Here is a 55,550-nt window from a genome sequence, read left to right on the forward strand (position 1 = left end):
GAAGCTCAGAAATATTGAGACAAAGAAACGTATCTAGAATTCAGAGTCTGCTGTAGAAAAATTCACATGCATACAAGATCATCTGCCCCACTCCCAAAAATTAGAGATGAGTTGATATATATATATATACACACAAATGTGTGTATATATGTATATATACATATATACATATACACATACACATATATATACATATACATACACATACATATATGTGTGTATATATATACATATGTGTATATATATAGATACATATATATAATGTTTAACAGGCCCATACAGGAGCTCGACCAATATTAGCTTTTACTGTGTTATCTCCCCTTCCAGACACCCTGAGCAGCGTCTGTCCAAGTGCACCCCATGCTGTTCCTGAATCCTGCCATGCTTTCTCCTGTCACGTGCGGGGCACATGCAGTTTCCAGCGCCTGGAATGCGGGCTTTCCCCTACCCTGTCTCTTACCCACTGCCTAGTCTCCCTAGTAATTCCTCTCTCGCTGCGGGGAGGCCTCCTGACTCCCCTGGGCGGAGTTAACCATGCCTTCCTCCAATAATAGCATCCAGTACGAACACTGTGATTATGCTGCATTATAATTGCTAATTCGTTCCCAAGTCCTTTTCCCCCAAGAGACTGTAGGAGCCTGGAAGGCAGAGACTTACCTTACTTGGTATTGTATCCCCAGCCACTAACACATGTATGACACCTCAGGACGGGGTGGGGCGAGCGATGGAGGGGCTATAGGAAGCTCAGGCACTGTCAACAACAAGAAGGGGGAAATGACAACAACAACAACAACAACAACAACAACAACAACAACAAAAAAACCTCTCGGCACTGACAGGTGTTTCTCATTATTATCCCTCGCTCGGGAGTCTAGGGAGACCATGCTTCAAAGGAACCTGGTGCATGTGAACAAAAGTGCTGCTGAGGTCGAGGGTTGCATCATCTCATGTAGAAGATCACACATTTGGGGGCAGAGTTCACCACCAGATTCCTTTACATCATGAGCTCCTTCCGTGCTCTCCAAAGCAAGAACCGCTTTCAGACAGGAAATGTGAACCTGGCCCAGCAGACACAAATCTATTGCACGAAGTAAGGCTCCCCTGGTGAAAAGCTAGTTAAATCGGCATCGCTTTCTGCTTGCCTGTACATACTGTCACATTCACGGGCCACAGGCACCTGGGTAGTGCTGAAAAAACAATCGGCAAAAACTCACCAAGGCCTCAAATCTAGATTACGGCAGGGAATCGTCTGAGCAACAGGCAGGGGTTTTGTCCTTAAATTTTGTTTTTCATAACAGCATGCTCAATGCCTACTAGACCAGTCCTGGCACATACGTAATACTCAATAAACATTTTCTGAATGAATGTGTGACTAAGGGACCCCAATAAGCCACTAAGGGTTGGTCTGGTGGGTGAGTACTGCAAGAGGCGTGTTCATGTGATGACAGATGGCGATGGAATTGCTGACCACAGTGCAGGTCCAGTCCACTGAAGGCGTTCAGCTTGTCTGAGTGGAGTGTGCACGTTCCCATCTGGGTCCGAACAGAGAACTGCTCAGCTTCCTTCTCTCCCACCCTTTCTCCATGTAGTCTCAGCCTCTGTCTCAGGAAATACTGACTAAAGAACATTTGTTACAAAAGTCATTTAAGGAAGCCTAAAGTGACCACATGCTTCAGTGTAGCCTTGGCCATGGTTTGATCCAGGACCACTTTTACGAGCTAGAAAAACACACAAGATTTTTTAAAGAGTGCTACTAAACTGTTCCTTCAGGTTGTTCCTGTATGAAAAATTTCTGCAGGTGGGCTATAACCACAATTTTAAAAGCTTAGCCATGTGGAAAAGAAGCTAACATTTATCTAGTGCCAATCATATGCCAGAATGCATAAACCAGACACTTCTGGTACATTATTTAATCCTTATGGCTGCACTCTGAGGGAGGTGCTAGATCCCTTTCGCAGATGGGAACTGAGGCTCAAAGGTGATAAGTAACTTGCCTAAGCTTACCCCGCCCATCTGCAATAGAATGACTGATGTCACACCAACTCGTCGTGCAGTCCCCAGGCAAGATTCAAAAAACATTTGTGATTTTAAGAGAACCAAATCCTTTTAATCAATTTCCCTGTCTTTTGCAGAGACTGACACATTTGATCAGGTGTACTAATTTGGCCTGGCACAGATGGCAAAAGGACCTGTGACCTCTCCCAGGAGATAAGGTAAGGCTCTAAAGCAGATTTTCCCAAGGACCCGTTAGGCTCGGCTGGTCTATTTTGACTTAACAACTTCTGATTGCGGTGAAAGTCGGAAGGATAATGAGCTGTATAGGAGAATGAGCATGTTCTGTTGTGTTGAGCAGGCCTCTGAGGAGGAGAGCTTAACTCCTCTTGCAAAGCATCTAGGGTGCACTGTTTCTTGAAAAAATAACACCAGCGATACATTGCAAGGATGTAGGTGGGAATGGCATAGAACATAAGAACATGTTGGCACTGTCTGTTTAAAATAGCAAAAGCAGCAGAAAGACATGAATGCAGTAATTCTAACCTTGTGAAATGAAACACATTCCTCGAGTCCTCTTGGGAAACTCTATTTTGCTTCACAAGTGGGGAGGTGAACCACCCTCTTCGAGGTCAGTTTCCTTTGGAGATCTTCCTGTTGTATTTTGCATCTAACTGGCACATGAGAAGAGTGGACATAACCTAAAGACACCAACTAAAAACATGGAGGTTTGGAATGAGCTGGGTTCTTTTGAAAGGTCTTCCTTTGGGTAAACCCATTTCTAGACCTTTGACCCAGGAATTGCACTCCTGAAAACAAAAATAGACTCCAGGCTGCCTGGGTTCAATCTCGCTCTGCCACTTGCCTTATACAAGAAAACTCCAGCTGTGCTTGTTTCCTTGTCAGTAAAATGGGACAATAAAATTATCTGCCCATAAGGTTTCTTGTAAAGATTACATGAGATAACCCATGTAAACTAGCGCAGTGCACAGTACCCAGTACAGAGGGAACTCTCAATTGTTTATTATTACCTCAAAGACCCAGTCATAAATATGGACAAAGCTATGCTGCAGTGTTTACTGTAGCACTGTTTATGATAACAAAAAATTAAAAAACAATCTAAAAATCCAAAATTAAGTGAATGATTAAGCAAAATAGGCTGCATGTCCAATAGTCTAGAAACATGATGGAGTCACTGAAAATTCTGGCTATAAAACTTATACATTATTTTTAAACACTTATGACAAAATAAATGAGAAAAAGAGCAGTAAATAAAATTACATGTATGGCATATTTACAACTATATAAAATAGAAAACAAATAGGGGGAAAAAGATCAATAAGAGATACATGAAAATGCGTTGGGATGAGTGAACTCTGGGTCATTTTAAGTTTTCTGTTCTCTATTTTCCAAAGTGTTTCATGTATTTTCAGAGTAAAAATATATGGAATAATATTTAAAATTAGGTTAAAGTTGTTTTATTTTGAGTATAATTTGCCTTAAGACTCCAGGGCTGCAGAACTGAATGCTGTTTATTTTATCATTATTTTCAGGAAAAAAGACCAGAGGGAAGCAGGGCGGGTAAAAAAATTTTCCAGGCTTAGAAATTCTTGATAGTTGGTTCTCTGGAAGGTCGTTCAATAAACAAGCTTGGATTTTCCTTTATTTAGAACACACTAATATTTCCATACCAATTTCCCATCAACTTTCCTGTGGTCGCTAAGAACGTTCTAGCTGACCCTTAGCTGGGGAAGCCAGTAAAGCCAGGGAAGCTTCAGGCAGTCGATGAGAACCTGCCTAGGTGTTCGTGCTCTCGGTGTATAGTCTGTCCTAAAAACACTTCATTTGCAGTCTCTCTCCTCCAACCCTCCCCTCCCTTCATTCAGTGCACCCCTGTGAGCCCAGTGCTATGCTGGAAGCTGAGGACAGAGGTGGAGGCAGCTCAGCAACTGCCTTGAAAGGGGTCAGCCCCAGGACCACAGAGGGAGCAGACAAGCAAATTCGATCCCTGTGCAACATGACAGGGGCCATGAAAGGGTAATAGTGCTGTAGAGTCAAAGAGAAGGCCACAGCTCACTCTACACGGGGCCTGGACCACTGGCACAGCAGAAGTGGCACCTGATGGAGACTTGGAATGAGCAAATGTTTGCCAGGGTAGAAGGGTTGGGGTGAGGGCACTCCAGGCCATGGAACAGCAGGTACAAAAGCAATTACAGAAGCGCCGTGAGGGTACCATGTTGTGGGGAAGACTGTGAAATTCACTATGGGGCTGGTGTCTGTGGGATTAAGTCAGAGAGAGATGATCAGGAGGAGACCATGCTAAGATGTTTGGCCTGAGTATAGACTGACAGTCAGTGGATGTTTTCAAAGCAGGGGCGAGACATGCTCAGATTTTCTTTTAGGAAGATGACAGTGTGGAGGAGGTACTCATTGGGGAGTTAAAGGGTATAACCAGTGGTGGGGCTACAAAGGAGGTGGTGGCTGCAGTAGTCTGAGGATTGCTAACTAGAGCTTTTCAGGACTTTGCAGTGAGAAGGGAGGTGAGGAACCAGATCAGAGAGTTGTGACTGGGGTGGAGGTGATAGCTCTGGCTGACTGGTTGGATCTGGGTGGGTGGGTGGGTGACAGAAATCAAGGATGGATGGATGGCTATAGTCATGCCATTAACTAAAACAGGAAACTTCACAGAAATGGGCTTGGTGGGGGAATAAGGAAAGATAATGAACTCAGTTTGGGACAAATTAAGGAAAATGTGCCAGGGGCATGTGGGCAGTTGATTAGAGAGGTCTGGCCTTTAGTAGGCAGACATAGGTGAGGTTTGGACTTTGATGGACTAAATAGAATTCTGGGGAATAATCATGCTTTGAGATACTCAGTCTTCAAAATTAGATTTGACGGCAGGTTGCTTGAGGGTTTATTGAGGTTCTAAACTGTGTGATAGTGTTTTCTTTTCCATGTGCATGCCTAATGAATTTTCAGACCAAGTTTTTTTTTTTTTATTTGTTTGCTTTTGCTGACTGTGAAAATGCAATGGTGTATGGTGAATGCGGCTTTGGAACTGCTTAGACCTGGGTTTCTGTCTCAGCTCCCTGACTCAATTTCCCATGTGTGAGAGGAGAAAAAATGACATTTAACACTCAGAGTTGTTAGGTTTGCAATATGATGCATATCTGGTTGGTAATAAAAAAGCATGTAACCTCAGCTCTACAGTGTATTATATAAGCTAAATCAAAAGGCTTCTCTTGGTAAAGATACATCATTTATAAAATGTATAATCTTTAGGCCCTGACTAGCATATTTTAAACTGAAAATGTGTTGATTAATGTTTGAGCTGGCTCTGGCATTCCAATTATTAAAGAGCTCTAGATGACAGGGCACACTTGTTTTTCTTCTCATCCTGACTTTTCAAATAAAAACCAAAAACAGAAAGGCTAGTATACAAATTACAAATGCTAGATGAGCTCGAGCTCTCAAAAATGCATTGTCATTTTCAGTCATCTAATTTAGAGACAGTGGAACGAATCCAAGTAACAATTTTATTCTAGTCTACAATTTTTTAAATACATTTTAGTGGTTTTGACAGTGTTACTTTTGAGCACACTTTAAATGAATCCACAGAAGTTAATATATTAAAAATAAAATACACACAATAAAACAACAGGCATCCAGATGTTTAGCATCATGCAGGTGGGGGCAGTCTGGTCGGTGTTATTACTGAGTACTTTGCCTTCTTAAGAATTCACCTGTGAATACCAGTTCTTCTGTTTCTCATTCCCATATAATTCACCAGAATCAGAGAGTTTTAAATATACACAAAGTAACCTTCTTTTAAAGCCATATCAGTACAAAACTTCAGTGAATAAACCTCAATGTATCATCAAACCAACAATTCCATGGATCGAACCCATTATTAGAAAAAACTCAGTATCAGCACCCAATCTAAAGGCAAGGTTGTCTCATTTATTAAAACACCAACAGGATATTAATCAACAGAGCAACTAATATGTTAATCTTAATATAAGACACTAAGGGAAAACCAAAAATAATATATTAAATACTATTCCACTGAGCCAGAATATAACCCATGGACTATAGACACATGAGTTTCTATCTGTCAAACAATGCTTTAAATATTTTTCTATCTAAAAGAAAAACATGTCTCGGGAGAAACAGAGGTAAGGTAGAAATGGGAATTTATGCATCTAATTCCACAACTTAAAAATGGATATCAACCTGGTAATATAGAGCTAGGCGACAATGATTTAACCGTTGGGCACCAAACAGGCAATACCACTATTCACTATAATTCATAACACCCTCCAGGAGTTTTCAGCGGATGGCCAACTCAACAGCACGGTAATACAGATTGGATACTCATCCACTGTTGAAAGAGACCCTGAAGAAAATATGTCAAAGGCATAGAGAAAAGTTGAACCTTTTGAAAAAGTTAATGTTATCAAAATACTTTTCCATCATTAGTAAACCAAACTAGGTCAGGTATCTGGCCCAAAGCAGCACGGAATTCAGAGTCAGAGGTTGGCAGAAAAAGTTTGGAAAACTGCAGTTTTTAAAAATTGGCAATCTCTTCATGCCTAATAAAACTATCAGAAGAGGTATAATGTTCGTTTATTTGTGGAATGTTGACAGCCTGCTGCAAAAATTCACATGAATGAGGAACCGCATAATGTGCGTCAATGAAATATTTTTTAAAAGTTTACAAAAAACTAAAGTTACTATTTAAAAAATAACCATGTTATGCCAAGATGAAACATGGTAAAAGTAGTGTAAGTTCTGTCCATGATTCTTTACACAGCCGACGGGAAAGTGATAGAAACAATTTTCTCTTAAAAAGGAAGCTTTGTTATTGCACTGACTTTTGTAACCTGACCTAGTAATTTAGAAAAATCATGTAGTAAAATCTGTAAAATTAAAATACAAAATTCTGGTTTGTAAACATCAGTTGGCCAAGTCTATCCAGAGTCCTGCATGTTAGTGGAATGGAATGAATAATTAATTCACTACCTTATTTATTTGCCGTGAGGAGGAAAATTCCAGAACACAGCATTTACACTTTCACAGTAATTATATTCAAACTATATAAAGAAAGTCAGTGCATTCTTCTTCCCCACCCCCCCTGTGCAATTTTCAGTTCTTACCCCACTCCCAAGTGCCATAATTCAAATAATACTGGTTTGGAGACCTAGTACAGACTGGTCATAAATGTCGCATAAAATCTGTAGGACTTCGGTAAAGATATTTCCAAATGGCGTAGTAATGCACTGCAGCTGCCGTGGCCACAAACAGGTGCCAGATGGCATGGGCAAATGGAATGATGCCATCACTCTTGAAGAACACAACTCCTAGGCAATAAATTAAGCCCCCACAGGCAAGTTCATGAAGTCCATCTGTGTTATTCTGTCAACAGAGGAAGCAAAGAGGTTCTGAGGTTACTCTGATGTGACAAGTTAAAGAGATAACTGCAATTTCCCCTAAGCCTCCTGATTTTCTAGACAATGAAGTAGCTCTGCATAGACAGAATTCTGATCTGTAAATATAAACTAAACTAAAAAGTCTCACGTACATCCGCCTGCATTAGCCTTTGGGTTGACTAGACTGAACTAAGCAGTCAGGTTACAGGTCCTAGAGTAACGAGCAGCGCATTCTGCTCACCTACGGCATGCTTAAGCAGACTACAATCGCATCCAGACATGGTAGTTTACTGTAATACAGCAGAACCCCTGGCTTTCGACTTCCCCTTTCAAAGCTTTCTTCCCTACTGAGGTGTGCCCATGCCACTCCATGTATAATCTCCATCTCAGTCTGAGTGTTCACTTCCCTTTGTCCTCGTCAGACACCATTCTACACTGACTGCTTTCTTGAGACTGTCCCTGTTTGTGTGAGTTTATGACTTCCTTATGGCTTACGCGAGAAAAGTCATAGCTAGAAGTAACCTAAGAGATCAGAGATCATAAAGCGCGACACACTTTCTAACCTTACAGATGTCGTCAAACCCTTTTGTATTTGAGCCTGGGCACTTCTTAGCTTAGAAGGAAGTTAACAGTCATGTGTGCTTTAGCACAAAAAGGAGAATTTTTAAGCTGCTCTGGGTTTTCAAATACCTAGACCTATCTTCAAGATTAAACTGGGTTGTATGAATGAGAGAATCGAATAGAGGCAGGGCTTAGGAAGCTGATGAAAAGAGTCAGTCCCCTGGATTCCTGAGGACGACGAATACAAAGGTCTTGGGTTCTGCAGGGTGGGTAGAAACCTAGGCCAGAAGGTGGCAAGGCCTTGGAAAGGGACAGGTGTGTGGGTGTCCCGTAGGCCTGGGCACTGATAGCTGTAGCCTAGTGAGCCTGGAGCAGGTCCTGTGGCCAATCCAGCAGGGGGAACAACGAAGTTCCAATGAAGCCGCCTACTTGGATGGGCCCCACAGGCCCAAGTGAAAGCAATGGCCACAAAGGGATGACCACAAGCTAAGAACCAAGTAGGATCTAGGGCCACAGGCAAGGACCAGTCCTATATTCAAAGTTCACATTAAGTCCCCATGGCTTTGGTAGGATCAAAAGATGAGAAGGCAGCTAACCCAAAATGACCACTCCATATTTCTCATTAACCTTGGTGAGATGGAACCTCAGCCATATTTTCATTTAAAACACACACACAGAATTTCCTAAAGGTTATGAAGCAATTAATATCCATTAAATATCCAAAAATGCTCTGTGTATGTACATCAGGAACATTTTTCTAGAGTAAGGCTTTCATTGGATTCTTAGAGCAGGATATGACTCCCAAATGGTAAGAAGTCACTCATCAAACACGACCTCCCTATTTTAGAGATGAAAAGAGTAAGGCCAGAGGCATAAAGTAACCTGAAAAAAGTCACATAGCTGGTCACTGACCAAGATACCACTCTTTCTTTCTCTCTCCTAAAACAATAAGCAAGAGACCAAACCAAGTACACTGGTTGGTTTTGACATACATTCTGTTAACAGATAATTCCTTAAGAAACTACATTTACCTTGTTAATTTCAAAAAAAAAAAAAAAAAAAACCAGAATGTGGTTTATCCTAAAACAAACAAAATATATATTCTTCGTTATCTATTAACATTATCGTGTTGCTATGTAACAGGCACTGTCTGAAGCCCTCCACGTATTTATTCATTTAATCTTCACAACGCTAAATTGCATACTATTATTATCCCAACTTTACAGATAAGAAAAATAAAACACAGGGAGGATAAACAATTTGCCCAAGGCCACCTAGCTTTTAAGAATCAGGATTTGAACCAAGGTGGTCTAATTCTTAACTGGGGTGAATCTGAACCTCATCTTTTGGTTTCTCTACCCTGTAGTGTCTATGTTCAATACTCAAAACTAGTTGTTTCGTATACTTTTTCCGGTTTTGTAGTTCTTTCTGGTGGAAGGGTAAGTCCGAGACCCATGATTCTGACCAGAACCAAAGCTCTGTGTCTTTACTCACATGGTTGCTTTGGTAGTTCAGAGGGCTTAAGGGGATTCTTTTTGGTCTGGTCTCTGTCTAACTCTGCAGCTTTATCACAAGACTTGTGCTACCTGCACAACTACCACCTCATGCACATATGTACTCAAACAAGTACATATATACTCATGTTCCAAACAATGAACGATTTTCAATTCTTCAAAGATGCTAGTGTACCCTCTTCCCCCACCCCGGGCTGGACTCCTTACCGACACCACTTGCATCACTCCTACTATATCTCTAGGCTCCTACTTGTGTTTCTGAATCAGCTTAAATATCATTTCCCTGGTACTTCTGTCATGTGCTCCCATAGCAGCCTGTGCTTTCCCCAATCACAGACACTATAAAACTTTATTATTGCTTCATATTCAGTGTGAATTGTATTTTCCTGCTTGATTTGAAGTTCTGTGGGCAGCAAGTGTGAGGGTTCCCCTGTTTGATCATCATAAACATCAGTCACTTGCTTCTGTACCACTTGTAAAAATGCCAATTAAAGTTTCAGGCTAGTAAAAATACTGGATAAATTTGCTCTTATGACACTCATAGGGAATCTACTTGCAGATCTCTAATGATTAATAATCTGTCTACACAGACCTTGCTTATATTGCTTTGGGTGTCCTCAAACGCCCTCTAACTTTATGGCCTTCAAGGCAGACTTTCTCATTTCAGTCATTCGCCTCCCCCTCTTCACCATTCCCTGTTGCCTTTACCAAATAAATTATTTGTATTTTTGATGCTAGGTAATTATTCAAGCCATCATAAACCTCATATCTCAAAGAACGTATTTTGTTATATTCTCATAAGACATATTCTCTGGGGAAAAAAAAAAGCAAACCCGTAACTCCTAAACTTTTTACAGGTGTTTTTGTGACCAGGGCAAGAACTATGTACGGTAAAATCGCATTCTTACAATGTGCCTATGAACATTGGAGTGAAATTACAGGTACAATTCTTCTGACCATTGCAGGCTGAGAAGAGAATTCAAACTGAACACATTGTGACTTCCTTAATTAACACAGTGGCTAGGCCCAAAAATGTATAGTATAAGACACTGGAAGAGTACATAAGCTAAAAGCCTAAGTAACCAGTTGGATGGATGGCAAGGTTGCAATATGTTTTTGTTTCAGATTGACAGATAAATTTCTCCATAGTAATTCAATTTGAAAAGGAGTTCAAAATATATACATGCAACTTCTTACTACAGGTCACGTTATACTTAAACCCACGGAAGTCCCCAAGCAAAATTTTTAAGCAAAGTAAAAAAAAGAAAGTATTTTCCTAAGAAAGAGAAATAATGATTTAAAAGCAAATGAAAGGAAGAGTGAAGGGATTTGAGAAATATCCACTAAAATATTGTACCAGAAAACCTTTTAAGGTCCTTCCAATTCTTAAGATTTAAGAAGTCAGTAATTTGTATTTCCTTCATTGTTAAGAAACCTCAAAATTCACCCTCTTCCATGGATTTAGGGTTAAGACACTAAGTAATTTAAGCAGAAATACCCACCTTCACATAATCTCACACGTAAGTGGGGTGAAAAGTAGGGGTGAGGGTAAGGAGAACAGAAAGGTTACTCAAAAGAAACAAAAACAGAAGTTTACCGTATGGAAATAAATGCACTTAAATGTTTAACTTTTCCAAACTATGAACAGTAGCTAGTATAAACTGCTGGCACTTTTTAATTTATGTTTTCTTTTGAGCCTCTAGTTAATGGACGTGTCATAACTTCAGAAAGAAAAGCTATCATTTCTATAGACACATTAAAAGTCCTAGCAATTTAAAAGGAAAGAAGGTGAAATTAAAATTACGAAGCCATTTCTTACCATCGATGTCACCACCAAGGCTGGAGAAAACCCCATTGTGAGATAGAAAAAGAGCTCAACCACCTTATACCTGCAGGATGGAAATGCAGTTAATTTAATGTATCTATTCCTACAACTCGTAGACCATTTCCATTACCAGTTTTTCTTTTTTTCTTTTTTTGGGGGGAAAAAAATGTAAACTCAACTATTCGAATGAAATGTATTTTCCCATTAGGCCTCTGAGGAAACACTGCAGTTGAGTAACAATGAATTGGCATTTCTTTAAGGACTAAAAAAAAGGCATTGAACTCCACATGCTACCTGGAAAATTATTTCTGCCAAATGTAGTTATAGTTGAAACCAATACATCATGCATTTTCCTTTCCTATCCAAGAGTGTTTGCCTTCATTACCATTCCAGTCCATTGCTATAAGAAACTGAAATGAAGGTGGGCAGGGATGCAACTTAGTTTATCAATGGCAAAGGGACAGTAGCCCTAAGAAACAAAAGGAAGGTATTTTTGTCTCTTTATTTTGCATGTATACAAAACACTCCAATTTGTAAGCCTCATCATCACATTAGGCTACAGAATGTCTGAAACGTTAAGAAGCACATTGTATTGAAATTCAACCTACATTTCTGCCTAATCAAACTAGACCCTTAGTTCCTCAAAGGCAGGGGCCAAATTTTATTTTTGTTTGGATGTGCAGGGCCTAGAACAGTACCTGGCACAATTCAGATACTCTCTAATATCTGCCAAACCAAATGGCCAAGGGTGACTCTCATCTCATTCTTAGTGTTTCATAATCGAAGTCACCATGAAGAATTCTTATCAGGGAACTGGAGTAAAAATGGGTTTGCAAGTTTACATTAGAAGGCCTGGGACAGGAGAAAAGATAGTTGTCTTACTTTACTTCCTATTTTATCCAAGGATATAAATTAGGAGCTTGAGTCCAAGAAGCCAACTGTTTCCTTGGACTTATATATACTGCATAACACCACTCAGAATTGCTAATTACAGTGAAAAATGCATTAAAGTGATTTTCAAAGTCAGGGAGAAGTTAGCAAAAACTACCATCTTCTTCTGAAAAGGGGAAACAATTTCATGCTTTGTCGTAAACAGGAATTATGTTTAACTCTGGGAGCCATTCTGCCAACCCCGACAGAATTTCATTAACTGTATCCAATGACAACAATGTCATAGTTGTGAGTTTCTCAGATTCAGGCATGTGGAATAAGGAACTAAGACACTGAGGCCCGAATTCTGGATGAGTCACAAATTTGATGCATGTCCTAAATGTTCTCTTTTTTAAAGCATTAAGCTGGAATAAATGACTTCGAAGGTCTCCTCCAAAACTAAGCTTAAATCTCAATAAGCTTTCCTCATTACGTTACTTAACACAGGACTATGAGCTATGACTAGTGGGTTAAAACATTGCGGCCATGGTTAGGATATAAAGAGGTTAGATGCCTTTCCAAACATCCCCTTTCTCAGAGAATCCCAGTTCGGAACAACTTCTAGGTTCCTATCTAGATAAGTGTTGTGCTGGGCATTAATATCTATTATCTTCAATCTTCACAGGATTCTTGAAAAGCAGTTACTTTTCTCACATGATAATTATAAACCACAGAGGACAAGGCTAGTTTTCTGATAAGGCCAGTCTGCCTGAGGGTGTGAAACGAGGTCCGACTAGCTGTAAAATGAGAGTCCACCTTGTCCCTCAACTATACCATGCCGTACCTGTGCCATTCATTTCTTTCTGCAGCAATCTGCCCACCAACAATGAAAACCAAATGGTTTTGAAGATTGGTTTAAAACGATACATATTCTATTTATGTATTTCTACTATTTTGAAGTGCAAACAAATTGAAGTAAATTGTGATGGAGATAAAATTTAGGCAGTTAATTTTAAAACTATCAAATATAAATTATTTTCTCTTACTTTTCATGGTAGAGAAATACATAAATGGTTCCTCCAGCTGCCATGAGCCAGATAAACCAACGCATATGAGATGCCAGGGGTCCAAGTTCACGGAGATTTAACCTAAAAATGTAAACATGACAACAAAGAACAGAAATGATAAATGAAGGGAATTCATAGAGCCATGTTTTCCTCTAGTCTTAAAAACCCAGGAGAGCAAATACTAGGATAAGACCAGGTAGAAAAGGCACTCAATATGCCACAGAGGTAACTGGGCAATTTGGGTAACATTAGTAACTCAAAGATAAAATTGTCAGTCAACCTTTCAGACTTAGAATTAGTTCCAACATGGTTTAAAAACAGAACGGGCACACCTGTGACACCCAAATTTCCTCATTAGGCAGACTGCTGTAAAAGTTGCCTGCCTTCTTACTTCTGACAATGTATTTGGGAGCAAATTACTTACAAAGCTTAATGAGAACCCTGAACAGAATCCTGAACTGGGATCACATAACCACAGCAGTTACCTAATACATAGACCAAGTGTCTCTATTATCAATCTCTCTGCCATGAGAGAACATGAGAAGAATTAGCCCAACATATAATATAGAAGACATTATGTATGAATTTAACCATGGACTCTTGTGAAGCCTGAATTTTAAAACATTGCAAATACAATGGTACTAATTTCATATTAAGGATATGAGAAAACAACAAATGTTGTCCTGATTGGCTATTACTACAAAATTACTGTTTCCAATGGAAAAAGTACCACCTGCGTATCAAAAACGATATGTGAACAAACTGTCTACTGTAAATACTTGATTCCACAGCCTACATTTAAAATTTTTTATCGACTTATTTTAAATTGAGGTTTACTTTACAAAAGCCTTTAAATGTTCTCCCTCCAATATAATGCAGACCTATAATTTAGTAATAGGTGCTGCAGAGAAAAAGCGCTTGCTTTTTCCTCCAACAGATAATTAGGTTTCTTTTGCATGATGGATGCTGCGTTAGAATCTAGAGGCCTCCTATTTCTAATGACCACAATAATTGACGGCATAATATGGATTTCAAGTGTTTAACACTGGAACACATCTTGATACGGAAAACTAATGTTTCTTTAATTACGGTTTCAAGCAACACGAGATTCTGTCTGATCTATACCAAAAGATCAGGAAGATCAAGGAAATTGAGCAGACTATAAGATATTTTAAATAGCTGACGAATTTGGCTAGTTCTCTTACTCACATAGCTAAAGAAATGAGAAATGCACTCTATATGTAGAAGCTACTGTGCTGTAAAAGGAATCGAAGACAAACAGCATAAATTTCAAAAGGGAGCTTGTTTTCCTCATACATATTTATAGCATTTCCACTTAAACAATTAGATGTCCAAATATTCTGAACAGCAGAAGTATACAGAAAGAAGATGGAAGGCAAGTGTGACGTATTTCAGACATGACCATGCTACTTAACCCTTCTCTTGAACAATCCAGTGCCAGATATACATTATGAATAGCAACATTCTCCCCTTAAACTTTGCGATCTGACCAAAGTAAATCAAAATGGAAAAAAAAAGGCATGTATGTATGTAGGGTGGGGGTGGCAAATAGTTGGGAATAGGGACAGAAAGTAGGGAAGAAAGACGGATTGAGGAATTGTATTTAAAAAAACCCTCATTATCTTCAAAATAGAAAGACTGTATCTTACCATGGAGCGTAAGAAGCAGCAATGAAGAAATAGATAACCATTCTATCGCACATATGAAAACAATGTTCCACTGTCCTAATGGGGAGAAAAAGCCAAGTTAGACAAAGTTTACAGAAAATTTTCAAACTGGATTATCACTCCACTATCCTGCGGTATCTATTCTTGTTCTAGTTTCTCAGGGCTTTTATAACTTGGTCTTTGAAGTCGAACAGCTATTTTCAATAATATGAAGCCACAAGTAAAAGCTTTTTATTACTTTTAAGATTGCACATACAAGAGATACTATGTATAAGATATAGGGATGGAACCCTAAAATAATCAGGAGCTCTGAAGTAGTTAAAATAAACTAAGAGCAATAACAAAAACCAAAACAAACAAATAAAAAAAATATATATATTTGCTACCAGAAGAAGGTGGTGGCCACCTGGATTTCTAAGCAAGTTCCTCCTTCCAAAACTGAGAAGTCAGGAAATGTACAAAGATCTGGCTCACGGAGCTGAGGTCTATTCACAAAAAGGACTAGAAAGAATCTGCCCTTTACTGAGGTAGTTTAAAGCAGGCATGCATTGCATTGTCATGAATCCATTTTCAGTGTCTGAGGGGTGAAGCACTTGTATTAGATTTTGCCTCACCACACACAATGTCGACCAAAGCAGGCTGAGGGTCTTTCAGTCATGGTTAGTGTTAGTCACTAACCACATTAGTGAAGAAATGAAAATAATTTAGGTCACAGGTTTAAAAAAGCAAATGCCAGATTAATGCTTTTCAAACTTGACTGCATATCAAAATCACTTGGGGGAGCTTATAAACTATAGTCATGGACTCTAGAAGATTCTAATTGAAAAGGCTAGAACATGGGATAGAGGAGAGCCTTTTTTTTTTTTTTTCTTTTTTTAAACTCCTTGGATGACTGATTACTAGCCAGGTTTGCGCCTTTCTAATTCTGCTTTCTAGATTGTTATGCACTATTACAGCAGGTAAAATCAGGCCTGCAATTTTATTCAAGCTCTCTCACTTACTTCTCTGACCCTCACTTTCCTTACAGGTAAAAGAGAAATAATACCATCACTATCACAGAGTATGTGTGAACATTAAATGAGATAATGTGGCCATGTACACAACACATAGTAGGGACTCACTAAATGCAAATTCCCTTCCCTCTTTTACTTAAGGACATATTTGGATGTTTTTTTTAAAAAATTAAGGCAGAGCAAAAATCCACACTTGACTTATGAGTTTATCAGTGCTATTTCAAGGTTCAAGAGAGTCTGGTTCCTATGACACCTTCTTCTCCAGCCATTGGCAGGGAGGCCCTGGATACTGAAGTAAGCATCTACAACTCTATTGATTCAGAAATCCAGACATCAAAGCCAAGTCAGCTGAGGCAACCACAAGTGTTGGATTGTGCCAAGAAGATAATGAAGTGCAATGGCCTCTGGGCTCTGTGATGGTGTGTCCTGAGAAGCCAGGACAGGTACTTTTGAGGCTCTCTTGTGAAGGTGTCCCAGAGCTCCCTCATGATGCAATGCTGTAGTTTTATTTTAAGCCCAGGGAACTGTCACCTTATAGGCAAAGGTAGCAGACTGCATACTATAAGCAATACTGTGAAGGATAAGGTGAAAAAAACCTCAGGACTAAGAGTCAGACGTCTTGGGATGATCAGATTCTGCTGGTATCACTGACTCAGGGAAGTCAGGCAACTTCTCTGAGCCTCAGTTTCCTGAGATGAAAATGAAGGGATTTTATGATCCCTAAGGATCTATCCAGCCCTTAAAATTATGATTCCACATGTGAGAAAAACCAATAATATCACAAGAACCCCAAATCCTGCTTTTAAATGTCTTTTTAATATTAGATTGACTAGTTTGAGATTTTTGGGGGGACATTCTGTATAACCAAAAGATATATTCTAATATTATTTTAAGTCACTCTAAGTCTGCTCTGAATCCTCTTTTTGAGAAAAAAATTGCCCTTTGGGTTGTGTAGAATCCATTTAATAAGCAATTAAATGGTGCACTGCTCCCTTTGTATTCCCCCAAATTAATCCTTTGCTCAGAGAAGGAATGCTTTTATGTCCTTCTCATTGAGAGGCTAGGTGCCACAGTATCGTTTGAAATGCCTGACAGCTAATAGGAGCAAAATATGTGAATTTTGTTTGAATAGCTACACAGGACCTAACTCGAAAGTTGAACTTCACAAGACAGTAAACCCAACCTGTAATATACCTCCTTACATCTCATAGTCCTAGAGTGTTTGTCATTTTCAAATTATTTTCACACATATTATCTCATTCACCTATCATAATAACCCTGTGAGTCAGGTATTATTATCCTCACTTTAGTGATAAAGAAACTGGGGCTCCATGAGATCAGGTGACTTACGCAAGGCTTAACTGGCAGGGCCAGGACTCGAGCCAACTGCTGACTCTATTTAGGGTACTCTGTCACTACCCTACAGCTGCCACGCTCTTTGAGTGTCCTTAGTGTGCTTGACAGCATCAGCAAATAGGTCTCAGGATTTTAAGTTGTAAGTCTTGGGGAAATAGTCTGGTTCTGTTTGTGGTTTCTGAGCAAAGGCCCACTTTCTTTTGAGACAAATTGAATAAATTGTACCTGGGGCATGTGGGCAGTTGATTGAGAGGTCTGGCCTTTAGAAAATAGTCTGAACTGGAGATATTGCTCAGGAAGGTGACAGCACAACAGTGGGCAGATGTTTTAGACATGGTGAGCTACCCTGATGGACTGGAGAACAGAATTCTGGGGAAATCATATTTCAAGTACTCAGTCTTCTTAGATACAAATAGGGGTCCTCGGACTCTGCCCAATTGACAGAAAATTTCCTAAATGATGAGATAGCACTATAGTCTACTATAGGCAGGAAAGTGTCTACTCCCTTGCTTCACTTGACCAAAACATGCCATATGGGAGGCTGGCCCGAGTCAACCATTCTGCTCTGTTGAAACAGTGTGCAATCCACTGTACCTTAAGTGGCTCTTTTTCCATGATACAATGTGAAATACTGTGGAAACGATGAAGAGGGCACAGAGGCCCATTCCATAAATCCATGCTGTTATCTTTTCCCAGCAGTCATCAGACAGCCCATGGAGGAGTGCACTGCCCACAATGGCTGGAACAATGAGGAACTGAGGGAAAGGGAAAGGAAAAGGAGAGCACACAACCAGGCTTTTACTGAACGGACACCTTTGTTAAAAATACATAGAATTACCGGGGACAATTTTAGAAAGCTCACTTTAAAACAAACATTTGCCTTTCCTGGATCATCATAATGAGAGCCAGGTGAAGTTGCCAGTTGTGCTGGAAAATAAGCACTGCTGTTCAGGGTCCAGGAATTAGGCCCACTAATGAGTACATACAGTAAAGAATGCAACCCATGTTCTTTATCCTAATTTCATTAAACAAGAACACAATTCATCCTATTCTCTATGTGTTTTAGAGTAGGTACTTAAAATATCAAATGCCAAACATACACCCAGATTTCCAGGGGAAGTCCTGATTTTTAAATACTTTCCTGTTCTCCCATGAGCTACTGAAATTCCAGTATTTCAGCAAAGGATAAAAAGATGAATCAAGTCCTGTTATCCTAATGTACATTATGTGTATCATAATGTACACAGCATACACAAAAAAACAATTGTTCAAGTCCTATGTCCTGAGTTTTAGTTCGCATCTGTACATCACATCAACTTGGGAGCTACTGCAGAGTGAAAGGGTTTTGGCGTTATTTCATTTTTAATAGCACCTTTCAAGTAAGCAAGGATAGTCCACTCCCACCTATTTGATAATTTTATAAGACCAGATTCTTGGAATTTTGATTTCTGCACCATATTTTATACTACATATGGACATAAATTGCCATGTCTATTATATGAATATGACTATGACTAGCAAATATCTTTTTAAAGACTTTGTTTTTTAGAGAAGTTTTAGGTTCACAGTAAAACTGAGGGACAGTAAATATTTTATAATAGCCATTCTAAGGAGAAATGAACTACTTTAGATATTAGAATAAGCATACATGGCAAAGAATGCAACCTTTGGCAATCTTATCTTTTTCCCCGACATCTACTTTTGTCCTCTTGCAACAGAATATTAAGTCCCCTAGATAAAACTGGCATTGAATTTTCAAATGCCGAAGTTTTCATTGGCCTAGATGAAATGAGAAAATTAAGGACAATAAAGCAAGTTTCTCATAAAATAGAATTTAATTTATTTTGAGGTTATGTCTTTTCTACCTTTTTCATGTTAAAGTAGCCCCTCTTTAATAAAATGATGATGCCAGAAGTTTTTTGTTTTGTCTGTTTTAGAAACTTTACTGCTTGCTAAAATTCAAAAATCTGGAATATAGTTTAATAAGATGACATTTGCTGTTCTAAAAAATTAACAAGGATGTTTTTTCAGTTTTTCCTTAACTTTGTTTTATATAAGTGTTCCTTAATTTGTGACATATCCAAAAGAGATAACTTAAGGGATTATATGGATTATTCAGGTCCATCTCAAGTAAGTATTATTCCTAAAGGTGAGCTGTGCTTCTCAACAGCCAAACTATTATATTTAAATGTATGCTAAGTAACAAACACTACATTGATTCTTATTATTGGTCAGTAGTGTGGAAACTAACAAGGCACTATATCTGAAACTTTTATCAGTGTTCTGTAGTTGGTAAATTGAGAAAATGACGGATGTTGTGTATTGGAGCATGAGTGAAGAAACAAGCCATATAAACTGTTACTGAAACTTTCATATTTCTTTTATTCTAATCCTGCCCTAGACTTAACTACACACATAAAAACACACATAACTTTTTCTTATGGGCCTATGGACAATTATCTTCAGAAGTAATTTTACTTTTAGATCTGTTAAATTCATCAAACATTTAGTCAAGAATAAAAGATGGATATCCTGGCAGTTATAGAAGACAATTAAATTAGGCCATGCATTCTTTAAAACCAAGTTCGGACCCTCAACATTTTGATCTTCTACTGCTGGGAAACTTACTTCACACGAGCGTGTGTCATTAAGGCAAAAACAGGGGTCAGCTCAAGTCTTAAGAACTCCACTAAATCCTTCCTGTTTCCAAAATTTAAGCCATGGGTCCAGAGAGACTGTCCGCTGGAGAGGCTACTCTAAATTTCATTATTGAAGCCCTTTTGTGGAATCCAGGACAAGCATGTCAAGTACAAATTTTTTTCTAAAGAAAAAAAATTTAGTAAGATTCTAGCATATTAATTATTTAAAAATCTTTTTAGCACCTAAGGAAAAAGGACATTCACTGATAAATTAGGATAATGGTTCAGTATTATGAGTAATAACTAAATCCCACTACTGTAATACATAAAACAGGTGCTCTATAAAGTTTGATTTATGCTAAATCAAAATGACCAAATGGCACTGATTAGATTATAAAGGGATCCACTGAAAACTGGGTCATTTGGCATCATGTTTCCTTTACACAAACACTGTGACTATTCTTTGAGGAAGGAGTTAAAGAAATGAAAAGGCACAACTTAAATTCAAGCAAATTTTATTCTAATGACATATATATGTAACCTACATATTGTACTAACACTGCCTTTAAAATAATTAAATTAGCCTGTTTTAAACACTCCACTAAAGAAGTAAATTGGTCTTCTTTTCTATTTCTTGTCTTCAGACTATACACCAATTACTATTTCTCCTTCAAACGTCTCACTAAAGGCACCTTTCAAAGAGAATAATGAAATAGTTTTGCCTTTCTTACACATTTTCAGTATTTTCAAAGTTTCTTATAATGAGAATGTTTTACGCTTACAAGAAAGAAAAAAATAACTAAGAATTTAAGGATTAGATCAGCTTTCTCTTCAACATAGAATAACATCTGCTCTGAGAAGCAGTAGCCAGTGTGGGGGTGGGGAAGGTGTGGCTACCTGTTTCAAGAGATCACTTAAGTAAAAAAAAAAAAGAAAGAAAGAAAGAAAGAAAAACAACTTTTTCAACGGTTCGTGAACTCTCCTTGTCAAAAGAACACAATTATCTTTAAAAGGCAAAATTCATTTCATTCCAGGGGTAACAGTCTTCATCAATAGTTATCTTTGGTTTTCCTATAACTAGGGTACTTCTTTTTATTATTCTTTTAAAGATCTTGTCAGAGAAAGCAAGTCTAGGATGGACAGAGCTGGCTGTAGGTTAGAGCACTCAAAGTGTTAGACATGCTCACAGCTTCTGGCATGACCCAGCACTGATACCCTGCTAGGCAGGGTCACAGAGATGGGTAAATACAACTAATCAGGCAGAAGTTACTGGAGATAATTGCTCCTTCCTCCCAGCAAAGCCTTCTGGGAAGGATGGAAAAGGCAGAAAACACATACTCACTGCATGTGTGTAACAGTTAGCAGCATGTTCATAACAAGTTGGTTTGTAGCGGCCATTGGCTGGGGCCCTGTGGTTCATGAACCTGTAGAAACAAAAAGATAGCATGTGAGAATAGCTCACAGAGTGTGAAGAGCATTGGGGAAGCCTGCCAGTGGTTTTTTGGTCTATTCTAAATGAAGAGGTGACTGCTAGAAACACCTAGTGACAGAACAGAACGGAAGCCACTAAACAGGTATAAACTGAGCCAAAAGCAATAATCCCAAAGTAAATGCCCTAGTTTACTGGATTAAGTATTCTTTCACTTTATTCAAAGAAAAACCTACCAACCCAAAGCAAACAGAAACCAAATCTACCTCCTTCAACTGGTACCCTCCCACACACACTAAAATAAAAATTTTAAAAGGCATAAGCAACTCTTAACTCTTAACAGAAAACAAATCATGGGAATTTTTCTAAACTTTACAATTCCATTAACTGCCATTAAATGAAAAGGGATACAATGCATTTGAAAACTTTCTATCTTCTCTCTCAAAATTTATAAAGCTTTTTACATGTAGATCTTTAAACCCTGCATTCCATGATTAGCCAGCCTGTCCAACTAGTTGCCCTATATTATATTATCTGTTCTGGCACCAGATACCTGGCTGCCTCTAGGCAACCTTAATAAAAGGTATGTTTTTACCTGCAACCTTCCTGAATTAAGTTTGCTTCAAAATCCAAATACGTGACTAGTATCAGAAACTTTGGCTATAAAATTGATACACACACACACACACACACACATACACATCAAAATCTGTGACACATACCCACTCTCCATACTTCCATCAGGGCTAACTTTGTGGCAATCAGCGACACAGTGAAAAGCATAAACACTGTGGGACCTGACTGACAAATAGGATTCTTCCATTTCAGTGTGTAGGTGAGGATCCCTCAAACCCCACCCATTCCCATGCCATGCGTCATGAGGGATTCCGGTTTAGTCTGTCTGTTCTCTGGAGAAAGGGAGATGTAAACTCGGGAACACAGAAAAGCAGCTGCCTGAAAGAAACAGATGCAGGGAAGCAAACGGAGGTAAAAGAGCCCTAAGAGCATTCAGGTCTCAGAGGCCCCATTGCGCTCCTGTGTGTGGAGGCTGCAAGATGTCAACAGGTTTTGCACAATAAATGATCCTTCTGCTTGAGCCCGTTTGGAGGGGTAGATTTGGTTATCTGCCACTAAGGAGTCCTAGCTAGTCACACCTTATTAATTAAAATAATGAAACATGGTACCAGGCTGAACCTGCCTACCAGGCAGAGCCAGGTAGCCAAAAATTGGCTAAAGCACATGGTCAAGTTATTCTAAACAGTGCCAGTTTATGAACAAAAGACTAGCACTTTCTCCCTGAAGTGAGAAGGGCCCATTATCCTTAGAACAAATAAATAAAAACAAAATGGCAGTCCCTATGAACTCAATATAGAGTTCAAGTGGAAAATCCACTGAGGAATGAATTTGGGACAGTGAAGTCATTTCACTTGGACCACCGATGAGTTAGCTATCTAACTAATGTGCGGATATATACTTATTGAATGAAATAACCAATTGGCTTGAAAACTGCTTAAGAGAAGGTGCAGTTAACGCCTTCAGCATTTATCCAAGCTATTCTCGCATATAGATAAATCTTTTCTCCCTTGATAATCCTTTAAATAATTTTACTAATTTCCTAAGGGAGGAGAGTGTTGCTATACAGCTCTTATTAGTAAAATGGAAAATAATTAACACTCCTGGGAAGAATGCTTTAAAACTGTCCCAAGCATTCAAGGATCTACCACATCATCACTCTGAGACATAACAACAGAGCTATAAGTAGGATACCCTATTAGGAATTTTAAAGGGTAAAGAGCAAGGCTCCAAGGTGGTACAGGGTAGATTAAAACTGAGAGTGCTTTGTAAATAGGGTTTGTCTACCCACCACCAAGCTGCAGACTAAAATAGCGATTTATATCTCTGGCAGCCCAGTCTAAAAATAAGCCATTGCACAGCAGCAGGGATAGACTTGCACATTTTCTCCTAAAAGCAAAGAAGCTGGGTGTCCATGTTTGTCCCTGCCCACCTGAAATCACTCAGGTTAAAAATAAACTCAGAAGTGCTAGAGAAAAATATCCCACCCATGTGACTTAAGGTAGCCTCTATTATGGACAGAGCCAAAATCGGGTAATAAGGAGAGGTAAAAGCAACAGTGCTAGGAGCAGATCCCTGTTTGGGGCTCGGTGGCACAACTGTTTCATGGGAAAATGTACAATGCGATTTTTCCATCCCTCCCTGATCTGCCAGGGTACAATAAAGCCTCAAATAGAGGTTCCTGAAGAAATCACTCCTAAGACCTAAATGGAAAAGCAGATGTAAAATGCAAATCAGCTCCCACACACTGAGCCTATTTTCTAACCTCAAAAAAATGAGGAAGGTTCTCAAGTGTTCGGGAAAACAGCACCCGTTAATGGAAGGGCACTTCTGTTTAAGGCAGAGTAACCCTAATGGTGACCTAACGCTAGAACGGAGTCTCCAGTGTGCTTCCGAGGGTATGCGGAATGGCAATTTAGTCTTGGGTTATGGGAACTTAATAAAGCTATTATTTAGGCAGCGTTTGTTCACTCATTTCCTCACTTTCAACACTCTCTCTTGCTTTCAAAACTAGGAGAGAAAGAACAGGTAGTGACCTAGGGACACTCCTTAGCACACCTTAAATTTAGCCCAAAGCATTGTGCCTTCTGAAAGTACATCTGCACCCCACCAGCAGATCTCAGAGGCCTAAGATCATCAAATCCCAGATGTCTTGATTCCTGTGTTCCTTATTCTCCAAATGCAAGTGCTGTCAACATTACTTTTAATATATATTCTAATCAGTCCACCTCTCCACAGTTCCACAGATCCTATCTTAAATCAAGACACTGACATCCTTGGTCTATAAAAATACAAATTCTCAATCAGTAGTTACAAAATAGTCATGGAGATACAAAGTGTAGCATAAGGAATATAGTCAATAATATTGTAATAACTATGTTCGGTGTCGGGGCACTAGATTTACTGGGGTGATCACTTTGTGAGTTACACAGATGTCTAATAACTATGTTGTACACCTGAAACTAATATAATATTGTATGCAAACTATAATTGAAAAATTAAAAATATTATTAAAAAAAGAACATATTTTAAAAAAATAGAATGACTATTCCGTACAAGAAATAGTAAATCAAGCTAAATTGATTTAGAATTGCTAGTCCTACAAAATATATGTATTTTGTAGCCAATAAATCAATAAAAATTTGTAATGAGTGTCTGAAAAAAATACAAATTCTCTTCATTGGTCTTCCTGCTCGTCCCCATACAAACTCTTCTTCATACAGTAGCCGCGATAGTCTATTAAAACCAGACCACATCACATACCCAACTCCAATTTAAAGTCTACCTTTGGCTTCTCAAAGTGGCCCGCAGCCCTGAGTGGTCCGGTCCTCACTACTTCTCCAGTGTCAGAGTCCAACTTCCTTATACTCCATCCTCCATCTACACCACCTCCTTTCTGCTCCTCAAACCACCAAGGTCCTGTCTGCCTCAGGATGCTTGCATTTGCTGTTTATTTCTGCCTAGGACATTCTTCTCCAGAACGCTCAGCTCTCCTCACTCATCAAGCTCAGCTCCAATGTCACCTCCTCAGGTTTTCTTCACCATCCTACCTATAGCATCACTTCAGCCCTCTCTCCCCACCAGAGCCCAATCACAGTTAATAAGAATCTAATCTTTTTAACATGTTTTTAAATTTCATCTTCTCCTCCACAGTAGCGTGATTTCCACGAAGGCCGTCTTGTCCACCATTTCTTGTTCACCAAGCACAATGCCCAGCTTATTGATGAAGCTTAATAAGTAGGTGCTGAATGAGTAGAAAGGCAGAATTCTGCCTGCTGCTCAATTATTTTATCTTAACCAAGAGATATCCCACTGTTAATTGGTTTCACTGGGGATTCAGCAGGTTCTGTATGTAACAAAGAGAAAGATACTGTCTTAGAGCCAAAAGAACTCTGAATCGCATAAAAAGAAAATTCTTAAAGGCCCAGGCTATGGACATTCCAAGGGCTCTTTCACCATCACTTGATGGGGTAATGTAAGCCGACCCCTGTGCACAGTAAATATTACAAATGAGCATGATGTTCACAAAAAGTGTTCACTACCAGAGGTGGTGACAGTGGTGGGAGTCATTTACTTAATTATTAAATAAGGGAGAAGGCATATATAAGGAGACTGACTACCCCATGCCTGTGAGTCGACGCTCTGAGAAAACCAACAGGCAGCCTGAGAGACTTCCAACTGCTTTAAAATAAGATGCTTTATCTCATATTCGATAGGAAGCTAACCAGTGGTCACCAGGCTGGTGCTGATGAAAAAAGGCATCCATGTCCTTGGATTTTCAGTTGCAAGGCTAGAGAAATGAGTATCCACCAAGATGTAATAGAAGCTCTGTGTGCCAAGGCCTCTACATTGTACATACAGATGATGCAGTGTGGACAAGGAGACAGAATGTCGTGAACTGGGAGCATGGATGATGAAAGGGACAAGAAACTGAACTCTGATCTGCTTTTTCCTAGCTATGTAATTATGGCCAGTTCCTTTTTATTCTCAAACCCTATTTGCCCTTCTGGTAAATGGGTATGAAATTTGTCTTCCAGGGTTACCGTCGAGGATGAGATAAGTAATATACACTCAGCCGCTGCCTGGCACAGGCTGGCACTCAATCAATGTTAGCAGTTATTCTAATCGAGATGCTGTGAAAGGGAGAGAAAGCCCTACGGTGGGAGGCACAAATATGGAAGTGACAAAGCAAGAAAGATAAAATACGCTTTGCATCCCAGTGGAAATTTTCATATCCCAAGCTGTTTGAGAAGCCATGTATGCATAAAGCCCTCCACTTAGGACAGTGGGCTAAGTTTCCTTACAGCCCTCCTCCACAGAGATGGCAGAACACTAGAAGTTGATCTGAAGCCACAATGACTGCCAAGTTTCCGTTATGAACAAACCAGCAGGGTGTTCAGGTTTTCTTGAAATTGAGGCTGAGCCACAAACTATGGTCTCATGAAATGTTTTCACAGCAATTGAATGCTCAATTTGATTGCGTCCTGATAAATCTATTACAAGGAGCACATGCGTTCAAAGGCAGTGTGTCCTATCCCTCCCTTCTGTTCCTCTGTAATTTATCTACCTGTTAACTATCCTGAATGTTTAAAAGATATAAAATGAACACATCTTTATGAGGTACTGAACAGTACTCTCAGCATTTTACTGTTTGGACCACCAAAACCAGGACTTTGTTATATTATTTATTTTCAGGCTTTATTTCCAAGTTCAAATTGACCCTTAGACATATCTTACCAATCTAGTCTATAATACAAAAATAAGAAATTATGGGATCACTCGGTCTTCAAATAAAATCAAGGTAGGTCTAGATGTCAAGAAACTGTTAAATAGCATTGATATTGTGTGGCCACTGAGAAAAGTACAAAGTTTATGCCATACCAAAAGAAAGTTCCTGTATTTTTCATTTTTAAATGAATGAATAGAGCACAAAATCACATTATAACTGAGATAGGTTAGGGTCCAGCAGAAATAAGAGAGTTCGATCAGCTGAGATGATAGGATCCTTAATGAAGTTTGTTTTTTTTTTCCATTTCTCTCCACACTTTTTTTTGTTATTTTCTTTTTATTTCTTTTTCTTAACACTTTGAATGTTTGTGCAATGAAGAGTAAAACAGGCTCTTTTTCTAAAGAAGAATTCAAAGGATCGGAAAGAAATACAAACTCTTAATCAAATAAGGAAGAATAATTTCAGAGAATATTGCCACTGTTCTCTGAAAACAGGAAGAGCACAGATGTGCAGAAGTATAACCAAATCAAACAAACCACATGCACTGGGCTTTGCCAATCATGTCTCAACACATGTTACATTCTCCCTTAAAGCCTCCAGTCTTCATTTCTGCCTTCATGTTCTAGAGCCAGAACATCATGGTTCCTTTCTGCCTTTAGAAGCACTCATAAGATGTTCCCACTGGGGAAACAGTGCCAGGGATTCAACACCCCGATGAGCAATATTCAGAAGTTCATTCAAGTCTTCAGACTGATCGCCCTTCTGATGGTACAGTCCACCACAACTCTTCCTATGCTTTTTTTGCCTTCTTTAGCCTTTGGGACTAGGGGGAAGAATGAAATAAGCCTAATGGGTGAGAGGACATTGAGGGACTGGGGGGTTGGAAAGGAAAAAAAAAAAAAAAGAGGCACTTTAAAATTTTGAAATAAAAGGCAGAGCCTAAAAACTCAACAATAACCTCCCTGGAAGATTTCATGCATTCCTTTTCTTCCTTCAAGTCCCCCCTCCCCCCTTCCCCCGTCACTGCACATTTAGCTAGCCTGCTGGGAGAAGGTCTGGGAATGGAGACGGCTGCCTGATTCAGACAAAAGGATGGAGAGTTACCACAAACACAGGAAAGGTGAACTTTCACCCACTTAAACGAAGAATTTAAAAAAAGCTTAGTTTCCTCTCGGAACCAAAGCCCAGCCCCCATCTATTACTAGATGGCAGAGACCCAGAGTCGGGATTAAGGCCACGGTGCCTCCCCAGGCTGGCGTTCTCACCAGCTCTCCAGTCAATGAGCAGCCGGCCAGCCTTCCGGTGGCGCTTCCTTGGTTCCTCCTCCTCGTTTCCTAACACCGGCGCCCCACCAGCAGATCATACACCACCAGAACGCTAACTGGCCCCTTCACAATGCCCAAAATAGCACCGCCCTGCGACGCTAAGACTGAGAGCCAACAAGGCCCCGACGTAGCCAAGCAAGCTAAACCAACAGAGCTTGCCTCAGTTTCCCTGTTGCTAAGGCAGTTTACAGACAAAGCACCCAAAACGCCCAGCACCCCGCTTTACGACAAATCTCGCTGCAGGGCGCAGGAGCTACCTGGCCCTCCTTCCGCTAGCGCCCGGGGCCCTCCACCTGTGGGTAAGGAGTGGAAGCCAAAGCCAGGGTCTGAGAAGCCAGGGTCTGAGGACCAAGGAACAGCGCCGGCGGCTGCCGTTCCTCAGAGCAAGAGTCCCGCCTGGATGGGGACTGGAAGGCGTGAAGCCGGGCGAGCAATGGAATCAATCCTCTGGGAGGAGGGCAGGCTCGGGGTCCAGGGTCTGCAAATCAGAGGTCCGCAGATCGCGAGGGGGGAACCCGGGTTAGGAACGAGATCACTGTCCTCGTTGGGAGGGGATCGCCCAGGGAGAGCAGGACGGGGAATCCCCGGGGAGCTGGTCCCTGGCCAAGGCGTGGGATCCAGGGGAGATGGATCCAGGTGAGGAGTAAGGACGCACGAGGGAGGAGATGGGATCTGGGACCCGCTCCCGGCACAGGCAGCGGCGCGTGGGCTCCGTCCCTCTCACCGCTGGAATCGATTCTTGAACTGCATTGATTCTCCGCTCCTCCTCGAGGGCCGGGAGCTCCGTCTCGTCAGCGCTGGCGGCCGGGTGCACGGCCCTCATGGGTTAGGGCTGCTCCGGAGGCCGCCCCGGTGCCCGGCGGACCGCTTGGCGGGGCAGGGACGGAGTGGGCCAGGCCGGGGGTCGGGACAGGGCCGGGGCCAGACCCGGCAGCTGGGGGCGGGAGGGAGGCCGCTTAAGCCGCCCCGGCGCCTCCCGCCTCCCAGCTTCTCCGCCCCCGGGCACCAGTGCCCCTCCCCGGAGCCCCGCTCCTCCCGCCCCCGCTCCGCCCATCTGCGTGCTCCCGCGGCCGCCTGCGCGTCACTGCTCCGGGCGGCCAATCAGCACCCCGAGCGGCGCGGCGGCAACGCTGCCATTCAACCTGCAAAGGCCGGGCGGAGGGGCGGGGCCTCGTGGAGGAGGGGCGGGGCTAGAGGAATTGAGGGCTGGAGGGCGGCGCGCTTCCATCAAAGGTCGCGTTGAAGCGTGAGAACAGGAGGCAGATGGGACAGGAGGAGAAATTGTAAAGAAGGTGAGCCAAGTATCTTAAAAGCAACTGTGAAGAAAATAGCAACAAGAACCCCTGTCTGCATTCTAGTCCTGGCTCTGTCATTAATTCATTCTTCATCATTCACTTCTCCCTTCCTTCATTCATTTATTCTGTCACCACTCTGAAGGCTAGCTTACCCTAGACTATTGTGTGAGGCTCCAGAGAAGATTTAAAAACTTTTTTTTTTTTTTTTGGTCTGTCATGCGAGGATATTGAAATCACTAGGGCATCATCTTACTCTGAGATTCAAACGGGGGTATCCTCTACAGGGACCCTTTAATGTTGTCTTCTAATTTATTTTATTTTATTTTTATCCAGGCAGTTTCCAAGTAGACCAAAAAGTGGACTTGAGTCAAGGTCCTGTCGTTGAACCTAAACTCAGACGGTTTGCTGGAAGACAGGTTCAAAAACATAAAAAAAGAAAGTAAATGATGGGTGACTTCTTTTCCCTTATCATCCTGGAATTTAGGTGTTTTCCAGGGAGCTTGTCCACACCCATCCCCCCAACTCCAAACTGGAGACTGTCAAGGGGACATAAGGCCAGCCTCTTAGGACTTTTTACTATGCATGCAGTGGAGCATTGAAAAGCTGCAAATTCTTTCACCCATAATTCTAGTTTCTTTTCCTTTAATACCCTCCGAGGGGCATGATCTTGAAGGGTGCTTTCCATGGTTATTTTACTAATTTCCCCAAGAACTCCAGGAGACAGGCATTGTCTTAACTCATTTCACAGATAAGGAGACTGAGAGGTTTAGAAATTTGCCAAAGTCCAAACTAGAATTTGTACCCAGCTTTATCTAACACAAAAGCCCCAAATCCTTTCAGTATACCAGATCGCCTCTCCGTACATTTTAAAATAATATATCTCTTTAAAAATATTTTTTTTATACCACATCAGAAAAATGAGCATGAATTGAAAGTTTACTAATCTGCTCTGTCAGGCCACTGGGCAAAATGAATTGGTGGGGGAGGAAAAGGTTACAGAGGAAATAACTAATAAAAATAGATTAAAATTAATGGTGTGAAATAACATAAGAAAGGTTAAAAAAAACAATGAACCAACAGATGTCAGCTCACATTCTGTCAATGACTTAGGACTTTGGAGAGATAAGAAGCTATTAGAGTGTGGTGGGGCTAATTAGGGAAAGGGGTATGGGAGAGAAGGAAGTCTGGAGATGGATTTTAAAAGAGATGATGGGGTATGACTTGGCACAGCCTTTCATATAGAGAGAATGGCTTGAACAAAGATGAGACGTAGTCAGTATGGGGAAAATTTGTGAGAGGCCACTGAGGTTTTGAAATACCAATGTGAATGGCATTTACCCAAGGAGGGAAAAAAATGACCGAGATAAAAATCAGATTAAATCGATAGAGTAAAACACCTTGACCTACAGTGGTCTCTTCCACAGTAATGCAATAATATTAACTGAAAATGGCTTGTTTAAACAATATGATCACGATTTTAAATCAGTCTCATTGTTACTGAAACTCTCCCTCCAAAGTAAAAGCAATCCTCAAAAGATAAAAATACAAGAAACAGCTTCGAATTAATTATATAAACACCTGCCACATTTTTTTTAGTGAGGTATTCTTTTGAATCTGTTTCTGAGAAGGAATCCCGAGTATGTTTGCAGAAAAGAGATCCTAGATTCGACTCAGAGATTAGTGGGTGCAGTGGAGCAGAAGAACATGGAAAGTTTTTCCCATTAGCAGGACGTGACATTTTTGTTGATCTCACAGATGTAGTTCTTCTTTCTGCAAAACTGTATACACACATTTGCATGGGCATGACCTGCGCCTACAAGAAAGGATTGGTGTTGGAGCTGACACTAGCCAGATCAGAGGAAACTCTTGGGAGAACACCTGCCCTGCTCACTGAGGGACACAGAGTTCCCCGACAGGATGCTGACCATACTAGGGAGTGCCTGAAACTTAGTTCTCTGGCAGAAAGCAGCAGCTCTGTTCCGGACTCTGATTCCAGATTCCCTGAAAGGTTGCCTGACTTTTTTATTGCAAGTCTTGTTCTGTGGAATTGCTTTCTTTTATCATATTTGTTGCAAGTCTTGTTCGGTGGAATTGCTCTCCTTTGTCATATTTGTAAAGAGACCTATTCGTATTCAATAATAATTGCTTTCCTTTATCATATTGAATGCCAATAAGTCTCCTTACAAATATGATAAAGGAAAGCAATTATTAAAATGTAAACGCTCCCAGCCTTTCTCCTTTCCTGAAAAGAGGAATTCCATCTTTTCCTACTTAGTCTTTTATGCACATTGTGTCCCTGCCAAAATTCATATGTAGAAATCTTAATGCTTAAAGATATGATATTAGGAGGTGGGGGCTTTGGGAGGTAATCAGGTCAACCACCATCCTCATGAATGAACATAATGCCCCATAAAAGAGTCCTGAGAGAGTTCGCTGCCTCTTCTACATGTAAAGACACAGGAAAGTCAGCAGTCTGCAATCAGGAAGAGAGCTTTCACCAGAACCTGACCATGCTGATCTTGGACTCCCAGCCTCCATAACTGTGAGAAATAAGTTTCTGTTGTTTATAAGCCACCCAATCGGTGCTATATTGCTACAGCAGCCTAAACAGACTAAGACATTTGACCTTTGAGGAGTACTGTCTCTTTCATACCCATTTCCTGGACTTTCATGATAAAAACAATAGGAAGAAAAAGATTTGGAGAGAAAGGAAAGGCCTTCATAGGTTGGCTATATTGATCTACATGATGAAGACGAGGAAGAGTAAAAATATTTCATAATCTAGGGGATATTGTTAAAGGTATTCTGTGAGGTGGAGAGGAATTTAGCTAAGAGGACTCATAGAATTGTGAGAATAGGAAAAGATTGTGAGAAGTTATGCTAAGAGTATGAGTTGGATACCTTAATATTTTCCAACAAGTAAAGTTTAGAGTCCTGTCTTTATTATTCTTGTTGTTTGACTGTATTTATTTGAAAGTGACTTTTTTTAGAGACTGGACCAGATGGAAGGGTATGTACTATGGTTATACAGATTCAACTTTTTGAATGTCTAACATGGTCTTGGAAATTTGCATCTATCAAGAGCACCTTAAAACTATCCTGTGAGGTAGGTAATAGCATGTCTATTTTATAGATGAAGAAGTAAAAGCTAAGAGAGGTTTTGTGAGTTACTTAAATTTGTAAGTGTAAATTAAAAAGTCAAGATTTGAGCCCAGGTTGTCTGACCCCAAGTCCGGTGCTTTTCCCCTTCATGCTTCCCTGGAGTTGGGGTCAGACAACTTGGGCTCAAATCCTTTACACCTGCCTCATGGGTTTCTTCCTCCCAGAGGAAACACAGACCTAAATGATTCTGTAAAAGCACAGACAAGTACGTCAATTGTTACTAAAGTTTTTGTGAATATGCAAGAGGGAATTACATTGTGCATCACTCTTAAACATCTGTGTCTCCAAAGTTCTACATCCTATAGGAGCTGCTATATCTCTCTCTCCAAAATGACCCCATTTCCCATGGAGCATTTCTTCTGCACACTAGTGAGGGAAACATCCCACCTCCAGAAGGTCTGTTTGCATGTTTTCTCATGCAAAAAATTTGGTTTTTCTCTTTTAGCTTCTATCATTTGCATCCCAGCAATCACTCTGATGAGCAAAACCAAAGGTTTTCATGGGGATCTACCTTCTTTAGAATATACAGAAAGAGGAGGAGGGTGAAAATAATAATTTGTTATTTTTCTGTATCACATATTTCTTCAGTGAACATTTATTGAGTGTCTAATGAGCACATAGGTGCCAGATACAAAGTTGAGTAAGATGCCCTATCCTCAAGGAACCTCTAGGCAGTGGGAGAGAGAAACAATTGACTAGTGTGTTAAGTGCTATGATGGAGTATAGTTCAGGATGTTTCAGTGGTGCATAATACGAATCTCTAATGATATTAAGGCAGGATACAGAAGAGGGGCTTTGAAGAGGAAATGGCATTGAGACTTAGTACCCGGTGATTAGATGAGAGCTAGTATGCTAAGCAGTTAAGAAGTTGACATTCAAAAGAGAGAGAGCGCAGCATATGCAAAAGCACTATATGTTTGAAGACCTGCAATTCCGCATGATACAACAGAGAGGCATTTGTGAGGAAATGTAGTAGATGAAGATGGAAGGGTGAAAAGTGTTTAGATAAAACAAGGTACTGATGTGCTAAGCCAAAGAGATTTGGAGTTTACACTGAAAGCAGTAGAGACCCATTGAAAACTTTAAACACACAAATGAGGTGATTAGTTTTATATTTAGACAGATCTCTCTGATAACAATTGTCTGGAGACTACATTGGAGGGGTGCAGACAAGATCGTTGGTCATCTCTGGCAACTCTATCCAGTAGAACTTTCAATGATGATAAAAATGTTCTATACCTGTGCTGCCCAATACCATAGCAGCTAGGCACTTACTCTGTTGAGCACTTGCAATGTGGCCAATGCATCTGAGGAACTGTGTTTTTACTCTTATGTAATTTTAATGAATTTAAATAGCCACATGTGGCTGGTGGCTACCGTATTAGACAACACCGCTATATATCTTTCTCCTTTTCATCTGTACTAATAGAAACCCTGATATTTAAGCTGAGCACATGCTGCCCAGAATGAAGAAAACATTTTCCAGTTAGCCTTATAGTTAAGTGCAGACCATATAATTAAGTTCTGGGCAATGAGTGTGAGCTGAAGTGCTATTTCTGGGTTATACCTTTAAAAGTAAGTGGTGCCATGCCCTTATCCTTTCCTCTTTCTCCACAGGCTGAAATGTGGACATGGGAGAGAGGCATTTGGCTTACGTGTCATAGCAAAACAGTAAGATAGAAGTAGCCTGGGTCCCAGAAGGCTTTGGTCCAGAGCTGCCATGTCAGTCAGACTTTTAAGCACAAGAGAAATAAGTTTCTATTTCATTCACACCACTCTTATGTTGGGCTTCTATCACATCGAGTTCTAGATACTATGAGTGAAGCTGCAAGTAGAGTAACCACTTAGAACATGATTAGAATAATCCAGGCAAGAGATGGAGGTCAAAACAAAGATATTGCCAATGGGAGTGGAGTAAGAACTTATCTGAGAAGGATGAAAGAATTCTTTACGCAAAGCCTAAATCTGTGAAAAACTCAAGGAAGAATACAATTCCATTCACGACTGCTTCTGTGAGCATTACTTTAAACTCACAATTCAGTACCATTTAAAAATAGAAATCTAATGAGTAAAGAGAAACAAAAATGGGACATATGCGCCTCCCCAGACCCAGCTCAGATCTGTGGCAATATAGACATAATTAAATCAGTGTAGTACCTTGACCTATTCAGAAACTGAGAAATTTTTTTATTTCAGACTAAATGAAGGGAGGGCAAGCTAAGAGCTAATGTGTAGTACACATTCTAGAATAATTTTAAATATGTGTATTTTGTGCCTGTATTTTATGTCAACAAAAATGTTGACAAGTCTTAAGAAGTGCCATCATGAAAATATAAGTTTCCTTTTAAACTGCACTATGTCCATTGCTTGCCAACAATTTCCCAAGACTCAATAATATCCTAAGCAAGTTAAGCAAGTTTCAAATTCCCATTTTTACACTAAATCTTTACATAACCACCCCCCCACCACCTCTTTTTTTCACATAAAAGTTATACAAATTCTGGTTGGAGATAGTTTGATTATGAAGGATCTTATAGGATTTTGAATGAATAAACAAATGATTATTTGTTAAGCACAGGTTCCTATGACAGGCACTTTTGGAGGTGAAACCTGCAAAACACTCTGCACAGAAGGACTCTGTTCAAACCCTTGCTCTAGAGATTTGTCCAACCCTAGGGTGGCTTCTAGCAGCCTAAGGCCTTGTCCCTGGGACTACCCAGCCCCCTTTGAGTTCCTGTCCGGAAAAGCTCAGGGCTGTCAAAATAATTTAGTTTGTTCTAGTCAACACCTGACAACAGGCCCCTGACCTTCCTTTCTTAGAGCAATTGCTAAAAATAAAACAAAACAAAACAAAACAAAAAAACTTACAATTGTAAATCCTTCCCCTGTCCCTTTAAGAAGTACATATACCTCCTGCAACTCAGAGTTGTCTTTCTCAAGGACCTGAAAGCCATTCCTTTGAAATGTAATCATCGGTAAGAATAGGGCCTCTGCCTCCCAGTCTCCAAGGGAGGATAGAATCCTACTTCGATAATTTGTCAGCGAGCAGACACAGCTGGTTTAATCACATTTACACTAACCGGACTTTGTAATTTTTCCCTTCCCTGATTCTACTTGGGCCCGGAATTGCTCCCCCCACCACTCCCACTCCTGCACAAATCAGAGTGGAGATCAGCATTTTGCCCTACTGTCAGTAGTTACTAACTAAAATCTGTTTTTACCACTTTACCTAATGTCTGGCTTTGTCTCTCTTGGACAAAAGCATGAGCCAGGTCTCTTGATCTAACAATTCCGTGGTGTTGGCTTTATCATACTGATTGTGCAGATGAAGAAATTGATCCTCATAAAGATTAAATAACTCACTCAACGTCACATTTGTAGTTCATTGGTATGAGCCATAGAATTACCTAATTACTGAGCCGTAAGAAACTTTAGGGTTCATCTTGGTCAGCCTTCTCATTTTACAGAGGATTCTGAGGACCAAAGAATTTAAATGTCTGTTGTTGTAAGAGTCAGAACTGGGTAGGGTTGACAGATTTAATAAATAAAAATACAGGATGCCCAGTTAAATATGAATTTCAGTTAACAGCAAATAATTTTTTTGTATAAGTCTGTTCCACAGTACTTCATCAGAAAGTACATACTAAAAAATAAACAATTAGTTGTTTATTTTATCTGGCAACCCTATTTCACAGCTTCTCCTTCCCAGAGTCCTGCCTACTCATAACTTAATAAAGGAAGTATCAACTATCTCACAATTTCTTTGTAAGAAATTTTGGTTATATCTGCATGAGTTACAAGATAGGAATACTATGACTTCATGAATTTGGTGGTTTTCTTAAAACACTAAACTTTTCTGAACTTAGGAAAACCCCACAAAGTAGTATTTGTGAGAGAGGCATGATTCATTTATAAATAAATGTACCAAAAAATATTAAACTAAATTTAAAACCCTCTGTGTCTTATAAACTTAACCATATACAGTTGGCTGGACTCGCAAGCTAATATCTATCTGTACCATCTTTTAATTTCTAAGTCAGTTTCTCCTCAACTGTTCCAATCAAGTTCCCCTGGACAGGAATCACAACCCTTGCTGGGAGTGGGGAGGAGCCCAGCTAGGCCCACATTAGTAGAGAAGGTAAGGTTTGGAGAAGGAGAGTGACATGGGAAGGCTCAGAGCGAGACTGTGGAGAACCAGCCTAGATGACTGTTTCTGCTGGTATCCAAACAGAGCCATGGAAAAATAGATCTGTCTGACTGGTAAGGAGACTGGTGTTACCAGACTTGACAAATAAACGAGAACAAAGTTATGTGAGTATTTTTTGGCAATAACTGTGACTTTATAAACAGAGACACGAGTGAGGGAAATGGTGATAACATAACCTTTTTCTTTACTGACTGGCCCAGCACTACTGATAAAAGCCATGGTTTACACACAAGCCCTAAGGAACACGAAGCCTAAGAAAATGCTCCATATTTGCACAGCCTTTTCACATAGTCTTAAGTAAGCTGCAGCCACAACTTATAGCTGGAGGTAGGAGGCAGGACAAATGTTTTCTTTTTGGCCCTCCCTTTCCCTGCACCCATTTTATAAAGAAAGCTGTTGAGTTTCAAATGCATCAGGGACCACCAGTTCAAGGTCAGTTCAGATGACAGAGCTAGAACTCCAACCAGGCCCCCTGACGCTGTACTGTAGGAATTCTTATCTGAGTGGGAGGGTCTGCAGAGTAGGAGCTGAGCTGAGCTGAGGGCCATGGAATGAGTGTGACTTCCGAGTTCACAAGCTGAACATTCAGTATGGAGACACAAACTTTGAACAAGTGCACGTGGGTTCTTTTCATTGCAGAGAAGCCCCACTTGGTTTAGCTCATACAAAGGTCAGTTTATTATAAGCAGTCTGGTTCACAAAAGCCTAAGGCAGGAAACACAATATTGTCAATCCTCTGGGAATTATACAGCTGACAGGAAATGAGATCTTTCTATGGCTGTGTAATCTTTCATTTATGTTTCTCTCTCTGCTCCTCTTCCTGTTGTGTTCTCCTCAATTGATGGGCTTCTTCTGCTTACTTATTGGCTTGTCAGTGACCTTCAAATGGCTACCCCATCTCTGAGGCTCCATGACATTTCATCCTGCCCTTTTCTGCCCTGGGAAAACAAACATTTCAGCATAGAGGTTAAGGGCACAGACCCTAGAGACAGATGTTTGAGTTTAACTACTGATTTATCACTTAACTTCTCTGGTTCCAGTTTCCTCATCTGTAAAATGGAGCTAGTAACAGCCTCAACCTCATAGGATAGTGTGAGGAATCCTTAAATACTCAGCACAGTGATGACACATAGTACATGCTCAATAAATATAGCTATGTTGGTATTATGATTATAGCAACTCTGGTATTTATAGCTCCAGGTTGAGTATTTCCAAGTCCCAATTTGAAATTCTCCGTGGAGACAGCCATTGGCTCAGCTCATCTTGTCCTCATAAGGCCATAAGTGCTTGGGCTTTCTATAAATTGGCTGCCCTGATCCAATCAACTCAAGCTAGAGAGGTGGACTATGGTAGAACAAGCACAGTTGACTCATCTGCCATTTCATTGGGGACTGTGAGTAGGAAGTAGTTCTTTTAGAAGGGGATATGAGTGTAGCTAGCACCCAAAAAATGCTTACTACTGTGTGCAAGGATTTGTTCTCAGATGTTAAATATCTAATTTTAATTAGTGCTCGCAGCCCCTAGATTATAGCCACCTGCTCTTTCTTGCTCTCGTTGGGCTAAATAGGGAATTCTTCTCAATCTCCTTTCAATTATACACTTTTCTACGTCCCAGAAATTTGCACACTCAGCCCACCTTTGTCAAATGCCTATGACAGTATATAAGGCATTATGTCCTGCACTGTGCATCTTACGAAGTGGGGATGGTGGGGTCAGGTCAGAGGATGGGATATAAAGATGAATAAAGAACAGTTTCTGTCTTTCAAGTCACTTAAAATCTAGTGGGCTTCACAAAACAACTCTAAATCAAGGGAGTGTATGATAAATATGGTAATGGAGGCATAAAGTGTTAAGACACCACAGAGAAGGATAGATATGTTCTGTCTGCTGGGGTTTTAAAGAAAATCTTCATGGAGAAAGTCATTTGTCTGGCATAATGAAGGATGGAAAGACACCAACCAGCAAAGGTGAGTAATGAGTATATTACATACAGGTTAACTGAATATCACGAATAAGTTTTCAGAGATGAGAAGGTACAGAGCCCATTGAAATCACAGTTAATGGTCTGGTTTGGTTCAAGGATCGAGTTTTTGCTTAATGGGAAAGAATGTTGTTGTATAGTGGTTTGATAGCATTTCAAACCACTAGCTCGGAAACCCACTTGTTTATGGCCAAATAAAATAATATTACTTTTAAGAGTAGCATTGTTTTGATCCAAGAATAGAATTGTTTTTATAAGTAATGTTATTTTGGTGTCAGAGTGAAGTTGTTGTCATCATTGATATCTGTGGTTGCCAATAACCTCTCAGTAGCAATAGGTGCCACTGGGGGCTTATCAATAAGAACATATGCAACTATGGCAAGGGGATGTTTAGACAATAAATACCCCAAGTTTGTGAGAACTGTGTGAGAGCGTTCGGTCTGGGCAAAGTTACCCTTTGCTGATCTAAATAGCTCTCCAGAGACCTTGAGGCATTAGCTCCTGCCATGTAAGGTGATTCTTTACAGGCAGTGGTGAAAACCACACAGTGGCCCCATAAAAGAGATCATCTTGCTCATCAACACCGTCACTGTTGTTCCCTAGCAACTGTGCTCCAGTAACAGGGGACTTTCTCTTTGGCAGCTGACTCAACTCTTGGTTGGCTAAGTCGACTCTCCTGAGAACTATCTCTGAGAAATGTACAACTCAACTAAATTTGAACTTCATTCCTTTCGTCTCCCCTTGCCTGGAACGATAGTATAATTAATCTATCATTGGTTTAGACTATGTAATGTCTTTATTAGCTTATTAAGCGACAGTATCCTGTATACTACTGGCTTGTGAAATTATTATAATTCCCACAGTGAACCTACATTAAAGGAATTAATGGCAAGGACAAGCTCAGTCCCTGAGCATAAATTTGCCTCCTCTGCAAAAATAAATATGTTATGTGTGTAGAAGCGTTGGCATCAGATGCCGAGCTAAGGAGTTGGTGCCTGATTTTATAAACAAGTAGAACCTGCAAAAGAGAAGTAATCAAATATCTGCTGTCTAATTTTGTTTTTATGTTATTATTTTGTTAGTTGCATGTGTTGTAAATGTCCATTTAGGTGTTTCATCCTCCCAGCTTCTAGAAGGCAGGAATTATGTAATAACTAACGTAGCCTGAGTACTCACTTTTGTACCTGCCAGGTGTTAATGTAAGCACTCAACTTGTGTTATATCCTCATTATAACCCTCTGAGGTAGACATCATTATCCTCATTTTACTGATGATGAGGCTAGCACTCAGCAGAAAGCAACCTACCTGGAAGGTCACCACCTGGAAAGTGATAAAGCTGATACCTGAACCCAGGCATACTATTGTGTCACACTGCCTTCCACTAGCTCGGAAATCCTTTTCCAGCAACATCTAATCTAACTTAAACAATAATTCTGGGCTTTAAAGAAAAGAATTTATTGCAAGCTATGCACAAGGTGATGCTTTTGATAATCATAAAGATAGGAGTGGTAGAAGCTTAGTTACCTATGGCCTGGCTATCTGTAGGTCTCCTTTCTCTGGATGTGAGAGAGAAAAAATGCAGTCTTGACCCTAACTTGGCATTTGGAATTAGATATCTGCCTCAAAGACAGGAGAGCAATTCTCTAAAGGACTTCAAGTCCTGAATAATTTATGTAGTGTCTCATTCTCCTCTTAGATGAAGCTTTTACTTTCAAACCACAAGAACAAACAGAAGCACAGGTGTTTTCTTAGAATCACCAGGTATCAGAGTTGGAAGGACTTTCAGCTGTTGTTTGGTTCAACCTCTCCAATCCAAACCGGGTTCTTGGATCCCTCACTACCATGTTACCATCTGTCCCAGCCGTTCTCAGCCCATTTTTCCCCCCACTCCCCCTCACTGACGGATGGTGCTCACGTGTGAGCTACATTACCTCTGCTGATGCGATAAGACAGTTAGTGGGTTGTGTGCAATTCCTGGCAAGCTAACTTTAAGCCACGCCTTTTATTTTTCACTCAAAGTGAATCAATAATGCAAATAATTAGGAGGGATGTTATTACAGAGACAGACTTGATTGTATTCTAAAGAGTATTTTTAAAGTCATTCATTTGCAAAGGTTGGCAGTTTAATTATTAATAGCCAAAATTACTGGTCACACTCCACTCTGCTATCCTTTATACATAACTTTTGTGGACGAAAAGTGCTGATTTCACCAGCGGTCGAAATCATCCAGTGACTGGGAGTTCACCATTTCCGATTCATGACAACTTTGGACAGTTTTACTGTCAGCAAATTCTTCCTTTTATTCAGTTGGAAAATGTCTCTAACTGCAACTGGTCCATTATAGCACTGCATATCCATTTGTGCCCTGCTCTGTATCTTCTCCTAATGTTCTTAGAACCTGTTCTAAATTCTTACAATTTTCATCAGGTCTTTCATTCCAATTCCATTGCCTGTATTCAGCAGATGACCTTCCCTCGGACATGCTAAATGCCCAGAAAGTTTTGCTTATCTCCTCCTCTATAAAATAGTTCACATGAATGTCCCAACTTCTAGATTCTATTCTAACAAAATTTTATGTTTCTTTTCTGGCTGCGATCTCAGAGGAAGAGACTTGTCCCATCTATAAAGCTTATCTGTCCATTCGGGTTCAAAATCTGTATCTTCTTCGGCTAATTCAGGGACATGACAAAGGATAACTTCACTCTGAGCAAATGTGCCGTTTTAGAAATTTGAGTAGTGAATTTCATCTTTATCAAAGAAACTCCCGAGTCATTCGTTCATTTGCTGTACAGTATTCTTAATTTTAGTTGCAGATCAGAATTACTTGGGGAGGTTTGAAAAAAATCCTGATGCTCCGGCCATATTAATAAAGTCGGAATTTCTGGATATGGGGGTAGGAACCAAGCAGCGGTATTTTTAAAGCTCTCCAGGTGATTCCAGGCATATCCAAGTTTGGGAACTCCTGGTCCAAATCCAATCCTTGCTGCTCAATGCACGGTCCTAGACTACTACCACCATCATCATGGGGGAGCTGGTTAAAAATGTACACTCTCAGGCCCCATTTATTGAATCAGAATCCACATTTTAACCAGATATCCTGCTCATTCCTATGCACATTATAATTTGAGAGGCAGTGGTCTAGACCAGATGCTAGAAGAGGAGTCAGCACACCAAAATCTGTAGACCAGATCCAGCTCTGTGCCTTCTTTTCTAAATAAAGTTTTATTGAACAAGCCACCCCCCATTCCTTCACATGTTGTCTGTGGTTGCTTTTGTGTAGAGTGGCAGAGTCAAGCAGTTGTAACAGAGATCTTATGACTGACAGAACCTAAAATATTTGCTATCTGGCCTTTTACAGAAAAAGTTTGCCAAGCACTGTTTTAGAAGATAGAATGGTTACATTCAGCCAAGAAAGCATCTGTGGGATTTTGTCGGGGTGGAGAGGAAGACAAGATGCATTTGCCCTTATACTGATGTCATATCCCTCATGAAGACAGTTCTTCTGACACAGGCCTTTTATATTCACATATACCAGAGTCGTTCTGCCCAAATGAGCCTGTTGTTTCTAATATAATTAATTCCGTATATATTCTCCAGAGAAACAGATGGGCCAGCACAAATCCGCCCTCAGAATCCTGCTCAGACACAAACAGACATTTTATGTCATTTAAATGAAGTTGCAGAATCATTTGACTAATGCAATACTACAAAGTCTCTACTGGAAAAACAGGACTGCGTGCGTCAGGAAGATGAGTTCTGCCTGGCAGTCAAGGCAATCTCTTCTATTCTACTTCACCTAAAAAATAAGGAAGTTTCAATTTTTTCCCCTCTCTATATATTAGCTTGACTATATCGTTTTAAAAATGTATGCCTTTTATATTAAGTAACCACTGCCCCCCAGTTAGAAAACCAGAACTTAATTTGGTTTGCTCAGTAAAGGTGTACGTGGAGCCGATCTGCTCTACGTGGCACGCTTTGGCTAGATAGCTGGCACAGCCTAGGTTTCAGTCTTTCCTCTGTAATCATAGGACAGACAGAAGCTAACCAGCTCAAGGAGATATTGATCTGTGATCTTGCCCCATTGGATACTATATAGCATTCCTTCTCGAACTCAAGCTTACTAGGAAATTACCTGGCCATCTTGTTAAATTGCAATTTCTGATTCAGTGATTCTAGGGCTGGGCCTGAGATTTGGTAGTTTCTAGCAGAGTCCAAGGTGACGTTGATGATCAGAGAACCATGCCTTGAATAGTGAGAGTCTAGGGCGAGGGTTGGCCTATGGTCACATCAGGCCCACCGCTTGTTTCTATAAATAAAGTTTTATTGGAACATAACCATGCTCATTCACTCAGATATTGTCTGTGGCTGTTTTTATGCTACAATGGCAGAGTCAAGTAGGCCACAGAGACTATATGGCCTGCCAAGCCTAAAATATTTACTATCTACCCCTTACAGAAAAAGTTTGCAACACTGATTCTCCAAAGGTGGCCCAAGGACAACCTGCATCAGCACCATTTGGAGGTTTTGTTACAAATGTTGATTCTCGATGTCATCCCAGACCTACTCCTAAGACAGCCTGGGAGTGGGTCTGGTAAGCTCCATTGTTTTCAAGCTGCTCAGGTGATGCTGAGGGGCCACACTTCGAGGAGCAAGACCATATTCTGTCTTCTTGAGGAAACCTCCTGTCAGAGTCATTCACGGAAGGACATTTTCCTGGCATGGGATGCATTCGTTAAGGAACACATGCTTAACTAGATGCATAAACCTGGGTCTTGCTGAAGCCCTTTGAGCCATGCAGGTCTCTTTTCTGCCATCAAAGTGCTGATGAGAGGTGGGCTGTTTGAATCACAGTGGTACCCAGGAGGCTGACGCTGGGGCAGAAATTTGTTTGCAGAAGATTTATTAGGGAGCGCTTTTGGATTAACATCTGTAGAAGGAAGGGAAGAGGAGGGAAGTAAAACTTGGGAGTGGTGGTGGTGCGGGGCAGGGGCTTCCCAAGACAGGCTGCAATACAATTTCAAGGGAGATCTTAGCTGACCTCGTGGGAAACTCGGAAACTGAGATAGCCCTTCATACTGGTCCCCAAATAGAGTGAGAGTCAGACTTTTGTTCCCTCCATAGTGACCCTAAGGATGGGGTGTATCCTTGGGCCAGGCAGTTCTCAATTCCTGAAGAGGGATGAGAGATGAGGGCCAACTTTAAGCAGTATTCTCGGCAGCTGGAAAACAATTCTGGGCAGGGTGGGGGAGGGAGGTCAGGATCTAAAAAGTGCTATGCTCACAACCCCCATTCCACAAGATGTCCTTTTCATAAATGGCAGTTACCATGTATTAAGCTCCCCTTAGGTGCCAAGCAATATCTTTGCTTATTTAATCCCCACAGTATCCTTAAGAGGTTGGAATTATTAGCTTACTTTCGAAAATGGCAAAACAGAGACTCAGAGAGGATGGTTAAGTAAATTTCCCCACAGCAAGGAAGTGATTGATTCCAATCTAGATTTGCTAAAACCTAAGGTCATGATTTTCATTAAACCAGCATTTTCCAATCTGTATTCCTTAGAACAGATGTTCATAGGTGTTACATAAAAGAGAGAGAAAAAAGATTGTATGGTCAAGTAGCTTTTGGAAATCTTGCATTAAACAAACAGTTTTCTTTACAGTAAGTAGGCTTTTCAGAACCTTTAACATGCCAGTGTGCAGTGTGACTCTCCAAGAGTCATTAACATGCATGATGTTTTGGGGCCCTAATGCTTTACCTTAATCAGTCTCCATGGCACCTCCCCCACACTCCTTCACTTTCTCCCTTGCCAAGAAGGGAACTTTCACAGGGCTTTCTTACAGAAGGAATGGAATGTGGAGTTTACACTTTGTTGCCTTTGGTCCTGATTTAGAAACGTCCTGGGCATAGGGAGGTAAGGTGGGATAGGAGGGTTGGGAGGGCAGCCTCTGTGCAAGGATGGCACAAAGTGAAACAAGTCCTTCCCACATTCCCACCCGAGCTTGGCAATGAGCGATATCTATTTCCCACAGCTGCTGGGCGCTGGTGGTCAAGGGACCTCCCACTCTTTGCAGGGCTCTTTGCGTTTGGTGCTACACCTTCTAGTTGCCATATATACTGTTGATATTTTTAAAACTACCAATGACAACGAACCATACTGACACCCTTAAATCCCTTCCAAAAGAGGTTTGAAATGCCTCCACTTAAACCTTTTTGTTTAGTGTTTGTATAAAATAAAGTTGCAAAATCAATCACGACGCAAAGTTACTTTTGCGAAAAGTTTTTCCTTAGTAAGAAACTATGGAGGAAACACTCCACGGAGACGCTGGGGTGGGGCTGATGGCAGCAAGGTGGACGGAAGGTGGGCAGGTGTATGGGAGTGCAGCCTCCTGTTTTGAAACCTTTCTTGTGGACTGGTTCTGGCAAGGTCATTTGTGTTGCAGTTTGCCTCGAGAGTTCTACCTTGTAGAAGTCATGTGACTTGTAGAAATCAAACCCAGGACCTATTTTCAACAATTCAGTTAGAGGATTAGAATCCGTGTCATCTCCAATCACTCAGAGGAGTTGGCCTGGGTCACTCTCACTGAACTTAAGATGGAGAAAGACTCTGGCTGGTACAGTTTTGGAGACTGTTCAGATTTTAGCAGAATTCTTGTGCATTCTAATTATTAATCAGACTATTCCTCACCTGTAGGTTTTGGGTTTACATAGTGCATTTCCTCCTATTGGTGGAACATGACATTGAAGACCTGAAGAAGGTCAAGATTTGAGCTTAGCGTGCCGGACCATTTCTGGCCTGAGGGGCAGACTTGCAATTTAAAATCCCCCCAACATATCCCACTGTTTGAACCTTGCATCTCTTGCCTCAGGTCACAAGGGTTCTTGCGCTTGGTTATTAAACAAACAGACTGGTGTGGTGACAATAGGCCAGGGAGGACCATGGAGGACACTTTAAAAATAGAACCATAAAACTTTAGAAGGGAAGCGATTTGTCCATCCATGAGCAACTTTCTTTACAAAATTTCATAATCGAACAAAATAAAAGAGATTGGTTGTGAAACTGACTAATCTAAGCTCTGGTTACAGGAAGGCTAAGTTGGAAAGAATCTTATCCTTTTTATGGCCAAACTCTCTTCATTTCACAAGAGAAAGGCCTGGAGAGGTAAAATTATGTCCCCCAGGTCCCACAGCTGTTAGCTTCAGAGATGGAATAAATGGCCAAGTGTGCCGAGCCCACTTGACTGCTTCCCCTTCCTGCTTTCAAATCTGAATCAGTTGACCACTAAATTAAACACTGAATAATATTCTAGCAGGATAGAGGTTATTTTATTATACTACTTCCTAAGAAATGGAGCTTTCGCAATAGCGGTAGCTGCATTAATAAATATTTAAAGGGTAAAAATGGAAGACATGAGTTTCCTGGGTCAGGAGAGCACTAAATAATCTGGAATTCAGGTGGGGGTTTTCTGAGCATGTGTTGTGTCTGTTTTAAGCATTTATTGCAAGTCGAACAACTCACTTCAGACCTGTCATGAACTGGCCTTGAAATGTTCTCTTTTTAAGAGACCTGTGCTGTATAATCGAATATTTTCCTCATCACTAAAGTGAGAAGAATATTAGTAACTATATCATAGAGTTAATGTGGAGATCAAATGCACTTGTCATACCAAATCTTAGAACGTTGCCTGGCACTTAGCACACACTCAATTAAACATTAGCTAATTTTTGTTGTTATTTTTATTTTTTAAAATAAATTTTAATTTGGAAAACATTCAAATATATGGAAAAGTTGAGAAAATGGTATAATGACCACCCAAATTCCCCAAAATCCAGGTTTAACAACTGTTAACATTTTTCCATATTTGCTTTACCTACGTATAGGCATGTGTGCATGTATGTATGTGTGTGTGTATATATATATATATATAGAGAGAGAGAGATATATATGAATTTTTTTTTTTGCTGAAACTTTTGAAAATAAGTGTTAGACATCATGACACATCAGCCCTACATACCTGAACATTCATGTCCTAAAAAGGACAGTTTCTCTCATAACCGTATTATTATAATAAGAAAAGAAATAATAATTCCCTAATAACTAATTTCTGGTTTATAATCAGATGTTCTTAATTGCCCATTTTATAGTTCTCTTTTTGAACCAGATCTGCTGAAGTGTCACATAATACATTTGGTTTGATATCTCTTTAGTCTCTTCTAATCTAGAAAAGTAGCCCACCCCACCTTTTACTTTCCCATGGGATCGCTGTTTTAAAGTAAGAAGGCCAATTGTCTTGAGGAATATCTTACATGCTATCATGTCTAAGTGTTTATTACATTATTTAACTTATTTCTTATTTCTCTGTCTTGGATATTTCCTATAAAATGGAAACTAGTTCTAATGGCTTCATTATATTCAGGGTAAATATTTCAGACAAAAATACAGTGCATCATAGGTCATGTTGGATACTTCAATTGTATTGTTTTAGTAGACACATCATGTCAGGCTGTCAGCATTAGCTATTATTATTACCGAGAAAGGATATAATACTAAAACCCTCTTCTGATAGACATGCCCAGGACATGGTACCAACAAGGACAGTTAGTTTCTGTGTGTAATGGTGGTAGTGGTAAAGGGCAGGGAGGGGGGAGTCAAAAATAAACAAACAAACAAACACGGAGATCTCTGGTTTCCATTAGAGAGTTTGGATAATTCAATATCTAGGCCGATCTTATAGAGTGTCTCCTGTCAGGTTTAGGGTTGAAATTTTCAAAATTTATTTCAACTGAAAAATGTCTAAGTATTGTCATTGCTAAATATTGTGCCAAATACCTAGGATGGGAGACAAAGCTGAACTTGAGCATTACAGTCAAGTGACTTCTTAAAATTATCTAACACTGGCAGAAGGGAATCCCTGTGCAGCTTACCATTGAAAAACATGAGTTTAAACTGCATAGGTCCACTTATATGGGGATTTTTTTCAATAAATACCTGTACTATTCTTGATCTGTGATTGGGAATCTGGGACTGTGGAGGGCCAACTATATGCATTGATCTACTACGCCATTTTATATAGGGGACTTGAGCATCCTTGGATTTTGGTATCTGCAGGAGTCGTGGAAACAATTTCTTGGGAATACCAAAACATAACAAGTTTTGCTTTGTTTACTCTCATTAAGGCCATTATTTGTAGGCTATAGAAGCCATATTTGCTTTTCTTTTTGTTCTTCAGTTATTCTCGAAGTTCAAACAGAAGTGGACCCAGGGGGTAACACAGCAGAGGAAGCCATCAGAAGAGACTTATGAGGATGTGGTTAGATAATATTCAGTGAGTGATGTGTTTACATTTTTTTCCACTCACCCAGTCATCATATGAAAAACCACCTCAGGTCAGGAACTTAGCTTGGAGTAGACATGAGAAGCTAACATTTATTCAAAAGCAGTTTCTGCTTTGTCTGGAGATCAGTATTGTCCCTATCTACTGATTTTTCTTATCCATATGATAATTTATCACATATCTGACAGATGGGTTCAAACCCTGGCTTCTTCTCATAATGACTCTATGCTGGACAATTCATCTCACAGCTTCCATATCCTTTTAAAAAATTATAATAAAATATACATATAAATTTTACCATTTTTAAGTGTACAGTTAGTTAGTGACATTAAATACATTCACAGTGCTCAGTGACCATCACCACTATTTCTTCATCCCAAACAGAAAGTCTGTACACGTTAAATAATAACTCCCACTTCTTCCCTCCCCTCAACCTCTGGTCACCTCTATTCCACTTTCTGTCTCTGTGGGTTTGCCTATTCTAGGTACCTCATATAAGTAGAATCATATATTTGACCTTTTGTGTTTGACTCGTTTCATTTAGCATAATGTCTTAAGCATAATGTCTTAATGTCTCATCCATGTTGTAGCATGTATCAGAATTTCTTTCCTTTTTCAGGCTAAATAATATTCCAGTGTGTGTGTATACATATATTTTGTCTGTTCGTCCTTCTGGTGATGGACATTTGTTTCTACCTTTTTGCTATTGTGTCCATATCTTCTAAAGGGGATAGAAGACAAGATGACTAGGAAAAGGCCTGGAGCACTGGAAGTAATCGGTTGATGTTATTTTGTTCCTTTCTCCCATAAACAAGTTTATGTATCTACTTTGGAACTTAAGGAACAGAATGTGACGAAGAGGACGTGACAATTCTTTCCCGGAGCCTTTTCTGATCTTCTGTTACAATTTCTCTAATTAATAGTTTGGTTCTTTAAATTATTTAGGGGAGGAAGTTTTCCTGAGGGTATGGGTACAGAGAGGGACAGGATGAAAGTGGAAGACAGAAACATGTATTCAGTTGGTTATACATTGCTAGGCCTAAGAACATTTGTTAGCTAAATAATGTTCTGACTTTTTCCAAAACAGCAATAGAGCTTAATAGAGATAGTGATCTTTGAAACTTGAGAGTCCTTATTGCAAAAGCCTCAAGTGTTTAGATCTGTGTCATCAGGATTGGGAAATGAAGATTTTTATCTTGCTTCAATCCTTTTCTTCTTTCTAGGGCAGATGCTTCCCTCCCCCCATACACAGATGGCAGTAAGAGAGGGCAAAGGCTATGTTTTCCTTCTGTAACTTAGAAGAAATACGTGTTTTAAAGGATCCCGAGAAAGAACATACTTAATCTTGAATTTGAAGAGATTTAGACTATGATACTCCAAAATATGTCACTCTGACATAAGGATTATTTTAAGCTCATGACAATTGAGAGAAGGCAGACACAAGAAAAACTGTCTGCCTTCCCCTCTCCACTTAGAAGGGCAGAAAGAATTTTTTTTTTTTTTTAATGCCTACAGCACCCGGTCTTCCTTGGTAGTCTCCCAGCCAAGCACTAACCAGGTCCAACCCTGCTTAGCTTCCAAGATCAGATGGGATCAGGCATGTCTAGGGTGGCATGGCCATAGACTTTTTTTTTGGGGCTCTAACTTTATTTATTGGAATTGTAGGATTTAAAAGCTCTAGGATTTATTTATTTTTATTAAATTTATTGGAGTGATATTGGTTAATAAAATTATATAGGTTTCAAGTACACGATTCAATAACACATCATATGTATATTGCTCTGCGTGTTCACCATCCAAAGTTAAATTTCCTTCCATCACCATATATCCCACACATGAGTGAAGTCATATAGTTCTCAATTTCTTCTGGCTTAATTATTCGGCTTAGCATAATAATCTCAAGAACCCATCCATGTTGTCGCAAATGACAGTATTTCATCTCTTATGGCTCAGTAATATGCCATTGTATATGTGTACCACATCTTCTTTATCCAATCATCTATCGAAGGCCCTTTGGTTGTCTCCATGTCTTGGACACCGTGAATAAACTGCAATGAACATCAGGGTGCACATAGCTTTATGTATTAAAAGGAAGATTTTCTTCTTGCGCTCCCTGGCGGCCTAGTGGTTAAGATTCAGGATGATTCTTAATCAATGGGCACAACTCCAGACTCTTACCAGTTCCTAAATGGCACCAGGGGTATCTACATATTAGCCCTTATTTTCCATAGTTTCCCCACATGTTTACCTTCCCACAATTTGCTGCCCTTAAAAACTCAAAGTCCTTTTTCTTGGTCTACAAATTTATTGTTCTTTTGTCAAGATGCTATTTAAGCCCAGATTCTAACTACCAGTTGAGCTACTTATCACTGAATACTCCCGTGTATATGCTCGATGCACATGTTGTTAAACTTCTGTTTGTTTTTCTCGTGTTAATCTTTTACCAGTCTCATTTTCAGGGCCCCAGCTAATGAACCTAAGATGGATAGAGAGAAAAATAATTTATTTTCCTTCCCTACAAATTCTTCTTGTAGAATGTACATGGTGTAAGAGTTCTGGAAGAGTTCTAGTGCACTAGGCCCCTCTTTTTAGAAAGCCAATGCCCAGATGGCTGGAGAGAATTGCCCCGCCAGGGCATAAAACAGACTGCTGCAGAGGAGGGACTAAAACACAAATCTCCTCATGACTAGCTGAGTGTACTCTTTTGTTGCTTTACAGATCAGCTGATGTCTGGTTGATTTTCCAACCTTTGCATTGTAAGGGAAGTGCCCAGGATACTCTTACTAAAGGATTTCTAGAAGTTTTGTTTGATAGCAGTATTCATTGAATAATGTCCCACCCTCTGCAACCATCTCTTATTGAACAGTATGAAAGAGAAATGAAAGAAACAAAAGGCATGGTGGGATGGGGATCTGGAGATGAAGAATACCTGAAAATAATGTAAAGACATATTTGGGGTGGAGTGATAATTGATACTTGTAGCTGGCTTAATGATGCCCACCCCCCCTTCAAAGATATGTACATGTCCTAATCTCCAGAAACTATGACTATTACTTTATGTGATAAAAGATTGACTGGTACTTTATATGGCAAATGATATGATTACGTTCAGGATCTTGAGAGTAGGAACTTATCCCAGATTATCTGAATGGGTCCTAAATGCAATCACAAGTATCTTTATAAAAAAGAGGGAGAGAGAGTTTTAAGAAAGAAGAGGAGGAAACAATGGGACCACAAAGGCAGAGATTGGAGTGACATGGCCACAAGCCAAGAACTCTGGGAGCCACCAGAAGCCAGAAGAGAGAAGGACCAAATTCTCTAGAGTCTCTCCTACAGGTCTCTTGGGAAGTTCAGTGTTGGTCCAACTAAGGATCCTTGCTCTGAGAATGGCAGTAGTGGTCCTAAGGTTATTGTATTTTTTTTAATTTTATTTTTAATTTTTATCTTTTTATTGAAGTATATCAAATATACCCAAAAGGGCACATATGTACAGTGAATGGATTTTTAGAAATGGAACACACCTTTATAACCCGTACCGAGAACAAGAAACTACATTACCAGCTCCCCATCACTCCCTCCTCCTACAAGTATGAATATATCACAATATATCCAGTCTACTGTTAATGGCAGGTCTCCAGGTTTTAACATTAAACTCTATAGATGTTCAGAGCAGTTGGTTAAGACTATTTATGCATGGCAATTGGATGGATCTTCACTGAGCGATATCTGGAATAAGCTACAGTTTTTCCCCTTTGAGAGTCAGTAGCGGAGCCATGATTTTCTAGGAAATATCTGCCTAGATGGCATCATGAGAATTTGCCTCCTTGTTTGACCCCATCAGTTCCTTGTAAAAAGGAAACCAGGCTGGAAGGACAGAAGGACAAATTAGAGCTAAGCCTACTTCCTCTTCTCTCTTTGTTTGATGGCAGTATGAAAGGTCATAACTAGCTGATCACTCAGTGTCATCTGGTCAGCGATGGAACTTTTGACAACACCAGAAGTAACTTTCCTAGGAAATAGATTTTGAATATATGTTTGGTAGGAGTCTTTGGAATATTCATATTCCAAAAGCTGGTTTATAGAGATACTTACAGAGGGAGGAAGTACTAAGAGGTAAAAGTCCCTAAACAAATTATCCCAGACAAAACAAGTCTTCTAAAAAAATTGGAAGGACTGAGAAAGGGAAGTGACATGTGACATTTTAATATGCATTGCCAAAGAGAGAGAACTGCCGAGATTGGAAATTGTACTGGCTAGATTAACTTCCTCACTAAAAAAGGCACAACTTTCAGCGATTACCTTCTTTTTAAAAACAACACCTACTTTGTTTTACTTTTAAAATTATCACCTGTTTTTTTTTTTTAACCTAGAAAACATAAAAACAGAAAGTAAAATTTTTAAATGTTAATTTCACAATCAGGGATAACCACTATTAACTTTTTGATGAATCTCTTTTTAGTCTGTATATATGTATTATATTGCCTTTTTACACTAATAATGATAGTATATTTACTGCTTGACAACTTGCTTTATTTTTCTAAAAATATATTGTGCTGGCTGGAAAATTACTGCTTGGCTATCACCCATAGGAACATAGGTTATCACCCATGGGAACATAACATTCTAACAATAAGCTTTCTGCTTCTGTACCCCGGCTTGCACAACCGACCTGTGGGTTGACAGTTAGTAAATAGAAGAAAAATAGACTTTTGTGTTAAGACAGAATGAGGAATAGGATTTAGGACTTAAAAACCCTGTACCTCTACATTTCGGGGCTGCTTAATTTGGGGTGTGCATACCTCTGGCAGACCCAGCTGGCTGAATGAAGAGTGCGTTTCTTATAACTCACTGATTTCTGGAGATCCGTGTGTCTTTCGGTGACTGGCGGCTACAACATTGGAGGCCCCAGCGAGATCTCAGGGAGTGGTTCTGGGATCTAAAACTGGACCGGCCTCCGAAGCGGTTGCTGTCCCTGTTGCGGATTCAAAGGAGTGGCCGACCTGAGACGTTCCAGGGCCCTTGAATGCCGTGACGGGGTCAGTACAATCGTCAAGGACGCAACCTTTAGGACACACTCTTTGTTCCTGGTCCCGACGAGAATCTCCGAGGCCTCGATGTCTGGATAAAAGGTACCTTTCTGTTCCTGTTTCTGTTGACCGGTCACTGGGGGTCTGTGGAGAGACTGGACGCAGTCATATCTCCCGGACCGTGGCCAGGCTGCGGGACGCCACCTCCTGTGCTCTGTTGTCGGATTCTGTTTATTGTCTTTGGTCTTGTCTAGGTTGTAGGTGGCAGACTTCTCTGGGTCCACCTGCACCCCAGTAATTGTTCTTGTCTGAGTGTCTGTTTTGTGTTTTCTGCGCAAGCGATGGGTGGAAGCCAGAGATCGCAGAAGACGCCCTTAGGGTTGTCTCTTGCGACATTTCAAAGAAGGATTTGTAGAGGGAGCTGACTATGGCATAAAGTTTTCTCCAGGCAGACTAAGGACATTGTATGAAGTTGAGTGGCCGTCTTTTGATGTAAACTGGCCTCCGGAGGGTTCCTTTGACAAGGGTTTGGTGAGGAATGTTTGGAAAACTGTCACGGGAGACCCGGGATATCCCGATCAGTTTTCCTACATTGATCAATAGTTAAACCTTGTTCAGACACCTCCTCCTTGGCTCTGCCGGTGTGCCCTCTCTCTAGGAGCGTGAGTCTTAGTTGTGGCCACCCTGATACATGCAGCAATTGAATCTCCAAGACAGCCCAGTCCTTCGGTCCTCCAATCTCCACTGGAGGACAGTGACCTTCCCCCACCCTATAATCCAAGACAACAGAGGCCAAATAGCACCGCCTCACCTCCTCAGACACGGGCAGGAAACCCTTATGGGCCTCCTGCACCGGCTCCAGGCGGGGCACCAGCTGATACCACCACCCCGGCCATCCTCCCCTTGCGAGAAGCACCACCCCAGGGGCATCACACTGACAGGCCCTTTATGGTTTATGTGCCTTTCTCGACTAGGGACCTGTACAACTGGAAGGCACAGAATCCGCCCTTCTCTGATAAACCCCAGGCATTAATAGGACTCTTAGAACGTGTCTTTCAGACTCACTGCCTCACCTGGGACAATTGCCAACAGCTTTTAATTACCCCCTTCACCAAGGAAGAACAGGGACGCATTCAGACTGAAACAAAAGATAGCTGCGGGTGGGGGGGAGCGGGGGGAGGAGAGTTGAGGAAGCAGGGGAACAGATTGAGGAGGAATTTCCCTCCACCCGCCCAGACTGGGGACACAATTCTCAGGCAGGGAGAATGGCATTAGATCGGTGCCACCAGATTCTAGTTGGGGGAATTAGGATGGCTGCTCGTCAGCCAACTAACCTTTCTAAGGTAACTGAAGATATACAGGAACATCAGGAATCCCCTGGAGCGTTTCTTGAACGAGGTATACCGGGTATACACCCCCATTGATCCTGAGGCCCCTGAGAACCAGCGGGCAATTAATGTAGCCTTTGCTACTCAGGCAGCCCCTGACATCCAGTGTAAATTGCAAAAAATTAGAAGGTTTTGCAGGGATGAAACTGTCTCAACTTGTTGAGATAACCCCGAAGGTGTTTAACAACAGGGAGGCGACAGATGACCCCAAACATATGGCTAAAATCCAAAGCTACTGTCATCAATCCAGCCAATCTGTTGCCAGACCCAGACCCCGAGACCCCCATTCATGACTGCACAGATTTCACTGACGCTGTGTGTTCCTCACGGCCAGACCTCAAAGACTCCCCTCTGCCTGAGGCCAGTGAAGTTCTGTTCATGGACGGGAGCAGCTTCATGCAGGAAGGAAGGAGGTATGCTGGGGCAGTGGTCGTAACTCTAACTGGCACCATCTGGTCACAAGCTCTTCCCCATAGGACTTCTGCTCAAAAGGCAGAACTCATCACCCTCACTGAGGCACTAAGATGGGGAAAGGATAAGGCAGTCACAATATACACTGCCAGCTGATACGCCTTTGCCACTGCACATGCACACGGAGCCATCTACAAGAAAAGAGGGCTTCTGACTTCAGCTGGGAAGGACATCAAGAACAAAGGGGAGATCTTAGCCTTACTCGAAGCCATATAGATGCCTAAGACTCTTGCTATTGTTCTTTGTAAAGGGCATCAAAAAGGGAATAGTCCTGAGGCTGAGGGAAACCGATGAGCCAATGCAGAGACAAGAACAGCGGCCACAAGACCAGTGGGGCCCCCACCACATCTACTGACTGTTGTCCCTTACCCAGAACTGCCTCTGTCTCTGACCTATACGACGGAAGAGAACGTATATTTTCAAGATAAAGGAGCCACTAAGAATCAACAGGGGTGGTGGACAGCCCCAGATGGAAAAATTGGGCTCTCGCGGCCCTTGGAAGGACTCTTCTCTACCAACTACACCAGACCACACACCTAGGGTGAACTAAGATGCTCCAAGCTTTAGACCCCTACTTTCACTCGTTAAAAGACAGAAGAACTGCAGAGGAGATTGCCTCATGATGCCCGGCTTGTGCCCAAGTTAATCCAAAGAAGGGGAAGATAGAAGAACCTAG

General features: G+C 40.6%; 1 protein-coding gene, 1 long non-coding RNA gene and 1 pseudogene across 2 annotated transcripts in view; all 3 read right to left on the minus strand.

The window, feature by feature from the left end:
- LOC112473203 overlaps window positions 1-921 on the minus strand; it is a 14,840-nt gene extending 13,919 nt beyond the window's left edge. Inside the window, exon 1 of the long non-coding RNA XR_003043967.1 lies at window positions 658-921. This is a non-coding gene — a long non-coding RNA (uncharacterized LOC112473203). The remainder of the gene's footprint in view (window positions 1-657) is intronic.
- A 4,588-nt stretch (window positions 922-5,509) lies between these two features.
- Window positions 5,510-29,027, minus strand: MMD (monocyte to macrophage differentiation associated). Its single transcript, XM_006924853.2, has 7 exons — window positions 28,735-29,027; window positions 21,297-21,378; window positions 17,910-18,070; window positions 14,929-15,003; window positions 13,238-13,339; window positions 11,316-11,385; window positions 5,510-7,407 (listed from the first exon to the last, which is right to left on the minus strand). Exons 1-7 carry the CDS (start codon window positions 28,758-28,760, stop codon window positions 7,207-7,209), a joined length of 717 nt encoding a protein of 238 aa, XP_006924915.1. The 5' UTR covers window positions 28,761-29,027; the 3' UTR covers window positions 5,510-7,206.
- Window positions 29,028-49,494: 20,467 nt separating this feature from the next.
- On the minus strand, window positions 49,495-49,613 carry LOC112473294 (annotated as a pseudogene).
- Window positions 49,614-55,550: the final 5,937 nt, after the last annotated feature.

The sequence above is a fragment of the Pteropus alecto genome, unplaced genomic scaffold (genome assembly GCF_000325575.1).
Source record: "Pteropus alecto unplaced genomic scaffold, ASM32557v1 scaffold98, whole genome shotgun sequence".
NCBI lineage: Eukaryota > Metazoa > Chordata > Mammalia > Chiroptera > Pteropodidae > Pteropus > Pteropus alecto.

Excerpts from the sequence above, each read along its gene's own strand:
- MMD (XM_006924853.2), bottom strand. The coding sequence starts at position 28,760 with ATGCAGTTCAAGAATCGATTCCAGCG. Across the intron at positions 15,004-17,909 it reads TGGAAAAAGAGCCACTTAAG|GACAGTGGAACATTGTTTTC; the intron begins GTACAGTGGATT and ends TCTCCCCATTAG. Across the intron at positions 13,340-14,928 it reads GCTGCTTCTTACGCTCCATG|GTTAAATCTCCGTGAACTTG; the intron begins GTAAGATACAGT and ends TTACATTTTTAG.